This window comes from Sinohyriopsis cumingii, chromosome 14, assembly GCF_028554795.1.
Source record: "Sinohyriopsis cumingii isolate HCF-2022 chromosome 14, ASM2855479v2, whole genome shotgun sequence".
Taxonomy (NCBI): Eukaryota; Metazoa; Mollusca; class Bivalvia; order Unionida; family Unionidae; genus Sinohyriopsis; species Sinohyriopsis cumingii.
Window position 1 is genome coordinate 61,908,681 of NC_142974.1, and position 72,089 is coordinate 61,980,769.

Sequence of the window (72,089 nt, forward strand, 5' to 3'; positions counted from 1 at the left end):
AGACGACGCAAATTTGTAATAACCATCAGAACTAGTCAATTTAGCGGAATCTATTATGCAACAAGTTTGCGAAGTGATCTAATTAAAAAGAGTTTGATTTATGGAATGCTTCATAGTTTTACCACCAAAATGACAATATGTTGTTAATTGCAAAGAAGCGAAGAATGCTTGTCTAACCTATTTGGATAATGGAACTATTCCAAAGATTAAAATCGCAATTTAGTCAAATCTATGGAATTACGTTATATGTATCCATGTGAAAAATGACTTTCTGTACAGAGGGTGAATGCGTAAGAAAATAAATTATATTATCTAATGCAAAGCATTCAAAAAGGAGGAAGCAAAATATTTAAAAATGAATCAAGCAATTCATGTATTTACTTAGTTCAGTTTAATGACTGAAATAATTAGCTACGAATACAAGTAATATGCTGAATTATTAAACCCACGCATTTTGCTCTACGGAAAATTGTTTGAACTCTACCTCGTGAAACGCGTGCAGAAAACGGATCTATTAAACAGGATTGTGATAGTGTAGAAGGTACCCATCTGAAATATTTCGCTTATTTAGCAGGAATATCATTTCACGCGTTCGACTATGCCATTTAGATATTGGAACAGGTGAAGCAAAGACTTTCTTCAATCTTATTGATAATGCTCACCAAATCATATAATAGCTATTGCAACAGGTATTTTGAAGATAACTTCCTCCAGCCTTTTTAAGCAATACAAGAACGAAATCCTGTTAAGGCATATTCATACTATCCACAATTCAACAGCATAAATGGACTTTCCAGAAGAAGGAAAATTTTTAAAGGCAGGAACCCTGTTTTAATTTATGTGAATTCATTTGATTTATAGCACAAGTCATGCGAACCATGTACGTAGCTGACTTTCATCCAAAAAACAGCATGCGTAAAACATTTCACCTATATCTAGTAATAACAATTGGTATAAATATACTTACCTTTCCTCTTATTGAATATCCCCAAAATGTACTTTTTTTAGTTTTGCTAATCACATTTACTTGCGTTCCGATGAATGATCCATAACGATTAATCGTACTGCAATCTAGACGATATTGTCAACAAAAATTACATTCGAAGGGATAATTTGCTTTAGTACAGAACTACATTAATTTGATATGCCATAGCAAATAATAGTCAATCATCCGTTTTCATGAGTGTTGCTATTAAAAGAATTTCATATTTTTCAATCCTTTGAGTCCAAACTATGAATGTGACAGAACATAATGTTACGTACCTGCTCCGGTGAGTGTGCCTCGAGTCACATGAACATCGTACGGAACTGACCCAGCTAATAACTCCAGTCCATCACAACACTAAATCTAGAAGATAGTTGGATCTTCGGAGAAACTAAATACATCCTGTCGTATCATATTTATTACGATTTTCTGACGATTTATTTTTATGTTATTTAATTATAACTTGCACTGACGACCTTAATCTAATTAAGTTTGTGTTTTAGCCAGGCACTCTTTAAGTTATTATAGATGTTTGAAAGGTCTTCATAGATTAATGAACGAACAAATAGACAATGGAACTGATTAACGGAACAATCATATGAATGCATGATTTCATGAATGAACGACTACGTTCATCTACAAGATTAAATCTATCACTAAGAACCTGTTCCTTTATGGCAATTTTGACCTGTATCTTTCCTTCCTCTTTAATTATGTTTCGAATGCATAATACGTGCAAAATAAAATCATTGATGTGATAGTAGTCACTCTCTTCCCAAACTGTATCTACACAGAGAATTTGCATATATCAGTCGGGCGAGGAAGGAGGATTCGTGGTTTGGGATGTGGTGGGGTAAGCAATAACGCACGCCTGCTGTTTGTTTTCCCCACGCAGAGGCTTTACGAATTAATCCCATGAGAATGTCTTCTGCACATTTTGTCTTCTAGTATAGTAATGTGCATGATGGCAAAAGGCATTAGTCTCTTACAAAAGTCGTCCTGGGTGGAATTATTTTGCATTTCTTTAATTGCTGTAATTTATTTAGTCAACACGCGCCACCTATAGCCCCCGATATACGTTTGGTTGCCGTGTCTTCATTTCCCCGCGTTTTGCCATTTGTCCATGGTGTGGCTACACATTGCATAGAACTGAAGCCGACAGTTGTCCATGCAAGCGTTAATAACCGAAAGGAGCCTGTGTCGGCGGATAGACTGTGATGTAATCACAAAGGCTCCAGACTCAGCATAAGGAAAGACTTGAAACAGATCTTTTCAAGAATAAAATTCGATTTTTAGAAAATAACTTCATTATTTTTTTTTACTCAGAACGTATCGTTCACTAGGACAGACGTTGCGATGTTAACTAACAATCATCGGCTCACATATTCCATCAAATTATATTCGCGAGGCGTATCTAGATTGGCCGGCAACGCGTCGGTGTACACAAAACATTCAAACTGGAAAGTAGGTGACGGGTTATGGATATTGCAGGTGCATGCTAATCAATGCCATTTTATTTATCAAAACTTGATCATCGTTTGTATCAACATCAGCTGTGTTATTACCATCATCATCATCAGCATTTACGTTCTAAATAACGGTGTGGGTTAGACATGGTAGGACCACTGTTACGTCTTCGCATATACCGTGTCCCACCTGTATGCTTCACCTTGAGTGGTATGAAGCTGACAATAGGCGGAAGCATATACAATGATGCATTTTAAAGGATTAAGACCATAATCGATTGCAGATGTATATTACTCTTCTTATTTTTTTAAATATCATTATTATATTATTGAAAATGAAACATCGTTAATATGTACTTCTATCGCAACATTATACAATGATTTATGATATTTATTTCACCGCTGTCTTTAGAACTGACCAAGCAAACAACTTGCCTAAGAAACATTATCATGCGTCATGCATGTGTCGCTTCTAGTCCAATCATAATTAATTGAAGAATTAACTGTGATTTTTATTGTAGCTGTACTATTGCAGTTGTATTAACAGTAGAAGTAGTAGTGGGGATCATCACCCTCCTCGTCGTCTTCGTCGTCACAAATATCAATGTCTGAACATGAAACCAAGCACGTTAAAAACAATAATTTGTATGGTTCATAAGGATATAAATTTCAGTCTTATCTATCAATGCTCGGATACATACGGGTTACAAATTACACTTCACAATATTCCAAGTCCTATTTAAGTTGACAGACAATGCTTCGGTGCGCATTGAACATGTCGAAATGTTCAAGCTGGACAGCATATGTCGAATATAAAACTGTATCTTAAAAGGTTTGCACGTCTTTAACATTAAGAATTTATCTGTACCCATCTCAACAGACATTGTTGGAAAGATGGTAATCCTATGGTCTAAGGTATATTTCCCCATCTAACCTTATCAACCCGAAGCACTCTAATTCTTCACCAGTCTATTGAAAAAGCAAACGATCAGCCAATGACAGTGAACTTTGTACCATTTAGAATCAGATTTAATCTAAGGGACATTGGCAATCTTTTTATAATGTTATCAGCTGGAGATTTAAAAAAAAAGCCTGCGTTGAAACTAATGTTACCCTCCTTACCTATTGTCAATAAGACTGTATAAATGTAATGAATCATGATTATAATGTAGTATTTGAATACAGCATACTATTGTACACTCAGGTCACCGCCAACTACCGATTATTGCATGAGTGTCGATTAATGGCTTGGGACATTAATTGCCTGGGCAATATTTCCTGTTCATGTACACTTAAACTGAACAATGTTGTATTCCTATTTGTTTTCTAGCTAGAATATAATTGAATAAATATAAGACGCCTAATGTGATCCCAGTATCACCAGTACGAATGAAATACCCGATTACGAATAAAAGACCTAATTACAGAGGATACAAGTATGTTCCAATTCTGCAAATTATACATTGTCGGAGAACGTAATGTTACGATACCAGAAATAATTATTTTACCCATATATTTCCCATGTTTGCTATGTTTTTTTTTATAGCATTTATAAGGCTTGCTATCGTTTAGAATTATCTTGTTAGATACATAGCAGCACTGTATCCCCTACCAGGACTGCATTTCTTCTCATTTTTATCTCCTGGTTTGAAATGACCATAACAGTTGACATACCTTGTGTTTGGAAATTTTTCATTTCTGGTCAAACCCTATTCTTATACGAAACAAATAATATCTTGATCCATCTATGTGATCTATTTCGGCGATGGTTCTTTTGGGGGTAAACTATTATGTTCCTAAGAATCTGCTTCAAAATTAATGTCATAATTGCTTTTTCCCAAAAAGACATGTAAAGTTTTTTTGTAAAAGTAAGGTACGTTTTCTGCATTGTGCGTTTGGACAAGTTTCCAAAACATAGTGTGTTTTACATCTTTTTGATTATACTTTACAGCCAGAATGTGTATATAAAATACATCTAACACTGTCCTAATACATTTGCATTTTTCAGTACATTTTCATACACATAATAATTAAGTTAAATTTCTTTGCCTGTGAATGTATCGGTGAATTGCATGTATATTTTGAAATAATAATCAACTTTTTGTTAGCTTTCAGGTTCAAAGTATATGTATTTCTGAGAGAGCCATTAACTTACATTGTTGCGTTTTCTGTTTTTATCGTTCTTTTTTAGTTTACTGCTACTACTAATTTATGTTTGCTTATGGATAGTACTGCAAACATATGAAATCTAGTTCTTTTGCATCCGCCATGTATCCGCCATGTATTTAAGAAAGGAATATTCAGTGTTTATTGCAAGTTATCGATGTTGTCGCTGGAAGCAGGTGTCTTGGATACACCTGACCGCATGCCCAGTTAAGAGTTCACTTATTTTGCAACCGAAGGCTGTCGGTTCATTGTTTTCTTGCATTTAATCGGAATTCGCTTATTAGGTAATTTTTTAAAAAATGTATTGCATTAGAGGGAAGCATATACGATTGGAAGCTGTATATACTATGCATATACTGATGTTAATGAAAATACATAAAACATGTCCTAATATTTGGAAAGTACTATTAATTTGAATCTGATATCACTCTGAAATTCTTCTTTTATCATTTATACACAAATCTGGAACCAGTTGCCACCTCTGTTCATATATTTGAATATCAAATGATTATTATAATTTGCTTTAGCCTATTACAAAGAAGCTTTAAGAATATGGAATCCAATAACGACATCAAGTACACATAGATCTTCCTCATTCTAAAAGTTGTGGTCAAATTTGGACAAAGAGGCCACTCTTGTTGGAGTATCATCAAGACAGGTAGAGCTAGTCCATTTCAGCTCGAGTCAATGATTCTCTTTTACCGAATATGTGATAGAGTACGAAGATGATGTTTGCTTCTGCAAACTGACATTGGCGATACAATCTAAAATTATTTGCAGACGACTGAAATAAGCAGTAAAAGGATACATTTATGTGAACTCTGACTAAGATTTTGATGTATGTGACCAATCTGATGGATGGAAAGTATGTGCTATTTCCATTCATTGACAGGCGTGTGTTGGGAAATAAAGGTATTCGTCTCTATGGATTATCTACCTGGACGAATATGTTCAAAGCGTGAAGCTAAGAAAATGTTGCACATGCAAGCTAATTTTATTATATAATGTTTATATCATAATTAAATATACTCGATAAATACTCCTTGGCAAACAATTAAATGGACAAAAATAGCTGTCTCAATGCATTGTCAAAAGTAGGCTTCTTAATTAGTTTGATGAATATCGCCGATTTGAAGGTGACGCCATGACAATTTTATATAAATGTTCACAAATCATTTAGTTGCGAGTACAGTTTTGAGGTGAGAGTAAAATGACACATCATTACAAACAGTTGCGGTAAACTGTTATATCTCTACCTTGTCTTTATCTATCTATAGACATGAACATATCGACGTTTGCCTTTCCATCCACACATGAATCATCATTATAATTGACATATATATTACCAGCCTATACGTACATATATATTCTTGAAAAACTTTACTTGCATGCATATGGTTTTAAAGTGTTAATATATAATGGGAAGCAAAAGCAAGAGAAGTTCAATAAATATAACGTTTTATCCCTAATCAGTAAAGAGTAAGATTAATTTACTTACTTACTAAAAATGCTAAGTGTGATGGATATTGCTTATTTTAAATTTTGACAACTTTAGCTGCCATGAATTCCATCCTGTTGATGTACCTTCAGACGTTGGGAACATAAGAAATAATATGACATATTATGAGAGGCGCCCTTTGTCCAGTAAATTATTCTACCTTTTCCCACAATAATTCGCAACTTTACTATATGTGATATAATTTATAATAAATATTTTCTTTAGTTTATACATGCTGTTCTTAATTTCCTGCTGAAAGAATATCATCTGAACTTTTGGTGCTAGGCAATAGAGACAATCTTGGGGCTCAAATTCCTCTGTCGAACAAAACAGGGCTGAATAAAGTACAACTGAGTTGCTTTCTAGGACTATGAACAATGACCAGACTTTAGTAAACAAACGCACGTGTGGTTTGTATGTCAATAAAATGCATTAATTGTGGCTACTTTTAATATTGTAACTTCATGTTTTATGAAAATGAATTTGTGATCGGATCCGTCTAATATTCACCTGAACAATAAAGACAAAACATTGATTTTACTGTTATTGGTGGTATATGATATGCCTTATCATTCGCTGATTACTTCGAGAGAAATAGTTCAGAAATTTATACCGCAACTCTTGTGCACATAAGCAATATATGTTGTATAGTCAAATGTGTGCCGTGTATTGGAGTGTGGGTCAAAAAAGGCTAACGCCAATATGGAAGCCACGAAGTCAGATCTTTCAGCAACATATTGGGTATATGTTGTGACAGTGTAATGGTTTATTATGAAATGAAATATGTGTTGGGGTCGTACACATTAAGTTCTATACACAGCCGGTACAATAAAAGATATTGAACTAGGGATTGGGAGAAGCACTATTTATGACAAAACTGTATCTTGTTCTAAGTGATGTATAAGTCGCTTGAAGCAGGAAAGTATTAACGGTGGTAAGGTAATATACCGAGCTTGGTACTTTTACTGATGTATCTGTTTTAGAAGGAACTCTTTCTGATACCTTCAAAATCCTACGAAAATCAAGTTTTAGGTGAACATGTGCATATTAATAAACTTTAGGGGCGCCGGTGTGACTGGCCTGTCATGGATATTTAATTTTCCAATACTATGTATGGGGTTGTGACATATTAGAGAGGATCTAAGCCATACTGTTAAATTGATAATTGTTTTGAATGTTTACAAACGATATCCATCAGTAGTGGGTTGATCATTGGAAATATAAAATATCATCACATGCTCTTCATCTGAATTAGCTAAAACGGACTTAAATGCTTCTGTAATCGTCAATTTACCCTTGTCTAAAAATAAATTTTACATCACAATCATACGTATACGTCTGTCATAGCTAACATATAAAAATGTTCAGGCTCAGTAAATTACTGTTATTTTTTATAAAAAGGAACCTATGAAATATTTTGTCCATATTGGTTGGCAGGTGGCTTATATTTCCGTAAGTATTATCCCACTATCATACATTATGAAATGGCCATCAATTTCATGAGACAGAAACTTCGTTCTCTTACAAGCAATTTGTACATGAAAATTACAGTCATGATGAAACCGCGACCAGGTAAATACTGGTAAGATAATAGTGATCATTTCCTTTATTGCAATCTAGGCTACTGATGCGCAGTTCTCAAGAAGTACTATATTTTCAAAAACAGTTTATCGTTTTCAACAATTTCCCTTGACATTAGATTTTAGTTATTTTATTTTCGTATCATTATCAAAGTAACAAACAATTCTTTTGGAAATATCTTTATTACCATAGTGTAATACCATATTCGTAACAATGCCTTCACATAGCGTAATTGTATGCTTATGGATCTGGAGGTCTTTTTGCGTACCTGATTGATTGACATGAATATAGATCAAAATTCCCGCGGAACAATACCATATTCTTGACCATTATATCACATCGTACTACACTATTTGATTAACCGAATAGAAGTTGCTTGGTTATTTTTCTCCTGTATCACCAGTGCTGGTTTTTACTGTCTGATTCAGTGGTTAATAAACAGCACTAATAACCAATGGAACGTTCATTTTATCATGAAGCGCTTTACATTGTATCATATTTTCTCCCTTCTCTGGTAGCGCAGCAATATTTTAGCCGCTCACTGCGTCCACTAAAGAACTCATTATGATGAGCTTAACTTGTTTTTCTGTAGCCTTATGGTAGTCGTCCTATATGTGTCTGAGGGAATTGGACATTTTGGACCACCAAATTCTAGGGCGATAACAACTACCCTGCTGACCGCTATTACAAATGCAAACAAGTATGCAGCTGCGATGATTCTAACATGAATGAATGCACTGCTTAATAGCTGCATACTTGAATTCAAAACACGCACTGTAGATTGATCTCACTTTACGCAGGACCGTATAAATCAGTGTGGATCCGAAATGATGGAAACCAAGCACATCAACCTGGCCTAATCATTTTCGATGTCTCAGGCGCGTGGCGGTGTAAACATAATTCGTCTGTGAAGAATTGGAAGAGTATATGACAAGAACGTTCCATATGAGTGTGGTTATACCGTTGTTTAATATACGGTACATGGATGGATCGTACCAGAATTGTCACGTAATAGAAAAAGATGTATTATTCCCGGATAGTTTGTCCCAGGCGTTTCCAAACTCTTATTTTCAATGTCGGCAATGGAAACGCGATGATAGTTATTAGTGACTGAAATCGCATTCCGCTCTTTCCATGATTGGCTTCTTTATCTTTCTTCCGGTTTTAGTGAACATAATCGGATGTTGCTCGGCATCCTTTTGTTTAGGCCGCAAGCTTCTTGCAGTGGTCAATCGACCAAGACGTTTTGCTTTAGTAAATTATGTCGGTTCCTTTGGAAGTAATCTATTTTTTCCTTAATATTATCTAGGCAGCCAAGGGACCTTTTTGCGAATGGTCCTGATGTCTTTGTTGATGGATTTGGGAGCTTCTCCTGGCTTTCGCTGCCTCGCAGTAGCTAAATGCACTCGGCATGCCTAGATAAGGCAGAATGGGCTAAGCATGTGTCACAAGACTATCTGACAATATATTCGTCCTGTTTATGCTATCTAGATTAAACGTAATACTTTGAAACATTTGGCGGTTTTAAGCTGAGCAACGGCAACGACATTTTAGACCCTCCTGCTTCCGTTATGTAATTTATTATGCTCGCGGCGAGGAATGGTGGATATCGAATTGAATCTGTGGGAAAAGGTGTGATACTGTCACGTAATATTGCCATTCCATGTTTGGCTTGTTCTTCGCCACAAGCTGGCAGCCACTAAGAATACACAAAACAAATTGCAAAAGTAATCATGACTGAGCAAACATGCTTAGTAAAGTGTTGAATCAATTCTAAAAGCTTGCCATAACGGTATACGTGAATAATGAATGCAAATTACAGATTAAATGGTACCTAAGACAACATGGGTTGATATGTGCCCTTTTCGACTAAAGCGAGATGAGTTTGAAAAACAGATAGACAATAAGAATAGAGAGCATTAATATTACCCTAAAGCAATCAGCAGCCATCTTCGGGTGATTGATTGTTCACTGCAGTCATATACCAAAAATAAACACCAATCAAAAGTATCTTGGATTCGAAGACGTTATTGCGTCTTTACCGACGATGCAACAGTTATAGGTACAGCTTATTTTAATACTTTTCTTTCGGCATATGTAACGCCCTCTATTACACGTCTCACTGCATAATATATGTTTTATTTGTTGCATTACATTAGTGAAAAATAGAACACACTAATATATAAATCTGAACACTAAACGCAATATAGCTGTGATCCTTGGCCGGCGTATTAAAAAGTATAGCACATCCAAATCCTATGATATAAAAGAAACATATTTTCAAAAACCACCACTGTATTGCTAGTACAGTAAGGTGAAACATTACAGGTGTGTGCCCTAAGGTGAACTCACATAGACACCACTCCAACCTCAAATCAAAATTTTATTTCACACTCATTATACATAACTTTTAATAATGAACATAAGGCCTATTCTCCGAGTGACACCACCATATGTTGTATTGTACCTAAGGTGCAGATTGACGAAGCAAAACTAACATTAAACAAAGTATAATCTCTATTGTGTAGCTATTTTATAAGACGCTGATGAGATATGGCATGTATGAACCCAAAAAGCGAGTAAGTACGTATAGAACAAATCTCACACCGACATTGCCAATAAGGTACTAAAGATAAGGCGTCGCTAACAGTATCACATAAAATGGCTTATATAGATTGCCAGCCAAAACAATTAACTCCCACATGTTGATATAATTCTGGATAGACAACACGTGATATCCGTCTCCAGCCTGCAAGTGAGAATGATTGGTTACCTGTTGAAGTACGTTGTTAGTCTATGGTGATCGTTGAGGCTTCTTCGTCATTTCATTTCAGCGCTTGCTTAAGCCGGTAATAAAGAACAATAACGAAATTATGGTACCCGTAGTGATCTGCACTTATCGGTTTATAATCAATATTGTTGATAGCAGAATATATAGTCATTGCCACAGCTATTATTAAATAGACTGCTTCATGCGAACGTATAAGTACGTCTGCTACACTTGCACATTTTTTTACGTCAAAAGGGTCCTTTTTATTATATTAACTCGTACTGCTTACAATTCCAAACTGTGTGTGGCACATGAACATGTGGATGGCCGACTGGATCATGCTGACAATATAAAGGATCAGACTGATATACCATGATAGGTGTTCTGACAACAAACCAACAATGAGTAATCTTTCATGGTGCAGGTAGATACATTGATAAAGTGCTTGTTTGGATAACGACGTTTCAGCAGCCCCAATGACAATCTTTGTCGCGCTTACTACTATGTGAGCGTCCGCTTAAACGTTACAATTACTGTGACGTCAATGTATATTTATAGAAGGTCTGCAAATATGTTACCGTCGTGATAAACTTAACAGGAAGATGTCACACAGGGCTCTAAGAAGTCATTTGCACCACTAATTGAACCAATATAATAAAATGGTATGACAAAATTATGATGTGCAATATTGGTACGATAACGTATCACAAAAGCATATTTATAACGAGAAACCGAGAAAATTATGAACACATGCTATGCGAGTTTGCGGAAGTAACAAAAGAGGGGTAAATTAAATTGAACAGATGACAGAAGGCTTATCGTTCAATTAATTATTTTGCAAACATTAATGCCATCACTGTTCACGTATGAGATAATGTCAAACTCGGATCCTGGAAATGTTAATTTGTTTTGTTTTGAACTTTGTCAAACCTATATGTTTTGGCCTTTATATAACCCGAAATGTTTACTCAATTGCTGATCAAACGACCAACATGGAAAATAAAGGCGGCATGGGTCAAGTGGTTATACATGGAAACAGGTTTGGACAATCCTCTGGTCGGCTATTTGCCTTCTACCAGGAACAACTTCTTCTCGCTGAATTTCTTAAACCATAGCCTCAATAAATACTTGAATCTAAACACAACGAAATCTCTGACTGCCAATAATTCCTTGTAAAGAGTAAATACATACACCCCATATGGAAAAAAAGATGAAGAAACGTTTTAAGGCGAACAGGAGCCAAAAAGAGATTGGGTAAAGCATCCGATACCCGAGTTTCGCACCGATGAAGAGCAATCCAAGTGGTTAACAGAAAATTTAAAGGTGGAAAAAGCAATCATCAATTGATAGAAAAGTCTTGGTGATTTGTATGCCGCTAACTACCTTCCAGAAGCACTCTTTGGGCTAATTGGTGCTAGCAACAATTCAAGAGAAGTTATTCATAAAACCACATAGATTAGTAAGCGGGTGCTTACCTTCACAATAAAACCGTGCATTAGAGATCGACCTGATCTTTAAATATATTGATAGTTTTACGTGGACGTATTATGTCATCTTGTTTACATTACATATTACCGAAGTGGTCTTGGTGATCTTTTCTTGGATTCTTCAAAGGTGCACCAAACGTGATCTTCGTGAGCTGAAAAAATTATATAATAGTTGCGTGTCACTGATATTATTAAAGACGTTGTTAAAGATATATTGGAAATTCCGCTATTACAGGCTGTTCAATTGATGTGCGATATAGTTCAACGATTACTGACTCAAGCTAAGCTAAAACGAATATTTACAGCACCATTTAAAGCAAAATTATTAATGAATGCGCTCTGTAACGTCGTTTCAATTCGGTGATTGTAAATCTGGCAGTGGGAGGCAAATTACCATTGTGGACGAAAATGCGTCTGGCAAAGCTATCAAACATAACAAAAAAAGTATTGTTTATTCATGTCAGATATGAAAGATAAATCAGATTTCACTTTTTGACACAGACGTACCTGTCTTGAGACATATAAGCAAACAAATCTGTCATATTCTTGACTTGCTTAGTACTTAATCACCTCAAAATAGAATTACCAATGCACCATAAGTCTGTTAGTTATTTTTCTTGGAAAAAGAGGAAAAACTTGTACAATACGACGATAACGATTACCCCGTCTATGTCCCAATATAATTTGTTAACAGTGTCATTCGGGCGTTTATCAAAAAATGTTTATAATTATATCGATTCAATAGACATCCAAGTACCTCACGACACCGTTGACATTGCCACTTCAACAGTCTGTTACAGTCGGCAAATCTTAAAACTTTAAATGAAACACCACCACAGATAATGTCAGCGATGTTATATGACGTAAAGGAATTGCTGCTGGCAAAGTTGAGTATTCAACTTTAAATTGTGGATGCATGTGCTATGCAGAACTGTATGATGTCGTTTAAATCTGTAAACATATCAACATGTTCCTTCCTCGCGAAAAGCACAGTCGCACAGCCAACACTCAGTGATTTGGGGCAGTATTCATGTCAAATAATTACCCAACATGGTCTTGCACTACAAATACGAATGGACATGGCTTTCAAAAATACAAATGAAGATAATGACATAACCGATTCAAGCATGCTATTTGACAAATTATACACGACCGAAGTTTCTATGTAGTTAAAATGTCATCAGAAACCCTATAAAGAAAAATATGCTTACCTACACAAACAATTGTACTAGCACATCGCAAGCTCCGCTCGTGTCTGAAAAGTTGAACACGTTTTATTGCTTTCCATTGAACACCTGGAGTTAATTTAGTACTTGTAGTGGACAGGAAATTTTATGTTTGTATTGGCTTGCTGGTGCAGGCGGCTATAGCTGTTATGCTGTTATCATCTCCGACTAGACTCTGTTGTTGGAGGGCGGGCGAGTTTGAATAAAAATGATATTTCGAGGTCTCATTTAGTCGACCATGGATAGATCTACTACATAATACAGGAAGGAGCTAACAAAGTAGGGAATATTTTTGAATCGCTTAGAAAGGAATAACTTTCTGAATAATTAGATATCACTGTTAGCAGGATCACGGTTGTTAGCCCGTTCGACATTGTGTAGTATGAATGGGTTAATATCTGAAATTATATGAATTCAAATAAAGAGTACGATGTGGGTCCCATCTACCAGACATGCAAAGTTCTGAGAGAAAAAATCATATAGGGAGTCTGGTAAAGATCAGGAAGTTATTTATTACCAATGAATGACTAATTATGTCTTCCCTGACTCAGATAGCAAAGGTTAAGCAGCAACGATACTTATAAGCAATACATGTGTATATATAAGAGGTCATCTGAGTACAAAAATATATTACTTATATGCACTGAATAATAAAATCGTCGTAAATTTTCTCAAACAATACAGGTAATATTTCATGTATATATTAAGTTTCTAAAAACTAATGAAACCGAATATTACAAAACACTCTGCATCGATTTCCAATTTTAATGGATTATTTAAAACGTTCCATTTTCACGACACCCATTTGACTGTGATATTTATATGTATCGTACATACTATGTTTTTCTACCCATTATCTTAAACAACCATGTTTTGTGACTCCCACATGAAGTCATATTTACACTTGAGCCGTTAATAAACAATCACTAATATTTACAGACAACGTTTAAAACCAGGGTTTAAAACCAGAACTCTATCTGTGTCCCTGTCTCCCTGTGTCAGGCTGTTTTTATTTGCATCTCTATCTCATATATATATTTATATGTATATATATATATATATATATATATATATATATATATATATATATATATATATATATATATATATATATATATATATATATATATATATATATATATATATATATATATATATATATATATCTATATATATTATATATATATATATATATATATATATATATATATATATATCTATATATATATATCTATATATATATATATCTATATATATATATATCTATATATATATATATCTATATATACATATCTATATATATATATATATCTATATATATGTATATATATATATATGTATATATATGTATATATATGTATATATATGTATATATATGTATATATATATATATATATATATATATATATATATATATATATATATATACACACACACACACACACACACACACACACACTCTGTATATAATATATATATATATATATATCTATATATATATCTATATGTATATATATATATATATATACATCTTCATCCGAAAGTGGGTTTACGGGAAGGACATGATATAGTTTACATTTCAAATCAACATACCATATACATAGGTTGTATTTCTTACATAGTAATTATGTATATGTTGAAAATATGTATATACACTTATGTTATAGTCCTATTCATGTTTTCGGTTCGTGGGCAGATATATAAATTTCATGGGCAGTTTTGACCTTTAGGTTGAAGATGACAAAGTAACTGCCCAAAAATACGTTCACGAAGAACAAACATATAGCATTCTGCCCGCGAATACGGTCCCGGGAACAATATATAGCGTACTGCCCACGAATACGTTCACAAGTAACAAATATATAGCATGACTTTCCGGTGTGCGCGCGCAAAATGGTTGTCAAGACACGACGATAAACATTAATCTATTAAAGCATCCTTTGCAATGGCCAGCGTACATATAGCGGACGTGAGGTTCGTTTTTCACAGCTTGTTTGAAATAAATGGATGATTATATATCCAGTGTAACAACTTGTCTTGACAGCTTATGGATGCTAATGTTTGACATTTATTGTGAAGATGATTGTTCACTGCTTGTTGATGAATTCGTAGCTTCTGTTAATCGATGTTATAGCTCAATTTAACTGTCATACACTGATATGTTTAAGTCTGCTTGCACAGTTAACTATGCAGAGTTATGGAAATATAACAAATTGGTTTTAATAACTTTCAGAGTTTGTTTTACTATTAATCAATATTTGTTTCAAGTACTATAAAGGCTGTGATAGGTTGGGTGGCTTAGATTACAAATCAGGCCCTTCTCACTTGGGGGGTGGGGGGTGGGTACTGCCCATTATGAATATTACTGGTCCTAGATGTCCAACCTGATATTTATGACATATAGGTTCAACATCTTACTGCCAGCAGAAATGGTGTTCTGTAGTATTTTTCCCAGTCAATAGTTTATGGATATATTATGTCATGTACTATGCTTGTTTAATTCTCTCATCTCAGTTCTGACGTTACTATTGAATGCTATAATGTTCCCAGACATCCGGTATTCTTGGTTATTAAAATTATATATATACACAGATAACTGAAGGTGAGTTCTCATTATTCCCTAACAATTGTAATTAGTGGGGCTGTAGCAATTGATGGTCTGAGAATTCAAGTTAACTGGTTCAAAACTTGGGTAAACAACAAACTGTTTTCTTCCTTTGACAGGCATCATAAAGTTTTGCATCTTTGTCACTCTGATGACTGTGGTACACAAGTTACAGACTTTGCCTTAGAATGAGCCTGATTTTTGATACTTGTTACTGAATGGGGTGGGGTAGGGAAGTAACAAAATTATTAAAGGTGGAATGTATGCAAACCATGCTGGAAATAGATATGTGCCAGCAACTGCAACATGTAAGCTTCAATCAATTTGGAAACTATAAGCTTTATCCTGTAAATATTAACAGTTCACACCCTGTATAAAAGATGATTTTGTGTTTGATTAACTGGAACTGTTAATTTATTATGTTAAGGAATTTATTGTTTTAACCCTAGTAAATGTAATATAATTAGGTCAAAAGTTCGAGTTTGTTTATTGTTTCCAGAGTTGATTATTGTAACTTGAAGAACCTGTTTCTAAGTGTTAAATGAAATGAAAGAGATATTGTTTACTCAAGTGATATAAAATAAAAGTTTAAAATGAACTGAAAGAAATATTGTTTATTCAAGTGATACAAAATAAATGTAAAAGTGTATATTCATTAAGAAGTGTATTGTCAATTGCAAATAAATGAAGATTTATCTTATTTTGTTCTTTACTTGAGTACAAAATTATACCTGGATTGGGCAATAATTACTTGGACTCCATTTGGAAAAGAAAAATCTATATGTTCTAAATACCTAATGTTCATATCATAATGCTCTTTTAATGGATGATTATGCTTTTCAGCTGACGTTACCATATTGCCAAGTGAACTAATAGTATGGCCTTCGGTGTGGCCCACTAATCACATTTGTAAATGAATTATGCATACAATAGAGAAATAGCTCTTAAAATATCTTAGGAGTTGAACAATGTGTGTACACAAATAAACATAAAGCAAATCTTTGAACTTGTATGCCACACATGCAAGTGAATTGGTGGTTTTCATATGTAACTTGTGTACTCTTATGGCTTTTGTCTATATTACTTTTAGCCATTTCTATTCACACACCAGAACACAACCTTTTTTGTCTGATTCAGGTACTAATGCAAAACTTATTTCAGCTGTAACTGAAGTATACAGAATTTTTCCTGATACTGAGGCCTACTGTGTAGACAGTATAGCTGTAAGTCATCAAATCAAATGGAAGACAACAGTGTGCAGTTGAAGAAAATGATATATACCCAGTACCATTTAGAGTTATCTTAAAGAAAAGTCACAATGCACACTGATACAAGTAGTTTTAGAAAATGCATTTGTTCCACATACATTTTAACTTAACCCAAAAGTTCAGTCTCTTGCCTAAAATTCAATCAGATGTATGCATTTATTCCATAAAACACAAAGATATAATGAACCAAATCATTTTCATTATTGAGTTAGGTAGTAGGCTATGTTAAAGAGTGCAATCACTTTATCGATTTTTTTTTCCATTACATTTTTATTTATTATAAAATGACATTTCTTAGTGGAGTGCTAGCAACTGTAACTTGAGGAATATTCTGTACATGCTGGCCTAAGTGTCATGAATATACTGTGCTACATTTTGCTTTATTAGGTATAATACTATCATGAGACTTGCTTGATTAAATCCTGAATTTGTCAGTTACACTTACAAGTCCACTGGTAGAATTTAAAATCTGTGACAGTTTGGGAACTTTTTTTGCAGTAACTGCAAATCACTTTGCCTTCACAGTCAATGAATTCAAGCCATTGATAATTGTCAAACCATTGTGACTGAAAATGTGATTGTCTCTTAGTTGTGTCCTATTTGATAATTTTGCTGCCACAGAGTCTGGATTGTGTCTCTGATGAAATAGTTCATCTAGACTCTGTTGCAGTATTACATTTTATATGTTCAATTTAATGAATTTTCTTTCTTTGAATCATTCTTATGTCATAACTTGCGAAAATAGTTTAGTTAACAATATTTATTCAAACAGAAAAGATAACCTCACTTGACAAATCATCCTACTAAAGTGATCATGGCATACACTTTTATCTTTGAAATTCAAATATTGCCCACTCGTTAATTAAAATAACTAATATTGCACATTGAAGGTGATCATATGTATCATCAGTTTTAAAAAAAATAAAGACATAATACTATCATTTAATCACTGCATACAGGAAACAGACACTTGTGTCTGTAAAATGCCTTTCATTGGATTACTTTGGTTTATTAAAACCAAACAGCGATCCACTCAGGATTTTCTAGGGTAGATACAGAGAATATATTATGGTCATTCAGAACGCTATCAATACATCAGACCAGATTGTTTTTATTATTATTTAGGCAAAATAACTTAGTAAGTCAGATGGCAAACATGAGGATGGTGATAGGTTATGTGGAATTTGCATTGAATCATCTGATCCCAGAAGATCTGATACAATGTCACTGGTTGTGGTAATCATCAAGTGCAGTTGCACGGCACCATAAGACTTATCAAGATACCATAAGCTAGAAAGATGAAGAAAAAGAAAAACGATGACCCAAAGACAAATCCTGCAAACTGTGTGCAAAAACGATTCCACAGATTATAGATGAAAACTTTACTATATTTAGCTTCAAGATATTAATAAATTCGGATTACTTCCTCCAGTCTGCTACAGTAATTCATGCCCATTGCACTCATAAATTGATTATAGTCCTTGCAGTATTTTGTATGGGCCACAATATTTTAATTGATGCAACTGATGCTCCATTCTTCAGTTCAGTGTTGATTCAAACATAGCAATGTCCCTTTGGGATGTGTGCATAAATAAAGAATGCCTGTTCCTTCATTACCACACTTGTTGAATTTATCGTGTCTCTCTGAAAACTGTACCATGTGAGAAAGAATTTTATAAAGAAACTGGACATAAGTATTGCTAGACATATACTCAGACCTGAGACTTCATAAAAGACTGCTTACTTGTGAGGCATTATTAGTGCTAGGGTTTGAGGTAATAACTTGCTATATGTTTGGTAAGGCAAAATAAGGGGCCTTATGACTTAAATTGAAACTGTGAAAAAACAAAAGGTTCAAATGCAATAAACTTTTGTTTTTCCTTATTTGTTATATTACAGTGCCATGAAAGGTCATTTCTTTTATCTTTTTAATCCCTTGCCAATTTTAAGTCATCATCACTAACCAAGTCTCTAAATCAATTCTTGGCATATTTAGCTAAAATGGTGTCTACTGTTCCATTATATCATTGATTGTTTAGCTTGCTTGTATGGAGCTTAACACCATTTTTCAGGACATCATAGACTTTACATGGCAGCCAACATATGTATTGGAAGAAATCAACACACATAACGCTACTGGCAAACTTTCCCATATACACACATTAGTTGGACTAGAGAGAGTTGATTAGTGATGTGTATGCCTAGACCATTCTATAATCCAGGGCCCCATGATTGAATACAGCTTAAAGAAATTAACCCTAATTCAATTTCCTTGTTGCATTTAAATCATAACACCCACCATGCAAAGTGACACGTCTCAAGATTTTCAAATTTGTATATGTTTTGCAACTTTTAATTCTGAGTTGATGCATGTGGATGTGGAAATTCAGTTACTGAATACTTAGCTACTTATATAAGGAGCTCTCACACTGGTAAAAGCATGCAGTTGGAATTTTATTTGCAAGAGGGCAATTAATTGTTCAAAATACTGTTTTAGCTAACTACATATGCGAAGGGTTGATGTATAAAAAAGAGGATCAAGAAATCCTAGCTAGTAAAGATAATTGTATCCAACTTGATAGAAAGTCAGAAGGCCTTTTAATTTTGTACAGCAGTTTCATTAAGGAACCAACTATAATACCATTAGTAGTTTATGAGCAGCAAAAACCACATTTAGGACCAACTAGACATCAAAACCATATGCATAGTTCCATTTACGGCCAACCAGACATCAAATAGGTCATCTAGTGAAAGCACAATGTCAAAATGACCAGCCATCTAGGAGAAGTAGCAAGGAAGGGGTTTTCCAGATGCCCATTAAAACAGCCATATTGGAGGTTAGATTGGCACTATTTTCATTTATGTCCAACTAGACATAAGAAGTCTTTCACTGATATGACGATTCATTCAGGAGAAGTAGTTATAACAGGATTTTCAGGATGGCCACATTGGTGGCCTTATAGGATGTCTGTACAGCACCATAATTCTCATTCAGGACCTGCTAGACATCAACATAAGTATTTTGTACACATGTTGACACGCTGACACAATTATCCATTCAGAAGTAGCGATAAAAAGTTTCTTAATATGGCTACTGTGGCAACCACATTGTATGTGTGAGTGGCACCATCTTGTTTTTTCTTCCAGATATTTTCACACAAATATCATATTTAAAGATAACATGAATTCATACAAGATCTTGTCGGTTTATTTCATAACAGATTTTTCCCTCATATTAATATAATCTTTTGAAAACATTTATACATTATAGTTCTAGAAATTTTTCATGCTCTCAGAAACTATTAAAATCACAGCAGAAAGTGTTATGTTATATCTTTATTCAGCACTGAAAAATATTTATGAACTCTTAAAGTTTTTTCCCCTATATTAACTTAATTTAATGAAGATGTTCAGACTATAACCTTTCCATTGGATTTATTTTTTCAAACATGGCGTAAAAAGTATGTTATAGTAACCAATTTTTACATTGCCTTCACCATCGCATAAATCTCTATAATCAATTTCCTAGTAAAGAAAAGCCAAGAAAATAAATGGACAGTTAATATTCACTTCAGGATCACAGACCTGAGGCAAATATGTCATTGTTAAATCAAACATTTTTATTGTGTTTCCTTAGACCTAAATATATATATATACTTGCTGTTACTCTAAACGAAGGCTGGTGATCCAGTTGATAACCTTTTGGGGGTTTTAAGGATGTCTTTAAAATTAAGGCCTTAAAAATGTTGAGATCTTATATTAAAAATGACAATTTGAGTCTTGCAGATTCATGTCCACAGGTGCCCAAATAAAAAAAAAAGGGGGGGGGGGTGCAAGGGGCAAGCTTGTTGGTGTGTTATAAAATAACTGACTTATCATCGGTGTGCTGACAGGTAATGTGTAATTAAATCACTGTTGTAATATTAATAATGAGCGAGTCTGCACAAAGGAATTTCATACAGCTAAACTAACTCAACAACTAGAGGCAATTAAGAAATATATCCACATTCGTGATTCTGTCAAATGGCAGATACAACAGCATCAGGAAGCTCAAGTGGCATTTACAGAAGGTAAAGAGCCGCTATACTTGTTATCTTTTTAGGGATGTGCTTGGATTTTGCCCTCAAGCTGGAGCAGTCATAGGAAATATAATAAATCGCCACGGTCGGAATTTATCCCCAAGCTGGGGTAATCGATGGGTAAAGTCTTATCCACAGTCGGGGATTTATTCAAGCTTCAGGTGCAAGTTTTTGTGCATCTCCATGCCCTTGCATAAAACACAGTTACACGTTTTTTTATATAGATATTTTTCAGTTGTAGACAGGAATAATATGTATTTGCGAGTGTTTGAAATCAATGGGTTCATTATGAATTGAGTGGCACTACATTTCAAAAGCAAAATTGGATTGAAATGCAAGAACTGTAGTACGGAATTAGTGTTGGTTCTGGATCGTAGAATGGAATTGTGTGTGTGTGATTGGATTTTTAACGTAGCTTGAATAATTTTTCAGTCATATTGCTACGATGTCTGCAGTGTGGCAGTTTATAGTGATGTATAGCACTGGGGCATCATGCTGCAAACATGTAGTATGATGTTGCACCCAGTCACATTATCCTGACACCAGGCCGATCAGTCCTAACACTAACCTCTTAATGCTGAGCGTCTAGCGAGGTAGCTGTTAATACCATTTTTGTAAGTCTTTGGTATGACTTGGCTGGGGTTTGAACCCATGACCTCCCGCTTCTGAGGCGGACACTCTAACCACTAGGACACTGGAGTGGTCAGAATGGAATTGTAACAATTACAATGGAAGCAATTTGTATTATGCTTGTTGGGGCATTCCTCACTGATGGCTGTCAGTGACATCATCATGGGAATGTGTAACAGCCACATTTTGTAAGAACAAGGTGTAGTTGGTGAACAATACAGACACTTTTCTGCCATTTCCACTGGCATCATCTCATATGATGTTATTTAAAAAAACTTCCTACAACATACTCACAACATATAAAACCTTTATGCAAATCTGATGAAAGCTGCTTGTGTTTCTGAAACACATATTCCATACTGGTGGCAAGAATGTCCAAATCTACATTACAAAAATGAAAACATTACCATCCACCTAGGAGTTGCAAATGTATGAAATCCTCTTGTTGGGTAGTTTTACTAACAGGCTTTACAGCAGGGCCTTCCATTAGATTTAAATGTGGCAGGTAAGTTGACAAAGTAGGGTGGGGGGTTAGGGGGACCTACCCCAATGGGGATAATTCATTTTTTTTTTAAAGTAGCATGGTGTAAAGTAAAAGTAGATGGGCTGATAAGGAATCCACTGAATTTACAGACTAAAGGTTCAGACATTTGTTTTTAAGAGAAAAATGAAAGAAGGAAACAATACAACAGATATTTTAATATGACTTTAATGTTTATTTTCTAGATTTAATTAAGATTATGAATCAGAATCAGTCTCCAACTCCACTGTAAAGTTTATCTATTACTTCTTCTGCTCAGGCACCTGCAAATTAAAACAAAATTGTAATGCTTAAATAAAGTCATATCATCTCAGCACTAGTTACATATGCAGAAGTCATGTTAATCAGCATTATAAAAATGTATGAAATTTTCTTCACTGCACTTGTGCTTCCCTTACTATCGTTAAGCCATGATACAAGATAACTTTGCACTTACTTGTCATTTCTGGCAAGTGGATAGTGCAATCAATTTGCACAAAGATGAATTTATTTCATCCAAATATTTCATGTGAATAAAAATTCCAAATGGAGGCACTTGTCCGATCAGACAAGATATATGCATATTGTAGTTAGCTGGACTCTAGCTTTGATAGTCCTGGGCAATAGGATAAGCTGATTTTGTTATCAGTTTAGAAATGCATCCGCTTTGCAAATACTATGCTTTAAAAGACGAAACTGAATCCAATATTGATGAAATAAGAGTCATTTGGATTACCTTGTTTTTTATCATTCTGCGTTGGTTGGGTGCATATTTAAGGGTCTCTGATATGGTCTCTTCCATTCCATTTGCCTTTGCTTTGCCATTAGTTTTCAAGCAGGCTTCTGCAAGAGTAATACAATGTTTTAAAAAAGTTTCACAACAAAGGATGCATTGCATTTTTCTAAATGCCAGCAATAATCAATGGAATATTTTTAAAACATGTACTTTGAAATGTGGTCTCAAGTTACTTTATCAATTCATTTAAAAATCTCTGGCAAGTCACATGAAAAACACAATTTAAATCAAGCCATACTTACTTATCAAAACCTGACATATCACAAGCTCTTGAAATGCTTTTTTCCCTTTACGTCCCTTTGGACTATACTCTGGCCAGTCTTTTTGTTTTAAGCTTTTTCATCATCCTGCAGACACTATCCCCAATTGTAAACCTGCCAAGGGAGCTCAAGTAGCATATCTGAAAATAATAATAATAATAATATTACTATTTTTTGATTTTGATATTATTATTAGTAGTAGTATTTCATGATCGATGTGACAAAATATGCTTGTATATAGTTATTTTTTGCCATGGTTTTGCAAGCAAATTTAATTTCTCTAACTTGAAAAAAATTTGATAACATTAACTATGCAACACAATGTACTAATAGCAATTATAAACCAAATTAACCACCGTGAATCTATTAACTTCATAAATGACATTCACTCAAGTATTGAATTAAAGTAGCCACATAATATGTAATAGTGTATATGTAGTAAAATACCTGTTACATGTTCATCTCTAAACATGTTTTGGCCTACATCCGTAAGACAAAACAGCCGACCACTACATGTTCACCCCACCCCCAAAAATAATTATACAGGCACTGCAGAACTTGCATAAATTATTTTGAGGTTCACAACAGCAAATAAAGGTTATAACAGTTTTTTTTTAAATAGAAAATAAAGCCCCAATTTACCATCTTCTTGGAGAGTTTGGGATTCTCCTCCAACCTCTGGCAAAGGCCCTCTAGTTCCTCCACTGAATCACATGGCATTGCAAGAATTTCTTCTCTATATTCTGTGTCTGGGCCTTGTGTATGAACTTGGAGGGCCAGCTGCTCCAACAAATTCTCAATATTTGTGTCCAGTTTCATAAGTACATTGAACTGGAAATCTGTAACAGATTTGTGATGAAATTAGTTTTGAAAGATCAAGATCATTATTATAAACTCCTTAAAAAGATCTGTACAGTGAACATGGGTTTAACAATGAAATATATTTATGGAATGAAATACATGGTTTTTGTACAGTTTATATGAAAACTTTTCCCATAATCCTTTATTTTTTTATTCCCTGGATATGTTGTTTCACTGCTGGTGTCTGTAAAGTCTGCATTCAATGTAGATGGTTTAGGCGTCTGACTTACACAAGACAATGGTATACATCAGAAAGAAAAATAAAAAAAACCAATGGAATCATGAACAGTCGACACATCAATGAAAAACAATTCATTGTTTATTTGCACAAATAAGTCTTGAACAGTATGTTTTATGACCTATAATTTAATTAATTAACATCTCACAATGTTCTGAAATAACAGTATCTAAGCTACAAGAGCTTGTGCTTTCATGTCATAATCTTCCATTTTGCAAACAAATTTTGATGTTGAATCAATGTATATGACCTTAGCATTGAACACTAACATTCAAAATGTCTACAAGATGACAAGACTATTATCAACTGAAGTGACAACAAACCAATGAGTTTTACGTGCATTGAACATAAGCATTTTTAAATGCTATAAAATGTGTTTTTAGTGTATGGCCACAAATTACCCAACATTTTGTCAAACATAAAACAGTTCTACTACCTTAGATGAGAATTAAATTCATAAATACAGTGTATAATTGACCTACTCGTATTTAGAGAGCTGTAAATGAAATAAGAGATTATATAAAAGTCAACACCTGTAGTATTTGTTTCATTATTCTATAATGTACATTTTTTTTCCATCCTCAATACTTACTACTTGCAGAGGAACTGGCAGAGAGAAATCTTTATATTCTCCACTCCAGAGTGGATGGGGATGGTGATGGTGTTGTCCTTCTGGATGCAGCTAAGAGTATAAAGATTATCACTACTCCTTAATTGCAGTAAAAAAGAAACAAAGAAATCAGACTGGATTTTTTGGCATGTAAACAAAATGCATACTGGTTGCAATGACCACTGTATATAAAGCAGTGATACAATATATCACAAAATGCATTCTTTTTTAACAAAACATCTAATCTCATATATACAGCATCATGAGTAAGTAAGTACTCTTAAACACATCTTATTAAACAGACAGAAAAATGATGAAATTTATACATACTTTTGATAAAGAATTTCCAATTGTGGCATGGTATAAAAGCAATTGATAAAAAATAAAAAGAGACCAGATAAACTAAATAGAACATACCAGCAGGATAAGAGGAAATCTTGGAGTCTGCAAAATACTCTCCATTTCAGTTCTTCATTTTCATCTGAAATGTCAATGAGAACTTGTAAATACTGTATGAGTCCTTGAATACACTGACTCCTTGTGACATACTGGGTTTGCAGAACAATCGCTAGCAATATTCACCACTTTTAAATCCAGCTGGTGAATTTTCACCATGAAATGCATCCGAATGCAGTGAATAATCCTGGATTAAAGACAAAATAGTGTACAGAAATCTGCAATAAATTAGTCAAGCTCCAGACAAAACAAAGATATGATTTATCTCTGATTCATAATGACTTTTCTTGTGCTACACATTTTACCAATGCAAATTACATTGAATTTTGTAAATTAAATGGTACAATTAAGATATGTATGTCAAAAGATTACTAATCTTCAGCTTTCCAATTAATGCTAAACACAAGTATCAAGTCATGTATTTAGTCTCTCACCACCAATAAATGCATTTTTAAGTAATCATCCTAGAGTGCACCAAAGTCATGTGAACTTGATCCAATTCCAACATTACTGCTGCTTGAGTGCTTAGATCCAGTATTGCCTTCACTAACTGATGTTATTAATACCTCTCTCTCATCAGCATAATTTCCATCATTTTTCAAAACTCCCATTGTAAAACCTCTGCTGAAGAAACTAACACTACACCATAAGGATTTAAAGAACTACTGCCCGGTTTCTAATCTCCAATTCATATAAAAAATCTTACAAAAGGTTGTTCAATCCCAGCTTGCATCTTGTCTGAATTCAAACAGTCTTTTTAGCAATGTACAATCTGCATATCGCCCTTGCCACAGGACACAAATTGTGTCTGCAAATAGATTACACTCCAGCCCAGTTGATCTATGTTGTGGTGTTGCACAGGGGTCTGTTCTTGGACCTGTTCTCTACACTCTATACACTCAGCTGCTCTCAAGTGTCATAGATCATCATCCAGTGTCTCACCAGTTGTACACTGATGACACCCAAATATACAAATCTAGCCACCCAACTGAAGTTGATGCTACCATCCAAGGTGTAGAGATGTGCATTTCTGATGTGAAATCATGGATGACTTGTAACAAGCTGCAGATGAATGATGATAAAACTGAGGCCATTCTGATTACAACACAAAGACTTTCTCATTCACGTCCTTTACCTCACACAATAAATATCAGCAACACCAACATTAAATTCACACAATCAGTACAAAACCTAGGTGTTACTCTGGACAGTACTCTCACATTGCACCAACATGTCATGAACATATGCAAGGCTGCATATCTTGAGCTGAGACGCATCAGCTCCATTCTCAGATATCTTTCAGTTGATGCCACTAAAACACTTGTGTGTTCATTACTACTTTCAAGACTGGACTATGGTAACTCAATTCTGTCTGGTTCATCTTAATATCTACTGCAGAGACTTCAAAAAGTTCAAAACATAGCTGCTTGGATCATACTCAGAGTACCACAATCAGAGCACACCTCCCCGCTGCTCTGTACCCAACACTGGCTATCCATTCGATCCAGAATCAAACACAACATTAGTTCTCTGTGCTACGTTTCACTGACAGACTCTAGTCCAACATACCTATCCGACCTCACCTATGTGTACACACAAGCAAGATACTTACACTCCTCTTCCGACAATCATATACTCATTATTCTCACTATGAAAACAGAGTCACATGGACAGCATTCTTTTGCATACCAGGGCCCAGCAACATGGAATGAATTGCCCACTGAACTTAGACACAAAGACGCAGTGATCCCATTCAAGAGTGCTATCAAAACTACTTATTCTGACTGCAAAAACAAACTTAATGACTTAATAATGTTAACTACCTTAAATATTCTCAGCATGTTTTTTATGTTTTCTAATTTCATGGTGTTTGTTTTTGTAATCATATCATTGTGTATGTTTTTATGTTGTCTAATGTTGCAAAGCGCTTAGAGCTTCTAAAGATTAGGCGCTATACAAAGTCCTCATTATTATTATTATTATATTTAGCTTGGATGAATATTTTTTAAATCAGTGGCCATAACTAAAACAATGGGATTTTGTTTTATCATCATAAAAGTATGTTGGACACCATCCATGATGTACAATGCTGTCTGACATTTCTATGCACCTAAGGTTTCCATCTCAAATATTAAAGCAAAATGCATACCAAATTTGACAGATTGACGAAAATAAAAAAAAGCAATGCTTACCATTTGAAAAGAGGCAATTGTCACTAGAATATTCTATTCAAAATGATATTAATTTTGGACACAGGGGATACCACCCCCATGTTTTCCTGACTCGTGATATGTCGGCCTATTCTGTGCACAGCTTTAAAAGATGTAATGTTTATCCATCGAGCTATAGAAATGAAATACATTTACTGTAGACTGTTTCTGTCAGCAATTAAGTTGAGTAATTAGGTCAGGTTTATAGCTAGTTTACAAAATTCAATGTAGAATGCCAATAAATGACAAGATATATTTTTGCAAACTAAAGTGATCTTGAAAAAAGATTAGTAAAGTTTAACATTTTATAAAAAATAAGCTATTATGTGGAAGAGAAACAACAATGAAATAGGATGCAATGTGTTTGCGTCTTGTTGATGGGGGAAAATTACTAAAGAATTTAGAAACAGACTATACGCTGGGGAATTTTTTGAGAATTTATGTTCTGGCGACAAGTTTACATATTGGGTAGCAGATGATTTTGCATGTGCGGGACAACTTCTTGCAAAATTGGAAACTTGGATTAAAATGCAGTATTGTTTTAAGGCATACATTACCATATTTTATATAATGTATTGTATGATTCTAAAAGATGCATAGTTAATCGGAATTTCTGGGTTACAGATTCAAGAAGGTCATGGAGTGGGTCTACATGTTGACTAATAAATTACTATTTGATCCCCTAGGTGATATTTCAATTCTAAATTAAAACTAATAATACTTAATGTATAACCAAAAATGCGACAACCTGGTGGAGAGGCGAAAATGGATATAAAAAACTTCCATATAGCCTCAGCAAATTTAAACTGAATAAATAGGGAAAAAATAATTAAACTAAACAACAAGACAAATTATGATATGATTTTCATACAAGAAACACATAATAAGTTGACTAAAGAACTAATAACTTCATATGAGGAAAAATTAAATGGGGTTATAATTGTGAATGATTATAAGGAGATGTAAGGGGAGGGGTAGCTACTTTTATCAAGAATAAAATGGGAGTAACTTGGGAGCAAAAAAACAAGGGAAACTTTTTTGCAGGAAGATTGATACATATTGTGATACAGGACACTCATTTTATAAATGTATAAATACCTGCTAATAAAAACAAAAAACAACAATTCATTGAAAACCTGTTTAAATATGTAGAAACAATTTCAAAGGCCCCCCTCCAATCTGTGTTGATATTGATGGAAATATTGTGGATCTGATGTGCAATCTTACTGCATGCAAATCTTTCCAGAAAGCACCTATGTACTGTTTAGACACCGGTATTTGGTAACAGCCATATCTAGCGCAAAATTCAAAATGGTCATAGGACAGAAGGTTGAGTAGCTACAATGTCATAGCCTCAATGTCTCCACGAAGTAGGGATAGTAATATTTGTGCTAGGGTTGTGCTATTCCATGTCGATTTACAAGTAACCAAACAGGATTTGATTTGGAAATATTTTTCGCAAAAAGATCTCTTCTGCCAATGGTAGCTCAATGGCTGGGAGAAATACTGGCAAGTCAGATGTGTATAAAATGTACAGCAATGTGTGCAGATAAAATTGTCAAAAATGTTTGCAGGTTTTAATGAAAGGGCTATATCAGCCTTGAAAGTGCCAGAAATTATCATTATAGATGTGGCTTGAGTCTACATGTTTTCAGTTAACAAAAACAGAGTATCAAAGCTAGTAACTGGCATCCTTGTTAATTTGACTAATAACTATTTTTAATTAACCATTTCAGATTTATAAATATATACTCAATAGTAGTGAAGTGGGATGATATAGCATCAATGGGACTTACCATTAAAAACCACCCTGGGACGATATAGCGTCAATGGGAAATTTAACATTATGGAAACCCTTGGGACGATATAGCGTCAAGGGGAATTTAACATGGGAATATGGGACTGTTTAGCGTCAAGGGGAATTGAACAGGGTGGGACTGTACAGCGTCAAGGGGAATTTAACATGGGCAAAAAAAAAAAAAAAAAAAAATCTTGGGCCTGTTGAGCATCAAGGGGAAATGGAACAGGGTCAGGACCCTATTTTAATAAGGTCCCGACCTGATGGGTCTATGGAAATGAAACAGGCGAATATTGAAACAGGGAGGGGTCTCTATTTTTTATTTTTTTTAAAACAAAAAAAAAAGAAAAAAAAAAGGGTAGGCAATGAAAGTCAAGATCTTTTCGAGACCTATGAGTGGCCCTGAAAAGGGCCTTTGGGTTTCTTCTTCTTCTAACTCTTCCACTTCTTCAACCATCTTCTAACTTTTACCAATATTCCTTTCATCTTCTTCTTTATTTCTGACTCAGGCATCCAGTCAGGATGACCTATCACTCGGAATTTCTCCTGTATTCTTATCCAGTTATTGTTGAGTTTCTCAAAGCTTTTTTTTCTCTTTCTATTTTCTTCTTCTTTTCTTTCCTTAGACCACTTTTCTTTGATGTTCTTTACCTCTTCCGTCAGCACTTTCCTCATTACTTCTTCCATTTTTGTCAACTGGTCGAACCCTCATTTTACGTATCACCACTCCATCCAATACAATACTTTTTCCAGGAAGCACCCGACTTGGATGACATGGTCCAGTGCTTCCTTCAAACTTCCCACTCTGACATAAGGTGGGTCAGTAAATCCGCTTGACTTGTTGACTTCTTCTTCTATCATCCCTGCGATGAGATCTCCGGCCACCTTTAGTCCTTTGACTTGAATAGTTAACAAGTCTTGCCTATTTCCATCACTCCATACCTTTTCTATTCTTCCTACGACATATTCAACATCCATTATCCAAAAATAGATATCTCTTAATAGATTGAATAATTTTGTCACCTCCATCTTCTTTGTTTATTCCGTGGAATGGTCTGAACGATTGTTGTTGTTGTTGAGTTGAATTATAGTGGCGTGCGCTTCGCATTGAGCATGTACCACTGGTTTATGATGCCACAGGCACCTAACTGATTACTCCTTGGAGGAAGGAATGGAGCCACTTCCTCCAGGCATATCTGTGTTCACAGAACACTAATTGATTGGGCCGTCAGGTCAAGGTACTTTTGTGTACACATCGATCTGATTGTAAGGCCTATGTTTTGTTTGAGTGGGATTGGACCCAGCACACACTCTGTCATTCATTTGCATTGATTAGCGACTAGTGGGATTGGACCCGATCTAGTCCGTATTTTTAATTTATGATGCGTGCACTGCACGTATGTGTTTTGATGTCTGTCCGTCGCAAAGGGCGAAAGTGGTCAGGCTCGGGCGGAGTTGTCTTGCCACAGGTTAGCAGGGTTTTTCCGATCCAGGGTATTTTTGTTCTAAATTTCCGTCTTTGGAATTTTGAATCATAAAAACTCTGTGCTGTTTTTTAAGAGAGATAGAGTCTATTGAGGTCGATGTTAGCTTTTAGGTGACAGTATTTGTCGATTGGTTTTGCAGCCTTGTGCTGCTGGCCCTGGATGGAGTTGGTGTTTTTTCCATCTTACTGAGTAATTGTTTTTGGGTCCTAATTATCTAGTTGTAAATTTTGGTTGCAGCCTTGTGCTGCTGGCCCTATAGTCACTGGTTTTTTTTGACTACCTTATACAAGTAATTTTTGGGGTGGTATTCTATATATTTGTTATATTTGCAGCATTGTGCCGCCGGGCCCGATAGTCGTTGGGTTTTTTTGACTACCTTATATGTGTAAGTTTAGGGTCTTAATACGGGGGATCCCTGATGGTCTATTCTTGCGACCACCTTTTACATTCTATTTTGGGACTATATGGTTATACCTAGTTTTTGTCTTAGCTGTCACCTATGTAGAAGATAGACTTTTGGAGCTGTTAGTTAGGGTGTTAGGTGAGTATTAAGTTAGGAGAAGTGGAGAAGGTTTGTTTTGTTTTTCCCACCACCCACCCCCTGTATATTTCTTCCTGGTATTTGAACTAGGTGTTTTTTAATTTAATGATATTTGTTTGTAGAGTTTTATCAGTCAGTGGGCTAGTTTTGATAAAATGAGTTTTTCTATTGTTCAGAATTTGGTACTTGTTTTGTGAGTGTATTTATTTTGTAATACTTTTGGCTAGATTCGGATTAGATTCCCTCGTCGATCACACTCGCCTCTCATAAATGGAGAGTTCGGGGAGACCGAATCCTTGTCTTCGCCATTGGTCCAAATTTGATATATATATATTTTATGTAAGTATTTATTAGTGTAATTTAGATAATTTCATTGCTTAGCCGGTTTCGGATTAGATTCTCTCGTCGATCACACGGTCTGAATGATGAATACTGTAGGTTCTTATAGTTAAAGCGCAGACCTGAAGGAAAACATCCCCCTAAGACTAAAATCTTATATTACCAAGATCATCACTTAAAACGTACAATTCACAATCTTCTCCTAGAGCAAAAGTAATCCACATAGTAAGTAATTTCAGACCACTGCCATTCAGGGTAACGTTCAAGAATCTCATTGAACTCTTTTGATGTAAACGGTCTAAAGCGATATAATAGTATGAATGCACCCTTGACCCAGAGAAATCTAACACACTGGTTGACTTTTTTCACTTATCTCTTGTGAATTTCTCGGAATAAAAGTTCTACAGTTATCCATTGAGATTTCACTCTGGCAAGCCCCTGCCAAACTTCCTTGTAAATCTTCTCTTGCAGTTCTTTAGGTAATGATTCAATATCGTTTTTGAAATGAAGTTTAAATACTGGTCTCGATGATGTCCAACATTTGACTCCTAACCAATCTGGTTTCTTCTTTAACGACATGGTAAGTTACTTCAATTTCTCGGTCCCACTAAGGGTAAGTAATGACAATTCGGTGACCAACGAGCATGTTCTAGATAGGCCGAATCTTGTGGTTCCCAGTGGTGAAGTGACACACCGCAACTGAAGCACTTGACTTTATCCCCTTCGTGCAAGTAGAAAAATCTGGCTCTGGCTAATTCTTTGGGGATCGGTCCTCCCAGATACTTAGGCCATTTTCCTTTGAATGATTGAAGACGATTTTCAAAGTCGCAGTATTCCGACAAACACACAGGGAACGAATATTCGTCTTTCACAGGTTCGTTTCGATGAGGACTGGGTGACATGGACAGGAGTTTGCTCAAGTCTGGATGACATCCGTAGGGGGGTAGACGTGAAGGTGAACATCCACATTTAAAATGAAACCCAGTAAAGTGTCCAAGAGGACGAGCAGCATCGCTTTCGCATCCCTCAGGTTTGACAGGCACAGCATCACTTTCCATGAGAGGGGTAGTGAGAACAAAGTTCTCATGATGCTTTACGGCATCGCTAAGGTCACAGCGTACAGCATCGTTCCCATCGCAAGGCTCACAATCACATTCCACTTCAGAAGCCCCAAACTTGAATTGTGCCTTTCTGAACTTGTTTTGTGTTTCTCTGAAAGGATTCATCTTGTTCGCTTGGTCTTGGTAGTCACAATGAACTATCGACCTTGACCATAGTCCCTTTTTATACTAGTCACAATGCAGTCTCAAGCTTGTACATCGTTCCTTTTTTATATCTAGTTTTTGAAGGTACTGTCTCTAAGGTACCGTCATAATTGTACCGTAGTGTAATGGGTGGAAAGGCCACAGAAAGGTAAGGGCAGTGCAAAGACCATCGAGTGTGTTCCAGAATAGCTGAACCTTTATAGATACATAGATTCATTCGTAGCTTCAGTCCACAAGCGAAACACTGTACTTCGTATCCCAATCCTGACTCAGGTCCCAAGTAGACAAATCCTGTTCTAGCTAAAACATGCGAAGAAGGTAATCCTTCCCTATCCGTAAACTATTTCTGAAATGTGTCCAATCGACGGGCACAATCACAATAGTCAGGTAAGAAGACTGGAAAATGGTAGGGTTTGAACTTGGAGTTCTCATCAGGTTTCTCACTTGATTCTTGCTGTGGCGTAGTCATGCTTCTGGTGAGTGGCTATCCACTTACAACCAATGTTTTATACCGACATGTCCATATGGCAATATAAAGTGATTGGGAAGCCGCACTCGCTTCTGATACACGATTTGACAGACTTTTTCCAAGGGTCGACTGACGATGTGGTGAGTGGGTAAACGTACAATCTTGTTCGGTTGATAGGTGGTCACTTTAAAGTGTTCATCTTCTCTAGACTGCAAAGCTTCTTTCAATACGCCAAAGTTCACCACTCGACTGGTACGATAATTCAGAGTCAATCCTTTCACTGTACACTTCGTGTGCACTTCTCCTTGTTTGTCCCAGTATTCGTAGCCGTAATTTTTAAGACCGCCACTGGTGAAACTTAGAATCTTGTCGTCAGAATGCTCGTCTGTCCAGGCTCCTAAACGGTCTCCTTCGATGTTAGAGTGCTGTTGACTCGGGTGATCGATGTAGATGCAACTATCCGTGTCAAAGTACAGGACGCGTTCCCCTAACAGTTCTAAAGCTTCGTACAGTTTTAAGCGAGCATGAGCTGTCACGTAAGCTGCAATGATGACATTTCCAAAAGGATCGGCTTCTACAAAGTCCAGATCTTCTTCGTAATTGACTAAGATCAAATCTTCGCGAACGACGTCCACGTGTTTGATGAATTTAGTTTTGTTGTGAATCATCTGGAAGTAGCAGGAAGGTTCTGTCAAATATTCTTGGGTAAACACGGTCGTTGTGCCATTTTACCCCACAAGCAATTTAACATCACTTTGGCAAACGATCGCCTGCCTTTGTTTTTCTCGATGTGATCTAAAGTAATGCCTTCTTGTGCCCAGTATTTCTCTTTGAATGTCTTTTGGTCTTCGGGAGTGTGATACCAGGACGGATAACCACTGGCTTCTTGCTTTAGTTTCAAAAAGGCATCCACGTAGTCTGCCAAAATGCCTTTCTGAGTGGGGTCACCCTTGTTGTATTGTTCTGTCTTGGGAAAGTGAAAAATTTCATACACTTCTAACAGTTGGTATCCCATGTCCAGAGCTTTGAACAATTCTACGCTGACCCACGTCCCCGTCAAGGCCCGTTCTTCCTGGGTGTGCTGACAAGGCTGGTCTTGGTTGCACGTTTCAGCACAAGTACGGCACAAAGGAAACATCAGTTTGTCTTGACAATGGTGAGGTAGAACGGGATGGTACAAGTCAGTGGGAGCCAAAACTTTACATTTGATCAAGCCTTCATATTGTCGAATGTTTTTCAAATCGATGTGTTCCGTCAACAATTGTGGGTGCCCTGCAGGAAAGCGACAATATTTGCACACGTAGGGATACAGTGAACACACGTCCAAGTATTTGATTTCTTCTCCTTTCTCTTCGTCGGCTTGGTACAGCAAACTGGTGGCATTGGTCCTTCCTCCGTACAAACTATCCCTCGTGTTCAGGGGGTCCATGAACTGGTAACTTTCCACGAGGTGTTTAAACTCTGGATCGGTTTTCAAACGGTGATGGTACTCGTGTTCCCACATTTCCACCACTTAGTATCCTTCCTGTTCTAACTTTAGGCGTTGCTGACATGTGGCCTGGTACAAGTCTTCCATGGTTCATTGTAAAAACTGATTTTTAGTGCCACGGTCAGGGTAACAGACGGGGCATCCGTGAAATAAGCAACCTTTAAACTCGTACACAATCTTGGGGTTTTCTAAGTCCCAACCATCGACCGAATGCATTCTGATGGTCTTTTCACCCCCTCCGTTGCGGGCATGCTGAATCCATTTGTCTTCCTTGTCACACAAGTAATGTAACCAGCGTAGGGCTTTGACCGAGTATTGACGTTTGACATAGTTGGTCATTTGAGGACTGATGACAGCCACGGTGTTTTCAGGCATGAATCATTGCCGGTACACTAAGGAACATGCTTTGGCAATGGTGCAAGCTTCTTTGAAAGGATCGACCCCTCCGTGTTCCATGAACAGTTCTCGAAATTTTCCACAGCAACACCGTAAAATGTCCACGTCGGAACGACAATACTTTAGCATTTCTTCCTGAAAGTCGAAAGGGTCAGAGGCGTGAGCCTGGTACCAAGCGTAGAAAGCTTCTCGTTGTTCGGTACGCATGTTGTCAGGGTCGTAATAGTGAGCCTCAGGCAAATGGGGTAGAACGGTGTGTTGATTGGCTTCCGTATTGAAAAAGTGTGGAAAGCACCCTTTAGCCATTTCTGTCATTCCAAACGTTTTAGGCATTCGACTCAAAGGCATGGCTAAGTAACTCATCGAATCTTTAAACTGTACTTGTCCCACTTGCATGAAAATGATTTTGGCTCCATTCAAAGTGACTTTAGGACGTTCGATGCCATGTTCTGTATAGTATCTGTGAAGAAACTGTCCATCGTATCCGGAGAAATTGTGAGCCATCACTGTGGCATGACGATGACAATCTCCGTAATGTTCGATGTCCTCTTGGATCCACGTCTTGTCGATGGGGTGTAAGACCCATCGAGCGAAATCAGCTAGCGTGTTCGGTCCTCGAAAGATTTTTTCACGTCCTCCAGAAATCTTGCTGCAGTGAAGGCAATGACTGAAAATAGGTTCTTGAATGCACTTCTCGCACGCTCGATGAGCCACGCAGAAATTAGGAATGTGAATACCAGTCTCTTGCATGCATTCAAAATCGAAAAAGATGAAATTGCCTTTCTTCTTGTGACCGATCTCTTTCTCTGGTTGGGGTTGGTATTTTTGCACATAGCATTCGTGTTCCAAGTCCACGATGTGGCAGCAAATGTGACATTTTTTCTTCCCTCGACACAGGTGTGCCTTGGCATTATTGGTAAGTATGCCTTGTCCACAGGTAGGGCACAATCTCAGCAGCTGACAAGCACATTTCTTCTGTGAACCTTGCATCTTCAAATGTTGTTGGTAACAGGCAGGGCTGACAAACGTGCGCAGACCAGTTGAACAATGCACTCGTTCTTGTCCTTCGCTCAGACAGGGTGGAGAGGCCAAACATGCTGAGCATTTCAATCCACATCTCGGTGATGAACCCTTCTGCTTTCTCTAACAGTACTTCGGACTTGAAATCTTTAAACTTCACCGTGTATTTGTAAGCTGTAGTTCTAAATTTTCTAGAGGGATGCTCTTCCGTCTCTTGAATGGAATAGTACTTTTCACGGTTGACTAAGGGTGGTGAACTTTGTTTAGAGGGTTTGGATTCTGGTTCACTCATGTCCTCTTCAAAATCACTGGCATGAATTTGTGCCAAGACTTCAGCCCTGGTACGAGGCGATAAAGCACGTTTCTGCCTCTTACTTTCTTCTTCCTTCTTCTCAAATGAATTGGATCGTTTCATCTTGATAGCAAAAACTCAAATGACTAAAGTTTAAACACCATGGACTAATTTATAGTCATAGCAGACCAGCGTATATAAAAGGGTATGTGTCTTGTCCTTTCACTATTCATTTCACTCTCAAACCGAGCACAACGATGGAAGAGACTACCCAGATCGAACGTTTCATCAGAGCTTTGCGAGGGGTCATCCAAAAATTCTCTTCAGACCAGCCGAGGGACTACTCTCCTTCCTTTCAAGATAAAAGTCAAGATACTTGCTATATCTGTCAGAAGAAAGGGCATTGGTCTTCAGAGTGTCCAGACCGTCAAAAAAGAAAAAAAGGGGCTAGAAAAGACAAAAGTCAAGATACCTGTTATTATTGTCAAGAAAAAGGACACTGGTCTCCAGATTTCCCAAAAAAGAAACAAGGAGTCAGAAGAAGAGAGGGATTCTTCAGAGGAAGAAGAGGAAGAAAACAGGTGAAGAAAAAGAAACAGGAGAAGAAAAGAAGAAGAGAAGAAAGTGAGGAGGAATAGGAGGAAAAGACTGTGGTGGTGAAGAAATTCAAAAAACTCAGAGAGTGAACAATGAGACAGAAGAAGTTTATGAACTTTTTAAAGTGCTCTGTTGTGAATTGTGAATTGGATTGTAAATATTTATAAAAGAATAAATTAGGTATTAAAAGGTAAGTGTCTTTGGGTTTTGATTTTAAAATAAGAACCTACACTCACACACTCATACACACGTACTACAGAGGTAAAATGTTTTTTTTTTATAGTTTGAATGGATGTTGGCAATTGAAAGTCTATCTCTTTTCGACAGACGTGGGTGGCCCTGAAAAGGGCCTTTTTTGGTGTAGGGGTGAGTTTAAGCAATCAACTTTAACTGCCTTAAGCCTTTGCCACGGCCAAGGCCTACTTCTGGACTGCGTAGTGTTGATGATGATGATTTGGTTGAAATCACTAAGGGTGGCACGGGAGGCTTAGTCACAGGGTTGGAGTGTTTAGCTCGGGAAGGTCGTATTCTCTTTGGTCGTAATAAAGAAGTCTGATAACATTTGTTTCAGACTTCTTAACTCCGCTAAAATGTCTAACAGTACCGTGACCATTTGATTTTCACACCCTTGTTTCTTTGCTGCTGCTTCTTCTTCTTCTTGTTTTTTTCTTACCTCTTCTTTTTGCTGCTGTTGCTGTAGGAGAAAAGCTTGTTCCGCTTCCTTTTGCTGTTGTATAAATTTCTCCAATTCTTCTTTCTGTCTCTGTCTAAATTTCTCCACGTGTGGTAATGAAGGAGAAGGTGACGAAGGTTCCGGAACAAATTCTTGCGAGGTAAGAAAATCCACAAAATCCCAATTCACCTCTTCTGAAAGTAAGTCCGGTTTCCCTTGGGTAGTCTCCACAGCTGGTGCACCCCAATTTATCGTTTTCTGAGTTTCCGTCATGTTGAAAAACTGTCGCATGAATTGACTGCACACAGGTGCTAGCAAATCTATATAGACCACATGACGTCACAGACTGCTCTCTTCGGATTGGATGTGGGCGTGTTTGGATTGGTCAGTGAACTCCGTTTCAATCCTTCCTCTCCCTATAAATAAGTGTAGTTCACTGCATTCCTTCACCTGTTCTCGGCGCCTCAACATGTGGACCAACGTTCAATCTTCTATGCTTGTGTCTTCGATGATGTTCAGGACAGACATACCGATGTACGTCCGATCCAAGTGGACAGTTGTCCATAGGACAGATACCAGCCTATGGATACGTAGGATCTATGTGGAGAGGCAAGGATGTCTCAAAAGAGTTTTAGTCTATGGTCCTGCAGTCAGACGAAGCCTAAGGACAAGAAGAAGTCACAGATGCCCTTTATGTTAAGGGCATATTAACATAAACCCAAAGGCCCTTTTCAGGGCCACTCATAGGTCTCGAAAAGATCTTGACTTTCACTGCCTACCCTTTTTTTATTTTTTTTTTTGTTTTAAAAAAAATAAAAAATAGAGACCCCTCCCTGTTTCAATTTTCGCCTGTTCCATTTCCATAGACCCATCAGGTCGGGACCTTATTAAAATAGGGTCCCGACCCTGCTCCATTTCCCCTTGACGCTCAACAGGCCCAAGATTTTTTTTTTTTTTTGCCCATGTTAAATTCCCCTTGACGCTATACAGTCCCACCCTGTTCAATTCCCCTTGACGCTAAACAGTCCCATATTCCCATGTTAAATTCCCCTTGATGCTATATCATCCCAGGGGTTTCCACAATGTTAAATTTCCCATTGACGCTATATCGTCCCAGGGTGGTTTTTAATGGTAAGTCCCATTGACGCTATATCGTCCCACTTCACTACTCTCAATGTGTTTATACCAATATTAAGTTTCTGTATGTCACTGTGTTTAAGTTTTGATTTTCTCTGTTTTATTTCACTTGATACAAACACATGCTGACTAATCTTGTCATGTGGTGTATCTCGATCATACTGTAAAAGTGCATAGCTTAACACAGGTTTCGAACTCTTGCTATGAGCAGCAGCAGTAAACATGGCATGTACCACTAGAAATCAACTTTTTTTCTTCTTGGCTATAAAATCATTAGGTACTAATGTGTAAACTATTAAGTTGGTAATTTTTTAAATATAATTATTGTGCAGATTTACTAAATGTACTTTTGCGATACTAAGTCCCATGTTTGTTTAAAGGTTCTAACAAGCTGGGGTTTTTATGCAATATGTCATAAGTATATAAGGTGTTGTGGGCTGCATGTATGAAGACAGCTCAGCAGCTTTCTAACTAATATTGCAATTACTATGAGCTTTTTTAAAAGTTATTTATTTTTTTTAAGTTGTTTCTTACTATTCTGTATATAGTTTAGAAACTTTAAGCAATATTTTGGACTAGTCCGATAACATAAGACACATCACCCAATATATTTGTTGGGGGGCTGATGGGTCTTACTGCCTAACGAAGGGTGCTGTGTGGAGCGTTTTGATGTCGACTAACAGTGTAATGAAAGTCAAATTTTCTGAAATATCACACACAACTGGTAACCAATAACAATGCATTTCTACAAAGTAAAGTTATAATGTTTTTGTCAGACTTCACTTATCCTGATGTCTTTTCTCTAATAAATTCAAATTCTCACAAAAGAACCGGACCTGTTTTCAAGTTTTGTTGGCCCACATTTCAGTTGGCTGGAAAGCGATGAAAGTCAGGAATGCCAAAATCGGGTTAAGCTGAAACATTATTCTTTAAGGAAACAAATAAAAATATGTTTTGCCTATTGGAACTGTAAGCAATGTTTTGTTTCATTCAAGAAACATATTCCCCACATGAACCTACTTAAACAAACTTTGGCGTACCTCGACTACCATTGCATTGCAACAAATTCAAATGTATGTCAATGGAACATGAAAATGTGTCCATTTGCTAGTGTCATATTTTCACTCCACCAGGATAAAGACAGCACTGCAAGTATATTAATTACACATAAATTAGTGGAAGAGTGTCGATATAGGCTGCCAAGTGTGTGAGCTATTCCTGAAACTTGGACTACTCATTCCGATGACAATTGACATTGGAACACATATACATGGCCATTATTTGGGTAGTAAGACATAGCACTAAAACAAAATATTTTGGACTTGTACATTTTTGTTTAAGATTTTATTTAAGCACAAAATATTTATTGATGGAATTTAATGTGCTTTTCTCTATTCTAAATTATATAATTAATATTCATTCCTAACTTATTTTACAAGCAAACTACATATAGTTATATCATTTGTTATAAGAACTTGGCTATATTGTCAAGTGAGTGTTATCTTCACATACCAACACGTGTATGTACTGATTTTCTGTATTTAAGACTCTAATTCCATGCCTGAGAAATTTTTCTTATGCTGCAATACATGATTCAATTTCTTATACAGTATAGGTCCAAAAATGTTCTTAGGGATATAGAATACCCAAGTCATTGTGAGTGTTATCCTTGCTGAGTTGATCTTTGCAATACAATTTAATCATTACTTAATCCATGATATGATTGAGGTTTTTTTAAACTAGTAATTTTTTAAATTACATTACATTTTTTTGTAATGTAACAAATCCAAATCACACACACACACTTAATCTAGCACTTCACACACATAATTCCAATGTCTTCACAAAAAGCTCAAAATGTCAAAGTCACTGTGAGTGTTATCTTCACTGACATAATATTCTAACTTCAAGTCAACAATAACTTATTAATCTAGCAATCCAGAAAAGCATAATTTAATGACATTTTTCTTTCATAATTTACTAGTTGTCTAAGTCTGAGGTGGGCAAACTATTTTTCAATGTAGCCACAGGTGTGGCGAATGAGAAGTGAAAAACATCATACGATGCCACAACTGAGCCAAACTTACATGGCCAATTTGCCACTTGTGGCAATTGGTCACAAGGTTGCCCACCCTGGGTCTAAGTCAGTGTGACCATTGTCATTACCAGCCTGAAACCCAATTTAATGCCATTTGTATAAATTCATTTCAAATAAATATTATGATATAGTTGAAGTGTAAAGTCAAGCGAGTATTCTGTTTGCAGATTTTACATTTTAGATATTACAGTAAAGTCATATTTTCTCTTGTGTAGTGAACTTTATTGCAACTGGTTCCAAAATAGTAAAACTTATTCAGTTTTCATTCACCAGAATAGGTATTAATACAATCCTGAACTAACTGTATGGTACTAAAATATACCCTGATCTTGTGTGAGATTGTAATATACAGAACTATACCTCAAGACAACAATAATATATTGAATTTATATTATATCAAGACTGTCATGGTTATGAACTCCAACTTTATTCAGGTTTTTTCATAATAAATGATCATCTTGTGTTATGGCTGAAAAGAAATCAGAGTTCATTTTAACTCCATTCTCTCCACATTTGTCAGTTGTTATGAGGCATACTCATCATCAGTGTTATAGTAAAATGTAATCTTATCTGGATCAATCTTGCTGGTGTAATATATGAATGGAGAAAGAATATTACCATCCAGATTAAAATATTTTTTATTCAGACTCTACTGAAAATTTTAGCTGGATATGTGATACGGAGCCTGATGTGTACGAACAAAGCAATGTGTACCATGACCTTTTTAATTTAACATTTTAAACTCCTGCAGAAGAAAGAGATTTTTAGATCCATTAAATTGTATTAACAAAAACATTTCTTCAGTATGATTTTCCTTTACTTAGTAGTGACACAACTCATATTTTAAAGTTGTTGTTTTGTGTTTGGTTTGGCTTTTTATGGTAAAGCAACACAAGTAAGTTATTTAGTGCCAAGGCACTTTAAGTATAGTGCCTTGCCCAAGGATGCACCATGGTAGCTAACCCAGGTTGGTCCGATGGTAGAATTTGAACCTACCTTATTTCACAGGTCCAGAAAGCTAACCACTGAGCAACTACAGCTCCCCATCTTATAGTGGAATGCTGGTATACTTTATGATCAAGAAGGATGGGTTGGGGTATGCATGTTGCATCTGAAAAAAGTGATGGAATTTTTGTTTACATAATATTTTAGTCATACAATACGAATCATTTTCTATTGATTTAAGATGTATCAGATCAAGTTAAGAAAAATGATATATTCTGTTTCCTGGGAATGTACTAAAATTCACTGTTAATGTTTGATTTTTTTGGTAGTAAGCTTACTTGGTATTTTTTTCTTTTTAACTTGAATACCTAATTTGTTAACATCCTGTCCTAAATCTTCATGGTTCTGTCTATAAAGTGACAACTGTTGATACATGTAGGGAAGTTTTTGTTTATATCTTTTGATTTTTGTGGTTCTGGAAGTTGCAGTATTTGTTGTTGTATTATTAACCATTTCAGTAATTTAATGAATGCAGAGTATACTGCTCTATACATGAAATTTATGGGAAGATAATGTAAAAGTATGTTTCACTGCAAATATAAATTGTTTAAAATAATAATATATCATTTATCATATGACTATTCAATTGTGGTAACTAGTATTCCATCCAATATCTATATATTAAAACATGTCTTTTCATACAGCTGGTGATCATTTAGATACAAGTCCAATTGAACATAATCAAATTATCAATGCAGGTGTTTTTATTAGTAGTAGTATTGCAAGTATAAGTGTTAGTATTAAGATTTCATATACAGGTATGATAAGTGTATCATAATGTTTAAATGATGCTCCTTGTTACAACATAAAATATGTTCATTGAAACAAATGGTTCACTGGTAAATTGGCAGTAAAGGTCTTCACTGAATTATGTTGCATAAACTATTTTACAATAAAACATATATGATGCATCTCAATTATGATGATGTGGAGGAGGAGGATTAATAATAATGCAGTTTAAGTTATCTTCATCACATAAGTTCTAGCAGATGTGTCATTTTTATGTGGCTCATTATCAGTTTGAAACTGGTCTATGATTCCTGGATCTGCACATATCTGGCCCCCTGCTGTTGTGCTGCTATGGTCTTTACAGTTCATTAGGATATCAGTTACACTTGGTTTACATTTAGAACCCCATGGGATGGAATGCCCAGTTTGAAACTGAGAGAATGGTTAATTATCCATAATATAACTCCTGCAGTTATTATTAGGTTTGATATCAAGGTCTTTCATTAAAAGCTTTTCAACTCATGTTCTGTTCTACCATACAGATAAATAAAGTCAAATTCAAGGCTTTCAGAATTGTCCAGTTTGTTTCATGTGTTGTCAGTTTAATGGGCAGGTAACTAAATGTGCAGCAGACGGACTGTATATTGCCACTGTACCACATAAATATCAGTGCTTAGTCTGCTCTCAGTGGCTGTGGTTTGATTAGTTACAAGTATCATCACATGTGACTAATTATTAACCAATGTAATGAAACTTATATAATTAGAAGGCTGTATTTAAAAACTCTAAAGATCTTAAATGTGTGCTAGAGGGTAGGGTTAGCAGTTATAATCCCAATTATGTTGTGACGAGCAAAAAGCACTGCACACATTTGAGCTTTTAGTTTGGTTCTGGTAGGGTCAAAACATGCAGGTACATTTTGATCTTTAAAAATTAACATAATTCCCATGTAATACTTTCCAAACCTAAGTATGCAATTGATCTGATAAAAGTTTTGAGATTACTGTTTAGGCTCTGTTCTTACAATACTAGATATACCTGACTACTCCACAGTGAAATGGCCAACTGTTAAGTTATATAAGCCAGATGAGTAATGTTAGCCATTTGTTTAAGTGTTTTCTCATTAATTTCATTTGTGTCACAGAGTTGCATGCAATATTTCTTTCTAGAATAAATTTATTTTATTTTCTAATTGTGTATTTTATGGTCTCACTGGACAGTTTATCTGGTGAATTTTCATCCGACAATGACCAATTACAGAAAAATGAGAATAATTTTACACTGAAGATACTAACAAAAACAAACTAATGATTTTTGTAGAAAGCATACATGTGAGATTTTGACTGCAGTAATCAGGTTAATTCCTGATGCAGCTATTGATTTCTATACTGAACCATCACTGCCACCATCTCCTAAATTTTACATTCATTTTTGACAAGAAATAGCTATTTTCAATATTTTTCTGTGACAAGGCAGCTAAAAGAATCAGTATGTGGCTTATGCATGAATAAAGTTCACTAGTACTATAACAAATTAGCATACTTTTTTCATCAACCCTCAACCATCTAGATTTTTTTATATTTGCCTCTGTAGCAGACACACATCAAGGTCAGCAGCTCATTTGCAGATCAAGCATTTGATCTCCAATGCTCATCTAACTGTGACAGGCTGTCACTAACAAGCCAACCTATTTCCATGCCTAACTCAAAGTAAATCTAAACCACATTATAGATTTAGCTTATGTGTGAATTTAGAAATGCTAGGCTTGTGATAATTAGGTTCATGCCTTCTACCTTAAAAATTAGGTGTATGTCAAAATACAAAATTATCCAGTGAGACCTATGATGTTAATTTTAATCCCTATGGGATTTGTGACATAAAAAACCCAAATGCTTTATGTATTAAAAGGTAACTAATGGGGGCAGGATCTGCAGTGAATCAATGGTATGTATGATAGACTCCTGATAAAAATGTTTGTGTTACAATCCTGTTATCAAGTCAACCAGGTTACCTACTACAATGTACCCTTGCCTTACTCCAATTCCCTCAGTACTCAGTAAACAACTAGTGTTGCTGTACATAACAAAACCAGTCCATATTGATTTTACCTATTTTACTAAATCCTGACAAAAATAATTCTCTAAATAAAGCATGATTAATATGTGAAGGTCTCGCATGTAATCAAACTCTTCCAAGCTTTTAATGATATGAACCGATTTATCAATGTTTATCAAATTTACATGAAAAACTATTTCTTATTTGTTATCAAATATGTTAGATGTTTTGATCATATAAGCATTTCTGCTACATTAGATCAAAATAATCTTTTTGTCAGAAATAGAGCCCTTATAGTATTTGCAAGGTCAACCAATCAGATGCAGAATTTGAGTTTAATATGAATGAATATTTTTTTTACAAAATTGCTCCTTTGCTATATCTTGATGAGATAAATCTATTTACCAAGTCTGATAAAATTAATGAGAAATAGTTTTAAGAGCAGTAGCAAGAATGGCGAGTGAGATGTAGAACCACCACATTATTTGCATAGAATTTGCTTACAGCCTCAGACATACAAGCAAATAATTAAACAAGTCAGATCTAAATTTGACCATAAACACTGTTGTGCAAGTCGTAAGAAACTCTGCCAATCAGATGCAAGGTCACTTCATTAACATACCTTTATCACACTCATAATAAGCATCATTGTGAAGCTTGACTATAGAAGCCCAATGGCCAAGTATGATCAAACTTGAATCAGCAGTAGTGGTTATAACCTCGTGTATTTGTATGCATCTTCACTTCTTCAATCTAGATCTCATTTATATAAGCATGTATTCTAAATTTAGTAAAAACTGCACTATATGCATAAATACTGCATGCGGTGGTAACATGCTCAGTCAGGTGAAAGATCACTTTATTATTATTAATGGTTAACACTCATCAAACTTCGAGGACAACTTAATGATTTTAGTCTATATTGTGGAAGTATGGCTTTTAGGTTGGTTAAAAGAACTCAACTAATCTTATACATGATCACCTCGTGTATATACTTGGATTTTGCTGAATTCCTAAAGCATGGAAAGATGCCATAAAAAACCACCTAGTACATAATAATTTTGATAAGCAGGATGATAAAATAACGAACTTGCGAAAACAAGATTCACTCAAGTTTATTTACAAAGATCTTTGACAGGAAGCTAAAAGGCAACACACTGCGAAGCAAGAAACTTGGATGCAAGTATTAAATAAAAATATAAGTAGTGAGAAGTGGTCTGATATATATAGCCGGGCAAAATGCTGTACCAAGGATACCAAGTTGATCTCTTTTAACTTTAAATTAATCCATAGAATAATCGCTACTAATGATATTCTTAAAAGAATTAACATATTTGATGACAACAAATGTACTTTCTGTAAGAGTGAAACTGAAAGTATTGAGCATCTCTTTTATGACTGCAGTACATGTATTACTTCACAGTTTTGGTACCGTTTTGATGAAGTTTTTGCACCTTTTTGCCCAAATATTGTACATCTGTCCAAAAAAGAAACATTTTTAGGAAGTGAACAACTGGACAGTTTGGATAATTTTCTGCTTATTTTGGCAAAATATTATATTTATACTTGCAGATTCAATATGAAAAATCCTTCTATTTTTGCTTTTAAGCAAATAGTTACAATGCATAAGAACATTGAAAATTACACTGCCAAGGTAAATAAAAAAGAGGACCAATTTCTTCAAAAATGGACCTCAACAATGAACATTTAACTTGTCTCTGACTTGAGGGTAAACAGGAACAAAATACTGTAATATCACAAAAGCCATGTCACCTAGATTTTGGCCATATGCATGTGTATATGCGTGTGTGTGTGTGTGTGTTTTTCTTTTTTACTTTCTCTGTAGATTATATTTATTATCCCTAGATTATCTGATAACCAGAAATGTTTGATTGTAAGGTGATCCTGGGATGGTTCCCCGACCCAGTGGTCAACCTATTACGGGGTTAATAAAAAAAAAAAAAAAAAAAAAAAAAAAAAACACTTGGATTTTGCTCATTATTAGATTTATCCAAGATGTTGATTTAAGCCCAAAACCAAGTTTTATATAAACAAATTGATCAGAACTATGGACTCCAAAGTAGCTAATTTCTTACTGTTGAAAGACAGAAGGGGATGTGAAATAAATAACACACTCTGGACCATTACATAAACCCACTTAGCCTTTTGACCAGTTGAGATAAAATAGCAACAATAATGTTAATTCAGATTGATAAATTATGTTTTCTCACATTACCTCTAGCCCTTTTCAACATGGATGGTATTTTTCTTCCACATATGTCAGCTCTTAATTAGTGGCCCTTTTCCATCATGAATGTTGTAGGTGAAACTCTCAGAATTAGGCTTTTTAATTTGTATCTGAAAAAGAAAAAAATTATTGGTCTGCATATATCAATGTCACCTTTTCTGTATTAAATTAAAATACCATGTGTGTGTGTGTGTGTGTGTGTGTGTGTGTGTGTGTGTGTTCATTTTAGAATTTAAGCATACTTGTCTCCATGTGTTTATTTTACAATTGATGATGATAACACATAACTGGTTCAATTGATAAAATGTTATTTCTGACTTCTTACAACTGCTCATTATATCTGAATTTACATTCAATGTTTGTTTTAATTAACATATTTTGGATAATGGGCAAATTATTTATTTTGTAGTTTATCATTATATCATTTATCCGTAATTTATCATTCAAATATTTAAAATATAGTACCATTATACTGACTTCATATTCTATATGATATCCCAGCAATACATGTTAAGCAGATAAGTGCAAATAAAAATGTTTAGAATGTAAAAGCTACTCCAAGCTCAAAGAAGATCTGCAAAAGATGATCTCCAACATATTACCAAACAAAAAGCGAAGTTAACGCAGTTACCTTTTTTATGATGTCTCAAACACCAACGGTACTGTACAGCTACGTCTTCTGAGTTTTACCGTCATCTTGTCTTTCAAACCAGAATTAATTTCTTGAGCTCTTACAAAATGAAGAAAATTTTAAATACTATAATTTAAGCAGCTTCTTTACATGACATAAGATAAATTATTGCACAGTGTTATGTCTTTCAGCACGACGCAACTTCACATTTGGACGCGTGCTGCGTGGGCATCCCTGACACAGCAACTGACATGAATCCTTTATTAGCAGACAATAATTCGGAATAAATCCTCCGCAAATCTAACATTCTCGATTTTTCATAGTTCCACTTTTTCACTGTTGCATTTGTTTGATTGTGCTCATGAAGTTCAATGAATCAAGTTCATCTGCTGTCTGAAATCCCGGTTCAGTTGGTATTTTCTTCCGCGCATGATGCCGTGTAAATACAAGTTACGGTCGACATTCAAAGTGGTTTAGGTTAATTTATTATTTTCCTTTATTAAGGTCATTTGCAGAAAGTGTTTCGCTAGGATGAGATAATTTTAAAAAAAATATATCAAAAATAAAACTTTCTTTTCCAACGCTAATACTGGATATATTTCAATTTGTGATTGATACTATAAATAAATATTTAAAAAAACATTTTAGCCCGTGGCTTCGGCGCGCCACTCGTTTTTGTGGGTTTTTTAAAATGTTGTTGGTGTTGTTTTGGTTTTTGTGTGTGTGTATCACACTAAGAAACATACCAGGTATTAGGCCTAACGTAGGAAAAGAAATTATCCTCTATTTGTTACTATTCTTACTGTAAAATGACGCAAAAGTGATCAAATTGCTATTAAGATTTTGTTTTATATAACACTTACCGCTCGTTTTCCTCGAGATAAAGCAGCCACCTCAAAATGATTATAAAATCTGTGACAGATGAAGAATGTGGTTTAAATAATTCGTAATCGCCTGCCTTAAATACTGTAGGGATTTGCTAATGTATTTCATGGCCCTCGTTTGAATAGATAACAACGATCATGTATATCGACCAAAATTTGTATATTCCTGCCCACGATCATGTATTTTGTATTAAACCGTATATTACACGAGCGCTCTGTGGCGAACTCGGCGGGGGGGGGGGGGGGGGGCTCTATTATACCCGCTATATCAGTTGAGAAATATATTGAACTGATCAGGCCCCAATACTCTCGCTCTGACAAACATTAAAATAATTATATGCAGAATATCGGTATGTCTCCCTCTTGCCGAAAATGTCAGCACCATATATATTTTGCAAGTAATGTAATGGGTATAGTAATACACACACGCACACACAAACACACTTTTTTTTGGGGGGGGGCGCCGGAAATATGCCCCCCCCATTTCCAAAAAATTAAAAAGTATTTTATGTTTGTGTCTTTTCCCCTCAGATGTGTTGTATGTTTTATTTAAAACAAAATTTTATATAAAAAAATTTAGTTTGTAGATATTTTGATGGGGTATTTATGTTTCCATAGTGTTATCTAAAGGGTTGTTCGTCCGAGTCTGGTTTCCCTCACCTTGCTCGAAGTTCCTTCCCTTGAAATATTTTGTGACCTTTGCTATATGTCGCCTAGGTCTCAGTGTTTGCTATATGTAATGGTGCTATATTGTATGTATGCTATATTTTCTTTATGTTTGAGACAGCAAGTATAGATCAACTATCTTTCCCAGTTGTATTTCTTCCTTTATGATGTTATATTGTATCTTTTAATTTGTTTTATGGTTTTCTAATTTTGACGATGGAATGGTGTACTATTTAGATTTTGTTTAAAAAAAAATAATTTCTCATTTTATTATTCGAGTGATAATATGATCGTTCCTCATAATAGGTTTTAAAGATGTTGATAGGTAGGTTACGCTCGATCCAAGGTTCACGCTTCTTTATTCTTTATGTGTTTCTCCTGGGTCGCATTAGGCTTCCTTCATTTAGTTTATCTGATTATGCTTTATTGAAAGATCCAAACGTATGTATGAGACCACATTATTGTGCAGTGGTCAACCATGCAGTGCGGGAGCTGTATGGATTTTAAGATATAGAAGTTAGTAGGGTTTTAAACTAAGTGTTATACAGTATGTATTTGTGTCTATATTTTGTCTGTTTATGTTCTACATGGCGTGTTTTCAAAGACTTTTGATGGGCCTGTCCACTTCGCTTAGCGCCATGTGACTTAGCCCCATGATGTCATCGCTATTTACTTCCCCCTTATATTTTCCCTGTATCCCTTACTATATATGTCTTTAGAATTTTTTTTTCATAGAAAGAAAAAAAAAATAAATTACAAAATTCTTTTATTGTTTTCTTTCTTCCTTTCTTCCCTTTTCTCTTTTAAATAAAAGTTATATGGGTTTCTTTGAAATATTTGAAATATAATTTGAAATTTTCTTTAAAATATGGCTGTTGTGGGGTGCGAGGAGGGGGTATGGGTATGGCATCAGCTCGCAATTGCGCTACGCGACCCTTCGGTCTGTCATACCTATTCCTCTCTCCCCCAATTCCAACATAAATTGCGTTATATCAGCCTGACGGTAAGTATCTGTTCGTCGTAAGACGTACTGAGTTCGTATTGTGGTTAATATTCTTATTTTTACGGCGTATCCTATTTAAAAATCTTTATCACCTGTTCACAGGATATCATCGTAGTTACTATATAGTCTATACATTTTTAGAACGATTTTGTTTTCGTAGTCTACATCTATGAATAAAATGTTATTTTTGTTATACTTATATTTTTTTTGCAAATTTCCATTATTAACTTTATCCTATTATGTTTAGTTTTTTTACATTGGGCAATCGTATGTAGTTTGGTGAAGTTCGCTGTTTTACATAAAGGGCATTTCGGCATTATCCTGAGCATACGACGTTTGATTGCTTCTTCGTCTGTTAGCCAGGTGTTGTGCAGGTATTTAAAAAATTATACTTTGTGTTTGACAGATCTTATTTTCACCAATTTTTCCAAGTGTTTGTCCAATTTACCCCCCAGTTGTCCTGCTCTAATCTACATTTTATATTTTTGGTTACCTCCTCTCTAATCCAAGCGTCACTTTTACTTATTTCTATTTTCCATAAATCTGTTTTGTCTCTATATTTTAAAATTAGTTCTCTTATATATTTAAATTTGCGTGGCACTTCAATTTTTTATATTAATTTGTTATTTTTGTATATCTCTGGTCGGTTTCTCAAGGTGAAGCCGAACCAGTAGATGTACAGTGCTTCCCACGCTGTAGCCGGGTCTGATTGCAATTTTTTAATCTATTGATTATGTTAGTTAATTATAGTAGTAGGGGGCTCGGCAACCCCAAGCCCCTTTACTTTTGGCCCTATATAATGTCTCTTTTTTTACATAATGCATTTTATGATTCCATATATAATCTATTATTTCCTTGTCTGTTTTGTTTAAAATAGTATTATCCGTATATATGGATTTAATTATGTAGTTAATATTTGAGTATAAATAAGTCTTGGCCACTTGGGCCCGCTCCATGATACGTAATGGCGCCATGGCCAGATTTTCATATTTTCTCTTATTTTGTTGATAATATGTTCATAGTTTTCTACAGCTTCTTTTCTTTTTTACCAAAGTAAACCCTTAGAGCCTTTACCGTGTCTCTCAGTAGGTGTGTGTGTGTGTGTTGGGGGGGGGCAATCCAGGGTGGTTGCCCCTCCAGTTAACTATTTTTAAGATTTCGTGCTTGTTGTGGTTTATTTTGGAACCCGACGCTTTACCAAATTTTTCAAATTCTTCTACTAGATGCATATAGCATTTCCCCTCTCTTATAAAGTTGGTGCAATCATATGCATGTTAGAGCATTTTTTATTCTTTTTTAGGTTTGGTATTTGTATGCCTTGCATTCAGGGGCGGATTAAGGCTCACTGGTGCCCTAAGCACTGACAAATCTTGGTGACCCCCTCCTTTCAACGTACACCTGGGAAGATAACCCTAGGGTGTACCATGATCAAGAAACAGAACATTATGATCAATTGGCACTAGTTTTATCAATTTGTTTTTACAAATCTTCATTCGCTTTTTTTTTTCTTTTCACCCTTTTCTCAACTTTGTGGTGCCTCCTTTGGCCCTGGTGCCCTAAGCAAGTGCTTAGTCTGCCTAGTGGTTAATACGCCCCTGCTTGTATTTCTGGGTTGTTTCTTATCGTGTGACTTAGGATTTCTATTGCCATTACGTATTGTAGCATTGATAGTGGACATCCTTGTCTCACTGATCGTTTTATTTCAAATTATTTCGTGCATTTCCCGTTTAATTGTACACATGAAATTATCCCAGTTTGTAGGATTTTGGTCCATTTCAGAAACTGGGTCTGAAACCAAATTTTTTAAAAACATTCTTTATATAGTTTTGTTCAAATCGGTCGAAAGCTTTCTCCTGGTCGAAGAGTACCATAACACTCATCATACATGTTTCATTTATGTAGTTAATTATAGTTTTAATGTTTAAAATTTTGTTTTGTATATCCCTCCCCCACAAGTTTGATTTACAATAATTATTTTGTTTATCCTACCCGTTACTCTATTTGTTAAAATACTACTTAAAATCTTATAGTCCGTGTTTAAAAGTGATATGGGCCTCCAGTTTTTAATCTCGTCTCTATCCCCTTTCCCTTTGTATATAAGTGTGATAACTCCCTCCCTCATAGATTTAGTCATTTTATTTTTACTTAAAAATATATTGTTATACAAAGCGTTTAAGATCGGGGTCAGTTCACCGTGGAACTTTTGATAGAATTCCACGGTGAGTCCATCGTTCCCTGGCGATTGTTGTGAGTGTAGATATACTTTTTGTGATTTCTTGATCTGAGATGACGTCATCACATTGGTCTCTATGTTCTGTTGATGTCATCTCATAGTCGACATTTTTTAAGTAGCTGTCGATTGTGCTGAAGTATATGTTCTGTGTGGTGTATAGTTCTTTATAATATTGGGAAATATTATTTAGGATATCTTCTTTTACAGTATGGGTTACATTGTTTATTTTGATTTTGTTTAAAATTGTATCACCCCCTTTTCTAAATTCTTCTCGTTTATATAAGTTTTTTGCCTTGTTGTAGATCTCTATAAATTTTCCCGCCCTTATTATTCCCCCCTGATTTTCGTCTTCTTCAACGATTATAATTTTGTCTGTCAATCGTTTTTTTTCTCCATCGTCGTTTGTTTTGCTTAGTTCAAATTTGAGTTCGTGTTTGTCTTTTTTCTGTTTTTCCGCCCTCTATTTGAGTACTGAATATATATTCTTTTCATTATGTTTTTCAAAAACATCCCAATCAATTATTATATTAATATTTTCTTCATTTTTGAAGGTTTCAATTTCTTTTTTTATTTTATTATTTGGCCCATATTTTTCTATTATTTTTTTTTTCATTTTTAGGTCAATAGTGAACATGAAATGGTCTGATAGTTTTTGGTTGGTTATTGCAGCATTAATATATATTAATGGATCATAAAAATTCCCGTAAAATTTATAAAACCTGCTAGACTGGTTTTATTTATAGTTAAAGGTAAATTCTCTTCTTAAAATGTTCAGTTTTCTATGAATGTCATGTAAATTGTGTTTATTTAATAAATTTACCATTTCAGTTCGGTATATTTTGTTACTTGTTAGGTCAGCCGTTCTGTCAATTTCGTCCCCTACCCAGTTGAAATCTTCCCCTATGATTAGATTTTCCATCGAATATTGTTGTAGGTAGGTATGTAAGTTTTCTTTAAAATTAGTTTCTTATTTTTATTAGCTGGCATGTACACATTTATAATATGGCAATTCAACATTTTAGCATGTAGCAACCGTCCCTTAAAAAAATTCCCCCACCTCAAACCTTTACTAGCTTACTGCCTGTTTTATTAAAAAATATTATTGTTGCAACCCACTCTAATATCATTGTTTGTAAAATTGTTGCATATCTTTATTGCGTTAAGTTTGTCTTCTACTAAAATTTTGAATTCTGGCTTAATTCCATAGTGTGTTTCTTGTATCATTATTATCTCAAAGTTTGTTTCTTTGGCTATTTTGTCTGCTTTCGCTTTGTATATCCCCTTGCTGTTGATAGTAGCGATCCGGAAGTTTGTTTCTTCCATTTTTGCTTTACTCCCAGGTGCCGCATCACTTTTAAATATAATTTAATTGTATATATTTCAGTTAAAGTTATTATATTTACACACACACCAGCACGCTCGACAAAGAGCGCTTGAGTAATATACAGTTTGATACATCCTACATGGTAGTGGGCAGGAATATATATATAGGTCGCTATCCTTCTGGACCGAAGTAGTAATATTGTTCCAATGTTACCACTCGACGTCCTCGATTTGTGCTTCATCGTATTTGCAGTCTATACACTTACAATGGAAAAGTGTACATGAACATATTTATACCATAGACAGAGCCTTGAAGTACTACTTATTTCGGTTTAGAAATGTAAATTAAAAAAAAAAAAAAAAAAAAATTATAAAAATAAAATAAAAACCCGGCTTGTGATAGTTCATTTCGATACATTTGCACAAGAGCATTTGACGTTCATTTTGATGTCAATATTATTTATATCGACTAAGTGCGATTTGTTTTCAAAGTTACTTTATTGCTGGTAGTGCTTCTGTTTTCAAGTTCGATATATAATAAAACCATGGAGCAGTAGTAATAAAACAAATCATGAACAGCAACCATCATCATCATCATCGGGATTATTATTATCGTATATGTTGGTCACAGCTATGATCATTAATAAAAAGCGGTTGAAATATGAACAAGATTCCATCTCTTTAAATAGCAAATACCCTAGTAAAGTGTGTGTGTGTGTAATTTTTTACGTAGCTTTAAAAAAATGCAATCATATCGCTACCATGTCTGCATTATGACAGTTTATAATGATGTGTAGCAATGTGGCATCATGCCACAAACATACAGCATTTTGTCCCACCCAATCCCATTATCCTGACACCTGTCCGACCAATCCGAACACTAACCTCTTAATGATGGGCGCCAAAAGAGGCAGCTGCTAGTGCCATTTTTACAAGTCTTTAGTATGATTCGGCCGGGGTTTAAATCCGCGACCTCTCGCATCCAAGGCGGACGCTCTGTAGAGACACTGCACCACCGGAGCGATCGCTTAACAAAGAATGTACGATATTGGTTCCTGTTGTTCTTGACAACTCGACCTGGAGACCTACCTGAGGGAAAATGAAGGCGCATTATAAGGTTATAATATACGAATCCAGAATTTTTTTGATAATTATAATTTTCAAGAAAGTTAGTGCCTGTTAGAATTTGACAAAGTGTGCTTGCAGTAGCGTACTAAGGGGAGGGGGAGTTTACAACATACTTCGATGCTGACACTACTGATTTCAAGCATAAAATTAAAGCTAAACAACAGCATAACATGTTAATATATTTTATTAAGTACGTCTTCATTTGTCTTACCGTGCGCCAAATGCCTTCCTACACGAACATGTTCCACATAGGTAAATAAGTTGTACCAATCGTAAACGACCACCGATTTCGACATATTTGATATCAATTTATAGGTTTCTCATCAGTTTAAATCGATCTATGCCACACACACACACACACACACACACAATAAAAAATATGGCGAAAATGAATAATAAAAAGTTGCTATTTGTGACTCATTGTCGCTTGCGACTTTACCGATCTTCGTATCCTTGATGCTTCCATCCTTGCCGTTTAGGATGGTGGCACATAATTGGATGCTAATACTATAGATTTGAAGCATATAATTAAAGCTGTATAACAGTAAATAATATGTGTATGTATCTTATTAAGTAAGTCTTCATATATATGTTCGTGCGCCCAATGCCTTCCTATACGAACGGTTTCGATATAAACGAATAAGTTATACCAATAGTAAACAAACACCAATTTTGACAAATTTCATATTATTATATAGGTTTCTCATCAGTCTAACTCTATCTGTGCCAATAGACATGTGTTAACATGCAAAATACAAAAAAGTGTACTTTTTACTGAATATTGGGTTCGACTTTACTGATCTTCATATCCTTGCTACGTTCATACAGCGTTCCCGTTCTGCGATGGTCGCACATACTTCCATGCTGATACTATAGATCTGAAGCATAGAATTAAAGCTGTACATAATTATAAAATATGTGTATGTATCTTATTAAGCACGTCTTTATCTGCCTTTCCGTGTGCCTACATCTGACCTATACGAACGTTTTCCATATGGACGAATAAGTCATACCAATCGCAAACAAAGAACGATTTTAATACGTTTGATATCAGTTGACAAGTTTTTCATGAGTCTAAATAGATCTGTGCCAATATAAATGGGTGAAAATGCAAAATAGAAAAGTTAATATTTTTCACTCAGTATCGCTTGCAACGTTACCGATCATCGATTCCTTGCTACGTCCATCTGCCATTCCCGTTTTGCGATCGTATCACATTTTTACGATGCTAATTCTATAAATCTGAAACATATAATAAAAGCTGCACAACGGTAAATAATATGTGTGTATGCATCTTATGAAGTACGTCTTGATTTGTACGTCCTTGCGTTTAGTGCCTTCCTAACCAAATATTTTCCATATAGGTGAATAAGTCATACCAATCGCAAACAACCAGCGATGTTGACAAGTTTGATATCAATTGATAGGTTTCTCATGAGACTAAGTCGATCTGCCAATAGACATGTGTGAAAATGCAAAATCAATCGTTTTGTTCTTTTTACTGAATATTGGATGCGACATTACCGATCTTCATATCCTTGGTACGTGAATCTACCATTGCCGTTTTGCGATCGTACCACATATTTCGTTGCTAATACTATATATTTGAAGCATGTAATTACAGCTGTACAACAGTAAATAATATGTGCATGTATCTTATTAAGTACGTCTTCATTTGTCTGTCCTTTCGCCCTCTCTTCCTATACGATCGTTTTCCATATAGGTGAATAAGTCATAACAATAGTAAATAAACCCGGATTTAGACAAATCTGATATCAGTTGATATTTTCTCATCAGTCTAAATCGATTTGTGCCAACATAAATGTGCGAAAATGCAAAATAAAAAGTTTATATTTTTGGCTCGGTATCGGTTGCGACTTTAACCATCTTCATATCCTTGATACGTCCATCAACCATTGCCGTTTGCCACGGTACCACCTACTTCAATGTTAATAGTATAGATGTGAAGCATATAGGGAAAGCTATACAACAGTATATAATATGTGTATGCATCTTATAAAGTACATCTTTATGTGTCTGTATGTCAGCTCAATGTCTTTCTCAATGTGCGTTGTCCATATAAGCAAATAAGTTACAACATTAGTAATTTTTTTAAAAACGCGATTTAGACGAATTTGATATCAATTGATAAGTTTCTCATCAATCTAAATTGATCTGTGAAATATATAAATGTGTGAAAATGCAAGTAAAAAAGTTGATATTTTTTACTCGGTGTCGCTTGCGATATTACGGATCATCAACGGATCATCATATTCTACCTACGTGCCTCTACCCTTGCCGCTTTGAGATGGTACCATATAGTTCGATGATAATCATTTGAATGTTAGTGCTCCTAGATCTTTACAACACTAACGTTTATCTTAGAGTCGAATAAGTCATACCAATCGTAAGCACACAAAGATTTTGACAAATCTGGTATTATTTGATAGGTTTCTCATCAGTCTAAATTGATATATGCCTACAGAAATGTGTGAAAATGCAACCTAGAAAAGTTAATATATTTTACCCATTATCCTTTGCGACTTTACTATTACCAATCTTATATTCTTGTTACGTGCCTCTACCATTGATGTTTTGCGATGGTATCACATATCTCGATGCTGATACTAATGATATGAAGCATATACTTAAGCAATAAAACAGTAAAAGTTATGTGTATGTATCTTAAGTACATCTTCATTTCTCTGTCCGTGCGCCTATATCCTTGCAACATGATCGTTTTCTATAAGGCTAAATATGTCATGTTAATCGTAAAAAAACCCCAAAGATTTGGACATATTTGATATCCATTTATTGGTTTCTCATTAGTCTAAAACGACCCGTGTCAATATAAATGTGTGAAAATGCTACCTTGAAAGTTGCCTTTTTTGTCTCGGTATTGCTTGAGACTTACCGATCTTCATATCTTTGCCACTCGCTTCTACCCTTGCCGTTTTTTGATGGTTTGTATATAATCAAATAAGTCATGCCAATTGTAAAGAACCACCGATGTTAACACATTTGATATCAATTTATAGGTTTCTCATCCTCCAAATCTTTCTGTTTTTAAGAAACGTTTTTCTAATTCAACTAACGGGTCATCACGCTAAAATTATGCTACTGACAAATGTCATCTTAATATCCTACATACTAAACTTAGATAAGCAGGTAGTCTCCTGAATTCCGACCTTTACATGGTGAATTTAGTTAACTCTTTCACGTGTGCATGTGCTTATGATAATGAAGAAGATGAGCACTTTGTCTATTGCCCCTTACCTAATGCCAAAGATCCCAGCTCTTTCGCTCTACCTTTCAACACACTTCTTGGTTAAGTCTAGATTTATCATTGAAAAGTGACGTGACTACCCAGCTACAATAAGATGTCTTTCTGCTTGTGTGATGATCCGTTAGTTAAATTAGAGAAACGTTTCTTAAAAATAGAAAGATTTGGAGGATTTCGGATAGCATCAGGGAGAGAGTTCTAAAGACGAATCGTATATGGTAAAAGGTCGTGTGAAAATATAAAGTTTGGTAGAGATTGGTGTGATACTTTGAGAGTAACGTAGACGATAATTAGATGCCTCATATCTCCTTTGTGGAAGAAGTTCGCTTAAATAGTTAGGTACTTGAGTATTTATAATCGAATACATAATGCATAATCTCTTCCTTTTCCTTCGTTGTGCAAACCAAAGAGTTTCCGCATAAAGAGACTATCTAGAAGAATTAATGGGTATAGATCTGGAACGATCCGTGCATCTTCCATCTGATTTTCCCCCCTTTATTCTGATCTTTCCGAATCTTCAATAGAGCAATTATCCCAGACTCCAGAAGTATATTCTAAGGTTGGACTTATGAATAGTGTATATAATTTAGCCGAAGTCAACAATTAGTCTGTATTTAGACGGTAGTGTTTTATCTCCTTTCTTATACATCGGTATGTCATACGCTAGCTTGCACTATGTTAGGAACACGCTGGCTGGGAGTGATTTATTTAAAAGTATTTGCAATGGAACATACATTTCTTCAACTATACTTGTACAAGTTTATTACTTATTGGATTGGTTCCAGCGGTTTTGTTTAGGTCAAGACTAGTTATTACATCAATAATTTCTTGTTTATATATAATGATGGCAGAAATAAAAGTTTGATTTCTAACTTCAAAATGCGGTAACTGTTTATCATAATTTTTTAAACGTGTAACATATCAAACTTGCGAGTTCAACAGATCGCACTTCTCCTGATCACTTTTTGCAAATTTAGATGATCATTTCGTACGTTTCAGTGGAAGTAATAGGTTCCATGTCTTTGTAGAATGTACTTGTTATCTCATTATTTTCCAATAAGATCGAGGATTTGATCCGATGGCAGGGGTTGAACCTGCATCCTTTCGGTCGCAGGTCTGAGACGCTAACCACTGAGCCAATGTGGCTCCTCTTAAGATTAATATACCCATATGATATTTTCCAGTATCATACGTAACTATATGATACGTTTAATAACACCCAATAACTCAGCAAATGCCGGCATGACGACATATGAATTGAAGGTGTAATGACGAATGTAATTTAAAGTCAATTATGTAACCTATTTTTATGCTTTTTATTGAATATCATTTCTGTCATGTGATACACATAACATAATCTTACATTTAAGATTATTTAAAATGAAATTTATGAAATTCATTAAATAGTTTCAATCTTTTGCGACTCTCGTAAAAGATCCTTCATTGTTGTTCATGTAATTTTACATGTCATTATATTCCTTTATTGATTTGCACTTTGGTTATACAAAAGAGACAACTTTGTTACAAAAGAGACAACTTTGTTACAAAAGAGACAACTTTTGCAATTTAAAACTTATTTCATCTATACTACACTAGTATAGCTCATGAAATGAAGGCAGTTTACTTGGCCTCTAATTCATCTATAGGGAATGATACCTGCGGGAGACTGCTCTATCTGATCAGTGTGTAACTATGGAAACGGTAATTTAGTGACCTCTTCTCCAGCATCGAGCTTTAGGTTAAGACTGAAATTCGTTGTCTTATGTAATGTTCTGTCTCTGCAGTTTAAAGCTGGGAGAATTATACAAAGAGAAAAGCAAGTAAACCCTTCTGTAAACGGAGCAAACTCGCACTTTTACATTGTAAAACTAATTTCTCTTACAATCATTTATGAATAATTAAAAATTACTGAGTAGTAACTAAGAATATATAAATTCTTTAGATGGAGACCCAAATTTCATTTTTTAAATTATCGTATTTTTTTATGTTTACTTTCCAGATACATTTTAAAAAAATTTCTCAAGAAAATATGAAATCTAACAAAAGATGAACGAAAGTCTTATTATTTTGATTTTTTGTAAAGAGCAAAGAAAGAAAACTATTGATGACATAACCTTTCATCATGACATATACACACTAGCCTCCACAGAAGTACTTTTATGACAGTACGGTTAAAATAGAAATAAATATGCATATCCAGTTGTAAACTTTCCCGATTTATGACTAAACATTTATACTGTGATAGGGTATTCTTAGTAAGTAAAATGTGTATTATACAATAAATGAATAGGAGGTATTCGATGAATGGACTGCATGCATTTCAGGTGCAGTGGCTACTCAAGATTATTTACTGATGCACAAACTAGTTAGAGTTGTCATACTGGTTGTCATTCCAGGGATACTGACAGTCAGTGATTTCCACCTTGTAAAATCTTTCCTCTAGGGCGGACAATAATAATAGTTTCTGAAGCTGATTTTATTAGCAATGGTTTGCAAAACAACAACAAATATCCTTGTGTTTTATCAACTCATTATGGTTCCGCTGCTTTGATAGAACAAAAAGGAATGCTCTTTATTGTTTTATGAATGTTATGCCCTGTGACAATGGCCAACATTATACAGGTCACGATCACTTTGGCATAAACTTATTTTATGCATGGCAGTTGGAAACTACGAAAATCTTCTTAGAGGCGAGCTGTATAATCGGCAATTACATTGTTATTCTGAAAGAGTTCTGATAACTAAATAAAAAAGTAGATAAATAAAAACACCAACTTTTATCATTAAAAGTTGCCAAGTGTTGTTTATACATTGTACGTGGCGTAATTCGTAAGTTTACTCGGCATCTTTTCAACTCAGTAACGCCTGGTAACGGTCATAATTTTACCTAAATATGTGGGTCCTTTGAGAGCATCGTAAATGTATGGAGGAAAAGAAATTGTCTTTTATGCTCATCTCAAAAGATTTGTTTGTATTTCTGCGAAATAGTCATGCCTAACCAAAGAATAGCAAAGAAAATCCCCCCCCCATTGTAACTACAAAACCTTGAACAAGTGCGAAGTTACCAGTTAATTTTATTGTTTGTTTCTATTTTTCAAGTTGTCTTCGTGTGTGTAAATTGAAAGCTTGTTATTACTAGTCAATATCGTCAATCATATTTGCTCCATTATTCCATGCAGATAAGAAAGGAACTAATTTTGTGTTGAATTTGTGCCCCCACCCCCCACCCCACCCCGGCACGGTACAATAAACAAACACTTGATTGAAAATAAAATAAAAGAAACTAACCTTGCATTGTTATAATGTATTCCTTCTTTTTTCATCATGCGAAATTTAGAGAACAAAATATATCAACGAACTCCGTAAATGTAGCGGATGCCGGCATGCGTATGCATCCTTACTGTGTGTGTATCGCTAATGTCAAATAAAAAAAAAATATCGCAAAAGAAACGAAAATATCACCAGATTGCTTGAAGGCGCCTGCCATTCACGCATGATAAGTTACAAGGTGCAAACGGACCAAGATTGTATTGTATCCAGGTTAACTATACGACGATATCTCGCAAATAAAAAAAAAATCATTATTTTAAAGAACATACAATGTGACTGCAAATGATAATCTTTCGCTAGTATGGGTTACGAAAGTATTATTATTTATTTATTTTTTTTTTTTTTGGGGGGGACGCACCAGACAGATGCACCCCCCACCACAAAAAATAAAGTGTTTTCATGTACTCTTGTATACCCCAAGATGTGTGTGCTTGTTTAAAGTTTTAAAAAAGGAATTTTGATCAAACGTTTAGTTTATAATTAGTCCCAGTGTTTTCTAAAGGGTAGTAGTCTGAAACATGGGTCTTATTCCCATTTTCAGATTTCATATCCTTGATTTTTAGTGATCTTTGCCAAGGATTTCCTATGTTCCGTGTATGCTATGTGTATCAATGCTATGGTGTGTGTATGCTACATAGTCTGTGTATAGGGACAGCAATACTATGTCAAATTTGTCCCTGTTGTCTTAATATATATTTTTCTATGGACTTTTCAAATTTATTTGTTTGTCCTGGTATAAATTTAGTTGCTTTTGAATTAATTTCAATTTAGAATTCCGGCGAGATGAACGGTATGCTACCAGTTGAAATTAAAATAAAACCTATTGTTTTATGTGAGTGACTATGGTGTGGCGTTTCTCACATTAAAGTCTATTTTCAAAACGAGGCAGGTTGTATTCAAATCAGGGTCCGCACTTTCTTTAATTATTTGTGTTTCTCCCAATTCGAGTTAGGCCTCCTCTCTAGTATTTCATTTATAATGTAAAAGAAGTAAATATCCAACCCAAAACCCCTTAGGAAGCTTTATACATTTACGGGTTTGGTTTTAGCATGAAAAACGTAAGTGACATCTACAAAAATAATAAACTGGTAAAAAGACTAGAAAAACCAAGGACCTTTAGAAGTATAAAGGAACTTTTATGTAAATATAGGGAAAATGAGGAACTTTGGGGAATTGAAGCTAAGGAAACATATAATTGGATAAGGGAAAACTTAACCTCTAAAATTAAAAATAAAGTAGAGGAGGAAATATCTCGGTTAATTGGGACAGACCTTGGAGGTACTGGACCAACATCGGCTCTCCAAAAATACAAAGCTTGATATTCAAATATCTACACGACATATGGCTGACTGGTAAAGTGGCACTCCGAAGGAGAATGATACGCATACATGTAAAATATCTCATGTGCAAATGTGCGAACTCCACAAAATATCATGCGATAGCACAGTGCGAGTTTAGGAAACAAGACAGGATACAATTATTATGGAGATATCCAAGAAATAAGAATACAGAAGAAACCAAATTTTATATCAAGATGGCAACTTTAACAAAAATTTAATAGGAAAAATAACAGATTACATAACTAAAACCATGATGGCATGTGACCAAGTCATAAACATAAAAAAATGAATAGGCCAATTTTTTTGTAATCCTTTCAAATTAATTAGAAAAAAGACCTTCTAGGAAGATTTGTGAATGGGAGGGACGGGGCTGCAAAGGGTGAAAAGAAGGGGAGGGAGATGGGGCAATGGATAGTCTCCCCTTAAAGGGGACCACCACAAAGTGAACCCTTGCCCCCATACCCCCACCCCGGATTGGAATCTGCTGTAGCCGCCACCCTTTTAATTTCTTATAAATTTTCCTAAAAAGCTTCAGTTTCTTTTTATTATCCATTAAAATTAAAATTAGATAATTAAATAGACTTTAATTATATTACGCAACCTATCACAAATCTTAATTATCGGGACAGAGAAACTATATGGGAAAAGTACGAGATAATGACGTCATGGGCTATGAAAGAGTCGGGGAAAACACCCCATATAGGAAACTTTACATACAAACACGAAAACAAAGGATCTAATAAGTCTCTCTTCTAATTCTATTCGCTCTAAATGTGCAGCTCTCGCACTGCACGGTAAATCCCCACTGTGTGTGTGTGTGTGTGTGGGGGGGAAGAACAACCATTTTTAGAGATTTTGGCAGAAATCCAATGAATAATTTGAGACGGCCTAACTCTAGGTGGGAGAAATACAAGCAAATAAAAACGTGTATGGACTCCAACTCGAGTACAGCGGATTTCAATTTACAAATTCAATATGTGAATAATGACACAATATATTTGCACACAGAACACATTAAGGTTTTTTTTTCTTAATTAAATTATAATACACCGTTACTTCGCCAAAATTCCAAAATATATTAAATAAATAAAAATAAACCTTTTCTTGATCCGATTATAAGGTCCTAAGATTACTGGGGAGATTTGGGAAAAAAAAAATATAGGATATCCCAACATGGAAGCAAAATATAGCATACACAAACTATAGCATATATACATATAGCACACACGGGATATAGGCGACCTCTAGCCAAGGTCAACCAAGAGTATAGGGAAGGGATTTCAAGTCAGGTGATGGAAAGATGGAAACCTACTCGGAAAAACAACCCTATAGATAAAACTAAGTTTAAAAAAAAATACCCCGTTAAAAATTAGAATTAAATGTTTTTTACCTAAATTCTTTTGCATAATATAAAACATACAACACATGGGGGGGGGGGGAATAAATACACATAAAACACCATAATTTTTTGGAAAAGTGGGGGGGATCTGTCTGGTGCCCCTCACCCCCCACCCACCCCAGTACTTCGTCTTGTGGGGATAAATGTACGTCATTTCCTGCTGGCGTCCTCTATAGGTGGAAAATCGTAGCTAAGTAACAGTGATGTATACTTTTATTTCGAGAAATTAAATTATTTTTTCTGTACACTTGATAGTTTTTTTTTTTGGTTCTTTTTGTTCAAGTATAACTACTTTTAATCATGTTATGCAAATCTGATGCAAAAAGAAAAATGTTGGTGCATGGCCGGTAACTTTTATTCGTCATGGCAACGGAAATTAAATTCCGCGCATGCGCATTTTGTGTGGGAGCACAAAAAAACCCACACAAAAACAAGCAAGTGAATGCAAACATCTACTAAAACAAGCCATTATGTGAGAACTTGGCCTGAAAAGAGCAAATATAGGTACTATAAAATGTTGTCTAGTCTCGGATTTGACAATCCTTATTTTTTTATGCTGAAGAAACATTTTTCAGTAGAATTTTTTATCCTACAGTTTAAATGTCTATATTTACTGTTTATAATCATACCTGTTCAAATGTACTGGTCACATATAATAATATCGTCGAAATATTAACTAATACCATGCTGGATTTAAATAGAGTGTCTAAATGATCATAAAACTAAAGGTGTAATTGATTATAACCAATATATATTTTTTGCAATAACAAGATAATGAGATCCGAACATTGACCAAACAGTACTTAGAGAAATTCAATATCGATTAGTTCATCCTCAACCTCCAACTGATATACTTTATTGCAAGGGGTAAATGGTACCCTATTGAAATGGAACCGTATTGAAAGACGTGTTAGGATAAAAGATACCATTGTTAAAGAATATTCTGACCGACTGAGATCTCAACATCGTACATCATAGCTGAAAACAGTGCAAGCCAGTATACATATTTGCATTATGCTCACGCAAGAAATATTGTATCAACCAAAGGGGTTTCTTGACCGAGCGATGTCAAGCCCTTGCGCGAATCCCGCTACGAGTCATAAGTTTCCCCTGATTCAAAGGAATCCTGTACAACTACTTCTGCAAACTGGAAAGTCCAACGCGTCCATTCTATCAATAATGTTACTATAATTAATACATGACCACAAATCCCAATTTCCCAATTGAATGTCAAGGTCACAACTGCAAAGCTTCTCTTCGTTAACTTTCCGTAACTTACCACCAGTATTTCACGCCGTGAAACTATACAACTCAACAACCTAATACAGGGAACCGTTTTTACTACGCCACCTTAGGCCATTTAAATCATGATTTTTTTGCTTAATTACGCCTGTAACTTTGTAATATATTTACCACCATAGCAACAATAAATGGCGCCTGCCGACGGCGGAACAGTCCTTTCCTGTTGATTCCATTGTATAATTTACCAATCTCCAGTCATAAATACTGCACCTGGAGTCACACGATCAATTCACGCAACTAGATTTGAATAGGGACTACTGAGTGACAGGGACACTCATGCGGCTCTGACCTGAATTCACCAAAAGTAAACCATGTCATCTTGAAACTCACTTACACTTCACTCCGTAACGTTTGCCCCTAGTAACTGGCTAATTATTTCGGTCTAAAGACTATAATCCCAGCACCGACTTCCCATATTCAAGCAAGTATATAATGAATCCTTAAAATGGAGAGCTGTAAACAAATGCGCATACTCCAAAATATATTACAATATTATACATACTTTGGAATTTTATTAACTATTTTTGTTTATATATTTTCATTGTACTCGTGAATGGGCAATGTGATTTTGCGTTCTGCCTTGCTTATAAAATGTATTGTCTTTGGTCAACAAAAGTTGATTTAGAGTGGATAAGAAAAGAAGTCTTGTTAAACGATGATGGAATTAAATAAACACTGGGGACAATATCGTACGTTGCATCAAAATGATAACACATAAATCGCAGAGATTAACTGAGATTTTGCTTAACGGTCAATCAGTCCGCACTCGCAGTAGGGAAATAAGTGAATAATGCAAAAGCCGACCATTGTCTGATAATCGACGTACATCTGCCACTGCCATATATTGTAAAAATCCCATTACTACAGGGAAAAAAGAATTAACTACAACTGCTTCTTTGGGGCGTCATGTGTGACCAGTATATATTAGTATTGTGTTAGAAAAATATTGCGACAAACCAAAGTAAAGAAAACAGTCACTTTTATCAATCAGTCCATATCGTTTTACAAATTATACTGAATAATTGACTTCAGTAGAACTCAGAAGAATGTATTCCTGTAAGCACATCACGATTGCGGTGTTTGTACATTTATATAAAGTGGGATCATTTTACAAGCAAAGTATACATTTAAAAATTAATACTACAAATGAGACAACACATAAGTACATACGGATTATAATCGTGAGATGGCAAAGAATGGTTCATATGTTGAGAGGTAACCAATACACCAACAAAATAAGAGTTCGTAAGAACATCTTATTTCCTTCTAAGATATACTTAGCCATAATGCAAATTGTTTCATAATATGAAACATTTAAACATATTCCGACCATGCTGGAAACAAAAATAGTAAATTTAATTTAGTTTAGAGTAAACTGTAAGTTAGTTCTTTCCTTTTGGCATGGTGTCTGAATAAAAAAGTATATTTCTCAAATTTGCTAACCACTACACTGTCATTATGTAATTAGATACCTAATTGTTGTACCATGGTTGTATACATATATCTATAAATATATATAGTTTTGTGGACATGTACGGTTGAATAATATCATCCCGTGTTTGTGTAGGACAATGCGTACATCACAATCGCACTCATAAATTTGAATCAATACCATCTCATGAATGGTTAGGGGCCGTCCATTTAGTATGTACGCATAGAGGGGGGAGGGGGGTAACCCAAATGCATAGGCTTGCGTATGGAGGTATGCTGATAATAAATGTACGCATTTAAGGGGGGGGGGGCGCTGAAACGTCGAAAATAAGTTGTATAATACGTATCCTGTTCGACTTGGTTCAGTAGGCTTTTGCATTTTAGCGGACACAAGACAAACTTGTCCCACCCAGTCACACTATCCTGACAACAGGCCGGCTAATCCGAACACTAACCTCTTAATGATCGGCACCAAAAGTGGCAGCTGCTAGTACCATTTTTTATGTCTTTAGTATGATTCGGCCGGGGTTTGAATACGCGACCACTCGCATCCGAGGCGGACGCTCTATAGACACATTGCACCATCGGAGAAGTCGCTTAGAAAAGAATGTACGATACTGGTTCCTGTTTTTCATGACAACTCGACCTGGAGACCTACCTGATGGAAAATGAAGGCGCATTATAAGGTTATAATATACGAGTCCACAAAATTATTAAAATTATAATTTTCCAGCAAGTTAGTGTCTCTTAGCATTTGACAAAGTCTGCTTGCAGTAGCGTACTAAGGGGAGGGGGGTTACAACATACTTCGATGCTAATACTACTGATTTCAAGCATAAAATTTGGACATGAGGATGTTGATGACAAAAATGAGAATGTTGTATTTGAAGGTGTAGTTAGACGTAGAACAAGGCGCTTTTATGTGGGTGGCATTGGCGTCAAATCTACTGCTGAAGGCCTCGGTAAATTCTTGAAAGAATACGATATAGATCCGTTATCCATAAAGTTTATCCACAGTAGACGTAATTGTCTATCGGCCAAGCTGACTGTATATAATTCAGACTGCGACACTGTTGAAAATGATGTAACATGGCCAAAAGGTGTTTATGTAAGAAGGTGGTATGGGAATCAATCTTGGCGAGACAGGTTTAGCAATCGCGATCAGGAGGCAAATGAAGGTGCAGGATGCGATATTCTGTGACTAGGGTGACAGTTAATTGTTCATAAATTTGCCATTATGTTCTGTCGTAAGTTAATGTGTTTTGTCATCTTTGTCATTTTAGTCCTGCTTTCACGATGCATAAGTATTAATATGCCTATATTGCAAGTTAATATGAATCTTAATATACTGACCTGGAATGTTAGAGGAATTATGTCCTCTGCTCTTAGTTTTAGTGCAATGCTGGATAAATATAATGTTGACGTAGCTTGCGTAACTGAACATAAACTATTACAGCACATACTTCCATTTTGCGATACTATTCGTTCTGATTATAAATGCACTGCTAAGGCAGAGGATATTTCCTCTAATTGTATGTTAATAAAATGTGGTAAAGGAGGAGTTGCAATCTTCTGCAAAACTTCTCTCATGAGATATGCTAACTTTATAGATGAAGTTAATAGTGACAGAGTTGTTGGCATAGAATTCAAATTTCCTAATATGCAAAATGTATATATTTTTTGTGTATATATGCCGACCCTATTATATGGCATAGATTGTTACAAAGCGCAAATTGAGTTGATTCAAAATCTCTATGATCAGTACTCACAGCTGGGGGACGTGTATTTTACTGGTGATTTCAATGCAGTAGCTGAACCAGCCACTTTCAGAGATTACAAAGATAGAGTATTTCATGAGTTCTTGCGATATAATAATCTAGTGAGTGCTGGACATTTAATAATATGCACTGGTTCCCGCTATACGTTCACCCCAGCAAGAACGATGATTGATCATTTTGTACTGTCGGATCAATGCATAGGTAGATTACGAAGTGTGCACATTGTTTCAGATCACGAAGAGCACGCGATATCTGACCACCTCCCTATCCTTACTTCCCTTCGTACAGTGACCTGTGGGAGAGACTTCAGACAGTCTATGAAGAGAAACAACATAGCCTGGAATAAATTAAACGCTGATATCTTGAAAAACTGTCAATCTGAGCTGGACCTTCGCCTGAAAACTTTAGATATAGATACTATTTCGGACAATGTTGATAGCTTTTACCAGCACATTGTTAATGCAATACAGCAGTCAAGCGACATCGCGCTTCCAAAGTCTAAATTCAATTATCATGCCAAACCATATTGGTCAAATGAACTCAAAGAAGCACATAAACTTCAAAGACAAGCTAGGTATACTTGGATAAATGAGGGAAGACCGAGGGGTAGTCAATTTAATTCTTACAGAGAATATAAAGATAAGAAGAGAGACTTTAGAAACGTTCAAAAACTGGCTGTGGAAAAATATATGGGGGAGGTGTATGAAGAAATTGAAAAAGCACATGAATGCGATGTAAGACACTTTTGGAAAATGATCAACATTAAGAGAGGGAACAATACAAATTTTTGTCAGGAACTATCAACTGATGGAGTTTGTGTCCGTGATGATGATTCCATCGCAAATGGCTTTGCTAGATACTATGAGGACATTCACACGCCGAATTTAAACCATAGTTTTGACGGAAACTTTTATGAATTTATAGAGAGAGAATTAAATCGGGGTCTACAGGACGAAGTAAGCCATATCGAGGCCTTACAGACCAGTATCAGTTTAAATGAAGTAAGAGAAATCATTAAAGGTCTAAAGAAATCAAAAGCATCGGGCCATGATCAAATTTGCAATGAACATTTGATCTATGGCAGCGACTACCTCATCGAGTGTATGACAATTTTATTTACTCGGATGATTGATCAATCTTACATACCTGTAGATTGCAAAAAAGGGTTAGTAATACCACTGTACAAAGGTAACAGAAAATCAAAGAACTCCCTCGAAAGTTACAGGCCTGTTACTTTACTGCCTGTTATCTACAAAACCTTTGAGAAAATTATTCATGAACGTTTGGTAACTTGGCTCAAAGATACTAATTCTAGTATACCCAGTTCACAACAACATCGTTACCAAAAAGGTTTAGGCTGCACAACAGCGAGTTTTGTGCTGTTGCAATCAGTACAATATAATGTAAACATGGGTTCACGGGTTTTTGCTGCTTTTCTTGATACAAAAAAGGCATTTGATACCGTGTGGCACGAAGGACTGCTTTTTAAATTATTCACGTTGGGAATTACGGGTAAATCCCTTTTGATATTTTTTAACATGTATACAAATTTACAGAGTAAAGTTCTTGTAAATGGGCAATTTTCAGATTGGTTCTCAATTGGCCAAGGAGTGAGACAAGGGGGTGTTTTGTCAACCTTGATGTACACAATATTTATAAATGACTTGCTGCTACAGTTAGAAAATAGTGGATTTGGAGCAAAGATTGGATCCTTAGCTGTGGAAAATCCAACCCTAGCTGATGATATTTCACTTTTGGCTATATATCCTAGCAATCTACAAAAGCTGTTAGATATAGCATACGACTACAGTAATAAGTGGCGATTCGAGCTTAGTGTTACAAAGTCATACATTATCATTTTCGGACCCCAATACAAGAATTTTATCAATATGAAATGGTATCTTGGCCCGTCATGTTTGCCGGTCACCGATTCGGCAACACACCTGGGTCACCGGATTAACTCAAAGCTGACGTCGCATGACGCAATACTCGATGCATGCAAGAAAGGGAAAAAATCTTTTCACGGTCTGTTTGGTATTGGCATTAAACCGAATGGTTTAAATCCTTTGGTTGCTGCAAATGTAATTAAAAAGGTAATTTTCCCTTCAATGTTTTATGGAAGTGAATTATGGTGTAACATTTCAAAAAGTGACCTCGCTTTATTGGATAAAACTCTGAGGTATTTTGCCAAACATTTACAAGGTTTTCCAATACATACAAGATCAGACATTGCCCTGGGAATGCTAGGATGGACATCAGCGCAGTCCGAAATTGATAGAAGAAAATTGATGTTTTTACACAGATTGTGTTTGATGCCTAACAATGTACATACTAAACGTGTGTTTAACGTTGCGTTATTTCACTTCATTCTGAGCGGATGCATGTCAAGCTGCGGGTTAATTTCAAATTTATATTATACCTCAAAGAAGTTTGACTTGCTCGGGTATCTAACTGATTATTTACATTATTCTGAAATTCCAGATAAACATAATTGGAAAGAAATTGTAAGGTCAAAAATTGTTGGTCTTGAAAATAGCCTCTGGAGAGTTCGTATATCTAATCAAGCAGATTTTGATAGATTCTCTTCGATACACGAATACTTACGACCTGCCTCAGTGTGGCAGTCGGCTAAAACTAGACAACACACTAAGGTATTTACATATGTAGCTAAACTATGGGCTGCTGTTCCACAAACACAGCTTGATATGTGTATTAGATGTGGGAATGTTTATACAGACTTGATACTTCATTGTTGTGTTAGTTGTCCTTATATGTCGAACTTTCGAAATTCTTTCTGGGATTTCCTTACTGATAAATTTCCCCTGAGCCTGCACATTACGTTATTTAATGCAGAAGATGAGCTGCAACTACAATATCTTTTAGGTAAAAGGTTACCATCAGGAGTAATCGACAAAGAAAACTCCAAGCTATTCGTCCTGTATGCAGCATACTTTGTCATGCAGTGTGCAGCTATCTTCTGTAAATAAGGTACTGAAACTTGCAACTTA

At 35.4% G+C, this 72,089-nt stretch overlaps 2 long non-coding RNA genes across 2 annotated transcripts; both read right to left on the minus strand.

The window, feature by feature from the left end:
- Window positions 1-22,454: 22,454 nt before the first annotated feature.
- Window positions 22,455-25,508, minus strand: LOC149783973 (uncharacterized). The gene is made up of 5 exons (XR_016414087.1): window positions 25,464-25,508; window positions 23,980-24,176; window positions 23,320-23,477; window positions 23,018-23,124; window positions 22,455-22,565 (listed from the first exon to the last, which is right to left on the minus strand). It is a non-coding gene; the product is annotated as an uncharacterized LOC149783973 (long non-coding RNA).
- Window positions 25,508-48,144, minus strand: LOC149783974 (uncharacterized). The gene is made up of 4 exons (XR_016414088.1): window positions 47,982-48,144; window positions 47,339-47,460; window positions 42,310-42,424; window positions 25,508-25,527 (listed from the first exon to the last, which is right to left on the minus strand). It is a non-coding gene; the product is annotated as an uncharacterized LOC149783974 (long non-coding RNA).
- Between the last annotated feature and the right edge of the window lie 23,945 nt (window positions 48,145-72,089).